The sequence below is a fragment of the Sciurus vulgaris genome (assembly GCF_902686455.1).
Source record: "Sciurus vulgaris genome assembly, chromosome: 3".
NCBI lineage: Eukaryota > Metazoa > Chordata > Mammalia > Rodentia > Sciuridae > Sciurus > Sciurus vulgaris.
In genome coordinates this window covers 23,242,631-23,293,556 of record NC_136463.1, presented here as the reverse complement: position 1 = coordinate 23,293,556, position 50,926 = coordinate 23,242,631, and the positions used below count along the sequence as shown (strand labels likewise).

The 50,926-nt window shown below is 41.0% G+C and overlaps 2 protein-coding genes across 2 annotated transcripts; both read right to left on the bottom strand.

The window, feature by feature from the left end:
- Positions 1–252: 252 nt before the first annotated feature.
- On the bottom strand, positions 253–4,690 carry GJD3 (gap junction protein delta 3). Its single transcript, XM_079133751.1, has 2 exons — positions 3,100–4,690; positions 253–2,322 (listed from the first exon to the last, which is right to left on the bottom strand). Exon 2 carries the CDS (start codon positions 2,316–2,318, stop codon positions 1,425–1,427), a length of 894 nt encoding a protein of 297 aa, XP_078989877.1. The 5' UTR covers positions 2,319–2,322; positions 3,100–4,690; the 3' UTR covers positions 253–1,424.
- A 10,207-nt stretch (positions 4,691–14,897) lies between these two features.
- Positions 14,898–41,445, bottom strand: TOP2A (DNA topoisomerase II alpha). The gene is made up of 35 exons (XM_079132773.1): positions 41,305–41,445; positions 40,224–40,379; positions 39,937–40,027; positions 39,389–39,452; positions 37,616–37,761; positions 37,331–37,428; positions 36,901–37,113; positions 36,398–36,571; positions 35,997–36,098; positions 35,759–35,896; positions 34,254–34,392; positions 32,862–33,019; positions 32,410–32,535; positions 31,822–31,932; positions 31,590–31,695; positions 31,391–31,500; positions 31,079–31,171; positions 30,072–30,186; positions 29,851–29,972; positions 28,802–28,950; positions 28,011–28,242; positions 27,469–27,603; positions 27,152–27,352; positions 26,622–26,817; positions 24,883–24,974; positions 24,629–24,793; positions 24,415–24,498; positions 23,199–23,381; positions 22,636–22,726; positions 18,764–18,916; positions 18,419–18,542; positions 18,255–18,298; positions 17,407–17,550; positions 16,474–16,673; positions 14,898–15,956 (listed from the first exon to the last, which is right to left on the bottom strand). The coding sequence occupies exons 1-35, from the start codon at positions 41,323–41,325 to the stop codon at positions 15,828–15,830; spliced, it is 4,605 nt and encodes a 1,534-aa protein (XP_078988899.1). The 5' UTR covers positions 41,326–41,445; the 3' UTR covers positions 14,898–15,827.
- Between the last annotated feature and the right edge of the window lie 9,481 nt (positions 41,446–50,926).

Sequence of the window (50,926 nt, the reverse complement as noted above, 5' to 3'; positions counted from 1 at the left end):
AGGTAAGCAGGGTTGGATGGAGTCCCTGAGGTGTAGTGAGATGGTGGCCTCTAGATTTGTCATTTGGTCCTGGGTGATCTTATGGATGGTGTCCCCACTGGAGTGGTGAAGGAGGAAGATAGATGGGGGTAGAGGAGAGACAGGCAGGCACAAGGAGCAGAGTGGACAGTCCTTTCAATGCTGGTGGGTGGGGAGAGTGAAGGAGGGGAACATAGGCAGGAACCTGTTTCCGGCGGTTTCTCCCCAGGGTGGAAGGGGGAACAGCAGTGGGTGAGAAGACTGAAAATGAAAGAGGAAACAATGACACTAAGCTGGGCACAGAGTCAGAGGCAGGAAGATCGCAAGTTCAAGGCCAGCCTGGACAACTGAGGGAGACCCTGTCTCAAAAAAAAAAAAAAAAAAAAAGAATTAAGGAAGGACTGGGGCTGGGGATGTAGCCCACCCAGGTCCTGGGATCAGTCTCGAGTACTGAAAACAAAACAAAAACAAGCAAACACACACTAGTCTGTCCTGCCCACTAACCAACTTGACTCTGCCTCCAAGTGAGGGCCCAGACACCCTGACCCAGTCACTGGTGGAGAGCGTGGGTGTGCTCACAAGCCTACAGGACGGAGGCCTGCCGCTGTGGAGGGGTGCCTCCTCCCCCACTTCCCATGTGGCCTCTCAGGAAGGGACACCTTCCTGGGAAACCCTCAGGTGGGCTGGGTTGGGGCAGTAAGAAGGGAATCTTATGGCCCCTGGCCTTTGGATCCTGGCCATTCGTGCAGTGCAAGCCAGTGATCACACACCTGGCTCACACAGGATGTCCATTACACATGTGCAACAGCACACATAGGACATATACGTGTCTGTGTGCACATGTATACACACATGCACTGTTCACCCAAGAGGTCCATGTGTCTGTGAACATGTATGCACAACACATTTGGGAGGGATGAGTTTGTACACGTGTGAGCACCTGCATGCATGGATCTCACACAGGACTTGCATGTGCACACGCGTCACAGCGTATTCATGTGTTCATTTGTGAACACTCACCAAGAGCCCACATGGACATCACTCCTCTCTGAACAAGGAGAGCGCCTGGGAATCTGGTCTCACAGTTGGTTCTGTCTCTACTGCAACCAGGTCACTATAGCTACCTTCCTCCTGTCCACTTCCCTTCAGTCCCCCTGGCCTCCTCCCTTCCCAACAAGATCAGGGCATCAGGGACGCGCCTTAGTTCATTCTCTGCCACCCCAGCATGGCTGCTGCCGGCGACACCTGAGCGCATTACTGCAGCGTTACGCCTCCCCGGGCCGGTCCACCGCGCTCAGGCAGGATCTTGCGGCAGTCCTTTCGGAAGCCTCTTGCTTCTGCGGTAGGGACCCGGGTGGTGGGGCTCACCCTCGGATCTCACCGTCCGCACTGGGCAGGGCCCGCCGCTAGATGGTCAGGTCCTGGCGGACAGTGGCCAGTGACGCCTTGCTGCGGCCACTGCCCCCCTCGCCTTCTTCGCTGTCACCGGCCGGTGCCCGATGCGCATAGGCGGGTGGGGCGTAGGGATCGAGGCCCGGGCGCCGCGATGGCAGGGCGGGCGGTGGCGGCGGGAGCAGCTTCCGCGCTTCCTCGTGCTCACGGTTGCAGCGGTTGTCGCGCTCCCCGGAGCGCGAACGGCCCTTCCAGAGCAGGTGGCCCAACTCGGCCACGCTGAGCAGCGCCGAGAGCAGCCCTACGGCGAAGTAGAAGACCACGAACACCGTCTTCTCCGTGGGCCGGCTCACGAAGCAATCGACGGTGTGCGGGCAGGGCGGGCCAGCACACGCGAAGTGCGGGGCCACGCGGAAGCCGTAGAGCAGCGCCTGGCCGCTCAGGAAGGCCAGCTCGGCCAGGAGGCGCAGCGCCACGCTCAGTAGGTAGCAGCGGCGCGCGCGGCGCGCGCGCAGGGCGCAGGGAGCGCACGAGCCCTCTGGCCGCCCGCGCGCGCACGGCGCTGCCACCTCGGCGCCGCCAGCCTCCGCGCCTCCAGCCTCCTTGCTGGCCTGGTGCATGGAGTAGATGACGAACAGCACCGGCGGCGCGGAGAGCAGCAGGATGTGGAAGAGCCAGAAGCGGTAGTGGGAGACTGGGAAGGCGCGGTCGTAGCAGGTCTGGCGACAGCCCGGCTGCAACGTGTTGCACACGAATTCCTCCTGTTCGTCCTCGAACACGGCGCCGCCCACGGTGGCCAGCACCAGGATGCGGAAGATCAGCATGACCACCAGCCAGAGGCGACCCACGAGCGGCGATTGTAGTTGCACGGCGTCCAACAGCGAACCTAGGAACGCCCACTCCCCCATGGTGCTGGGGATGCAGAGGGTAGTAAGAGACAGGGACAGATGGAGACCCTCGCCCCTCCCACGCCCATGAGGTGGCGGTCAGTTATCTCTAACTTCAGGGTGCACCAGGGTCAGAGAGGCCTGGGTTCAGCAAGGTTTTGTGGGAGTGAATGAGTTAACAGCGAAGTCCAGGACCAAGGGGTCTGAGTGGAGGAGGTGATTCCGCCTTAGGTTCTCTTCCCTTTGGGGCTGGGAAGCAGCACCCCTCTGGAATTTAGCCACGGCCTGCTTGGGCCTGCTTGCCCTGCTGGGCTGGCCCCTATGCTCCTCCAGATTCCAGATTTTGGGGAAGGGACTTGGTAGATCTGTAGGGCCAGCGCTTGACTTGCACTTATGGAAGCCTAGGCCCAGTGGCCGCGTATGCACGAATGCTTTCCACGCTCAAGGGCCATGCCTGGAGCCCAGGACGCCAGGCCCTTGGGATCCTGGGCGCATAGGGGAACAGCAGGCAGAGCCACTGAGAACTTCTTTCCTTGCCCACCATTTCTCTGTTCTTTTCACTGCAGTTAACTCCTGTTGGGATTAGGGGGTTGACACAAAAGCAGCCCCCACTTCTGTAACTCTTCAGGATTGCTGTTCTGTGTGTTCCTGCCCGCTCCTAGCCCAGTGGTGGGAATGCTGCCCTCCTCCCGCCTCCTCCCAGGCATCCTTCAGAATCTCCTGAGAACCTCCCTGACACACACAGTTGTAGGGGTCCCTCACAGCCCCTCGGTGCCCCCAGACCCACAGCTGACTCACTCACCAGGGGTTGGGGTTGAGGTGTTAGAACCAAGAGCAGGACCTTGGGAGACAGCTGGGACCTGTTCCTCCTGGTCCCTCTTTCATTTTCCCTTTCGGATTTGGCTGGGATGGATGACAGGACAGGATGGCTGAGAGGGGCTAGCTCTCCCCCTTCTCTTAAAGGGACAGGGTGACCCTGTTGGCTGGCTCCACCCTGGGAACAGATCCAAGGGCACACCCCTTGCTGGGCTCTGCCAACCCTCCCTTCCCACCCCTCCCTCATCCCCTAGCTGGATCTCCATTTGCAGAAGAGGGAAAGGGTTAACCAAAGTCACATCCTTTATTGAAGGAACCAAGGGGTTCTTGGAAGCTCTTCCTCAAAAGACACCCCCAAACTGGAAGGCCTAGATCTGCTATAAATGTTCCTTTTGAAGGTGGTCTTTGGTGCTAGGGGGAGGTTCATGCTGTGTTGGGAGGCAGGAGGTTCTTACTGGTGTTTAGGAGGCAACAAGCACCTAATGGTTTCTGGTTCCGACCCTGCCACTTCTTTACCCTGGATCCAAGGAAGCTGGGCCAGCTGACCCCCAAGTTTGGTCTAGCTCACCGTCTTAATGCTTGGGTCTCAGCCATGTTACAGAAAACCAAAAGCATTATGCCTGGAAAAGCCATGTGGAACAGCATCAATGTATCCAGAGTGGCTGGCTTTGGTAGTTAAACAAAGGCTCTGACTTCCTTTCTGCTTTTCTGTAATTTCCAGATTTATTATGATGAACACGTTATTTTACAAGCCTTCTCCTCCCATCTGAAAGCTCTGAATTGATAGTCTTCTGCTGTAGGTGGCCAGAGAGGCTGTCCTAGAGGGGAGGAAAGTTAGTGTGGCTGATGGGGACCTGAGCAGCTGGGGAGGGGCATTCTGGGTTGAGGTGTCTTCTTTGTCCCCTCTGCCTTCCTAGGGGTCTGCCCAGCTAGCATACTGTCCCCTGATCACTTGCATACCTGCCGGGGAGGGCCCGGAGCCTGGCACATCATTTGCTCATTCAGTCCTCCTACCAACCCTGGCAGGAGGGCACTATTTACAGCTGGGGAACAGACTCAGAAGGTCTAAGCTACTTGCCTGCAGTCATGCCACCAGCAAATAGCACGTCCTTGCCTCACACCCTGCCTGACTGGTTCTGGAACGCGTGTTCTTAAGCCTGTCCTCCCTCTGACCTGGCTGGGATTCCCAGGTGATGTCCCAGGGCCTGCCAGGGCCTTGTCTGGGGCTCGAGGGTGCAGGCACTGGAGGTGGGTCATGCCTGTCCTTCTGAGGGGGAAGAGCACTGGGCCTTGCCTCCTCAGTGACACTTCCTCTTGCAGTCAGCCACAGGGACCTGCATGGTTTTCCATTTGCTGATAGGGAACCCCTGGTCAGCTTTCAGGAAGGGATGGGAAATGCCCCTCCACCTGCACTGGCTCAGGGGCCCACCCAGCCTGGAAAATCTGTAGGCTAACCCTGCGTGGGTGTGCCAGGGAACCTCCCTGCAGGGGTGCCTTGGGAGTGGTCTTGGGTGGGGGGGTGCTGCCCTGGATGAAGTCCAAAGGGAACAGCACGTGCTAGGGACCCACATTCTGAAAACAGGATGTGTGGAGGGGGCACTGCTGACCTTCCCCACCCCCTCCTCTACCTGCCATAGGCAAAGTTGCTGCCCATCCCCTGCCCTCAACCACAGGGGTTCAGGGTCACGCCTCATCTCTCCTGACTGTCCAGGATGGTCCCTGCCCCATCCCTGTGGCCCCTGCTGGGTCAGGTGGTTGGCCCAGTCTGGAAAAACCCCAACAGACCCTGTCTGGTGGAAGTGGAAAGGGAATAGAAAATGGCCGAGGTGTGGATGGGTGGGATGGGAGGTGGACGGCCCATGGTCATCCTGCACTGTTCCCCAGCCCCCAAAGTCACGGCCAGACATAGGAGACTCTATAATCTCCAGGGCCCATCCTCCTTCTCAGATAGCGCTGTTCAGGCTGGGAGAGGCGTCGCTGACGATGCCCAGAGCACGGGCCCCTCTTGGCCCTGCTTGAAGAGAATACCACTCCAAGTCCTGACCTGCTCCAGTCTGTTCCAGACACTTCACCCTGGTCTGCTGGGATGTGGAGACATTTCCTTCCTTAGTCACAAAGGGACACACATATGCAGGCATGCACATTTGTGCTTATCAAGTGTACTGGTGCCATATCAAGACATAACTATTTTCTGTCTCCTGCACCCCTTCTATATTTTAAAGTCTATTATACCAAGCCGGACACCATGGTGCATTCCTGTAATCCCAGTTACTCAGGAGGGCAAGGCAGCAGGATCCCAAGTTCAAGGCCAGCCTCGGTATCTTAATGAGACCCTGTCAATTTTTTTCCCCCCCAAACGGAGGGATTGATCCCAGGAACACCCCACCACTGAATCACATCCCCAGTCCTTTTAATGTTTTTTGTTTTGTTTTGTTTTGTTTTTAACTTTGAGACAAGGTCTTGCTAAATTGCTCAGGCTGGCCATGAACTTGTGATCCTCCTGCCTCTGCCTACTGAGTTGCTGGGATTACAGGCATGCGCAACTAGGCCAAGATCCTGTCTTAAAATAGAAAAAGGACTGGAGATGTAGGTCAGTGGTAGAGCACCTGCCTAGCAGGAGGCCGTGGGTCCACTATCTACTACAGCAAAAAACATCCTTACAGAAAAGCTGCATTTTAGTGAATGAAGCTTTCCCCAGTAGTCCTACCTAAACTTAACCCCCTACTTCCTATCCCCTTTTAGCTTTATTTCCTTTACACTGATCACTACATAACATACTTTATTTTTCTTATTTATCCTGTTTATCACCTACCACCACCACCCGCGCCATCTCCCACATTAGCATATAGGCTCCAAGACTGCGGGATTTTTGATGTTTCCCCCCTGTCCATCCCCAGCACTTAGAACACTGGTGGAAGTTCCATAATCTGTTGGGTGGGTAAATGGATGAAGCTGAGGGGGGTGGGGAGGATGGAGATCTCCACATCGGGACGCACCCACAACTGCTCACTCTGGTCTCTACGCCTTGTGTTTAACTTAAGTGGCCAACTCTGTCTCAGGTCAGTACTCAGAATGTGCAATCCGGGGCAGAGAGGAACCCAAAGTAGGCTCATGGTCAGAATCTCTGGCCTGGCTCGGCGGGCTTTGCGCCAGAGTTCTGGGCAGGGAACGAGAGGGAGTGGGCAATGAGCGCAGGTGGCTGGTTCTTCTGGGCTGCCTCACCAGGCCCTTCTGCAGCCTCGCTCTGCTCCCGAGCGCTCAGCCCCAGGCTCCCAACACACCCCTAGGGCTCTGCGATTTTACCTACAACTGGGACCCGCTTCCTTTTCCCGCCTTGACTCCTCCTTTGGCTCTAAGGTTATTAAAGGCTAGGCTTGGCTGTAGGAGTAACAAGAACACCAAACAGTGGCTCAACCAACAGAGAACTCGTTACTTTCTCGCCCAGAAGGCATCACCGAGTTCACGCTGCCAGCCGCACCGCGGCCGATGTGGCCCAGCCCCTTCCTTAGAGCGCGCAGGCTCCCAGAAACGCCCAGGGCGACTGCCACGTGACCTGTCTATGCGAAGTCCTGAGTTAGAACATGCTCTCTGGGCCACGCCCACCCGCAAGGGAACCTGGGAAATGTAGTCTTTGTTCTAGGGAGACCTTGTGCCTAGGAAAGGAGGTTATGGCCCTCTCACTGTCGTGCATCTGCTTCTGGTATTGACCCTCCACGCTGAGTTGGGGCGTCGGGGACACTCAATTTCTCCCAAGTCTCTGCCCCTGTACAGTTTCTCCTGGAGGAAGAGGGAAGTTTCTCCAGTCACCTTGTTCGCAGGCCCTTCCAAGTGACTGCACCTCTTGCCCTTCCTTTATGGGCCTCTGCCAAGCCCCATCCTTTCTCATCTTTGAGCGGAGGGGGTCACTACCTTCCAAGAAGAGGCCTCCACCTTTCTCTTTCCTCCTTTTCACCCATGTTTAGGTTGCACACGTAGCAAACTTACTCCAGTGTGGGTCCTGCATTGATTGGCCTCATCTGACTGGCCAAAAGGCTTGAGAGTCACTCTCTTCCTTTCCTTGAGAGTCCAGAGTGAACTGGCAGGTGAGAAAAATTGCTCTGAGACTAGGGGTGAGGAAGAGTTTGACTCTATAAGAAGGATCTTTTTTTTTTTTTTTTTTTTTTTTTTTCTCTCTCTCTTTTTTAAATCGTTTGTTCTATCAAGACAGCAGAATACATTTTGATTCATTGTACACAAGTGGAGTACAACTTTTCACTTCTCTGGTTGTACACAATGTAGATTCACATCATTCGTGTAATCATACATACACATAAGGGAATGATGTTTGTCTCATTCCACCGTCTTTCCTTCCCCCAACCGCCCTCTCCCCTCCCCTCATTTCCCTCTACACAATCCAAGGGTCCTCCATTCTTCCCTTACCCTGTGCCCCCTCCCCCTTTATGTATGGGCATTCACTTATCAGAGAAAACATTCGGCCTTGGGTTTTTTGGGATTGGCTTATTTCACTTCACATGATATTCTCCAACTCCATTCATTCACCTGCAAATGCCATAATTTTATTCTTCTTTATGGCTGAGTAATATTCCATTGTGTATATATACCACAATTTCTTTATCCAGTCATCTATTGAAGGGCATCTTGGTTGATTCCACAATCTAGCTATTATGAGTTGAGCTGCTATAAACATTGATGTGGCTGTGTCACTGTAGTATGCTGATTTTAAGTCCTTTGGGTATAAAGGGAGGAGTAGGATAGTTGGGTCAAGTGGTGGATCCATTCCAAGTTTTTTTTTTTTTTTTTTGCGGTGCTGGGGATTGAACCCAGGGCCTTGTGCTTGCAAGGCAAGCACTCTACCAACTGAGCTATCTCCCCAGCTCCATTCCAAGTTTTTTGAGGCAACTTTGCTTTCCAGAATGGCTGCACCAATTTTCAATCCCACCAGCAATGTACAAGTGTACCTTCCCCTCCCCCCATCCTTGCCAACACCTATTGTTGCTTGTATTCTTGATAATATCCATTCTGATTGCAGTGAGATGAAATCTTAGGGTAGTTTTGATTTGCATTTCTTTAATTACTAGAGACGGTGAACATTTTTTCATATATTTGTTGATCAGTTGTCTATCTTCTTCTGTGAAGTGTCTGCTCAGTTCCTTAGCCCATTATTGATTGGGTTATTTGTATTTTTGCGTTGTTTTTTGAGTTCTTTATAAAATCTGGAGATTAGTACTCTATCTGAAGTGCGTGTGGTAAAGATTTTCTTCCACTCTGTAGGTTCTTTCTTCACATTATTGATTGTTTCCTTTGCTGAGAAAAAAACTTTTTAGTTTGAATCTATCTCATTTATTGATTCTTGCTTTTATTTCTTGTGCTTTGGAAGTCTTGTTAAGGAAGTCTGGTCCTAAGCTGACATGATGAAGATTTGAGCCTACTTTTTCTTCTATTTGGTGCAGGGTCTCTGGTCTAATTCCTACATCCTTTATCCATTTTGAGTTGAGTTTTGTGCAGGGTGAGAGATAGAGGGTTAATTTTACTTTACTACATATGGACTTCCAGTTTTCCCAGCACCATTTGTATATTTTTGGCACCTTTGTCTAGTATGAGATAACTGTATTTATGTGGGGTTGTCTGTCTTCTATTCTGTACCATTGGCCTACCTGTCTATTTTGGTGCCAGTACCATGCCATTTTTGTTACTACTGCTCTGTAGTATAGTTTAAGGTCTGGTATTGTGATACTTTCTGCTAAAAAGTATCTTTCAAAGTCCTTTTACCTCCAGCCCTGTATGGCCCATCATTTGTGAATGTCAAGACATATAAGCAGTCACAATCACTGGCCTGTAGCCTGGGGTCCTGATCTCTATCCGTCACCCCAGCCTCATGATTCTAGAGAGGTATGGGGAGGGTTCTCCAAGGTTCCTTCCCTTCCAGCATCTCTCAAGGAGGATGATGCAGGGTGGGATTTCCATTAGGTCAACTCCAGATCAACTGACTGGCTGACCATAGGTGACTCCCTCCCTAAAAGCAGTTCTCCTGTGCCCAAAGGACCGCACCTGGCACAGATCCTGGAATAAGGTTACTAGGGAAAGAAGACAAGATCACTTTAAAAAAAATTTTTTTGTGTGTGAATGCCATTATTTTTTTATTTTTTTTTTTTTTTTTCTGTGGTGCTAAGGATTGAACCCAGTGCCTCACGCATGCTAGGCAAGCGCTCTGCCATGGAGCCCCAGCCCCAGCCCGACAAGCTCACTCTTGATAGAACCTCTTTTCTTCCAGGTAAAATAACGTTTATTGGTATATCTTTTTGACACTCACCAGGATGTACTGGGGACACCTTGAGGCTGGTGAATATTTTGTCTGACTCAAAAGAAATGCAAATCTGACCCCTGAAAGTACAGAGGAAAAATGTAAGGGGGGGATACACAATGACATAATGGATTTGAAAAGCAGTTCCTTGGCTTCTTATAAAGTTAAGTGCACATTTGCCTGGAGCAGGGACAAGCACCTGTAATCCCAGTGACTGGGGAGACTGAGGCAGGAGGATTGTAAGTTCAAGATCAGCCTGGGCAACTGAGTAATACCTTGTCTCAAAATAAAATTTGGAAAAAGGGTTGAGGACATAGCTCAGAGGTAGAACCCTCTTGATCCCCAATTAAAAAAAAAAAAGGGGGGTTAAATATACACTTAACATATGATCCAAAGATTCCATTCCTAGCTAGTTACCCAAGAGAAATGAAAAAACATGTCTAAAAGGGTATGTACTCTAGAGATCATAACAACTTTATTCATAATAGACCCAAGCTGGAAACATCCAAATGTCCATCAGCAGGTGAGTGATAAACAAATCCATGCAATGGAATAACATTTAGTAATAACATAAAGGCACTATTAATACACATGGAATGGATGAATTTTAAAATACCATCATGAAGAATGAAAGAAGTTTGACACAAAAGTTTTCATGTTGTGTGATTCTATTCATATGAAATTCTAGAATAGGTAAAAGTAACTCTATTGGTGGAAGTCAGGTCAGTGTTTGGGGCCAGGGGTTGAGGACACACATGTGTTTGGGGTGATGGAAAGACTTCATCTCTCAATTGTTATGGTGGTTACACAGGATACACGGTCATCAAATGTCATCAATCTGTACAATTAGTATGGCTGCATTTTGTGTAGGTAAATTATACTTCAATATAGTTGATTTAAAAAGAAAAAGCAGTGTTGGTCTGTACTGAGCCTTTGATGTGATGATGGAAACAGAGTAAGATTTGGTCATCATTTTCCACGTCTCTCTAGACGGCTCCTCCCCCTCCTCCCCTCACAGCACCTCTCCTCCCCTTCCCCTCCTCCCCTCACGCCACTCTGGTCCTTCTATCCCCCTTTATCATCTGCTTCTCTCCAATTCCTTGTGAAATAAAGTAATTTGGCTTGTTCCTAATAGTTTGAGTTTGTAACACAGGATAAGGATTTTTGTGCTCAAAATCAATATCCTGGAGTTTGAATTTAAATTTATTAAAGCTTCACATTTTTTTTTAAATTAAAATTTTCATTTTAAGCCTTTGTTAAGGTTTTATATCTGAAACGCTCCCTCAAGGTCATGGGCTGTTTTGTTTCTGGGTGTGGAGATTGAACCCAGGGGAGCTTTACCATGGTCACATCCCCAGTCCTTTTTATTTTTTATTTTGAGACATCAAACTATAATCACTAAGTTGCTAAGGCTGGTCTCAAACTTGTGATCCTCCTGCCACAGCCTCCGGAGTCACTGACATTACAGGCAGTGTGCCACCGCATCTGGCAAGGCCATGTGTTGAAAGCTTGGTCAACATGCTGTGGTGCTGTGTGGAGGGTGGAACCTGGTGGAAGGAAGTTAGGTCGGGGGGCGTGGCCTTGAAGGGAATACTGGCTCCTCCCTCTCATTTCCTTTGTATCCTGGCTGCTGTAAGGTGAGTAGTTTGCCCACACTTCTGTCATGATGCTGCCTTGCTACAGGTCCAAAGTGATTGGGCCAAGGGACTCTGGAGTGAAACCTCTGAAACTGTCAACCAAAATAAACTTTCCTCCTTTTTTTCCCCCGCCCCCCAGATCCTGGGGATTGAACCCCAGGATGCTTGAAAACCAGGCCACGTCCTCAGTTCTTTTTTTTTTTCTGATAGGGTCTCACGAAGTTGCTGAGGCTGCCTTCTCACTTACGGTTTTCCTGCCTCAGCCTCCCAAGTTGTTGGGTCTAAGTTGTTTATCTCAGATTTTTTTGTCACAGCAATGGAACGTTGACTGAATAATGCAGCCTTCAAGTTCAGTTTCCACAATGTGTCATTCTGGTCATACACATAGTAATGAAGGTATAAAATGATAATTTTCACTTATTTCTTAATTTCCAATTATAACTTAAGGATTTAAATATGCCTATAGACAATAATTATAAACCTAACATTAATTTTTTTACCTTTATATAGATTTTTTAGTTGTTCACAGACCTTTTATTTTATTTCTTTATATGCGGTGCTGAGAATCAGACCCAGTGCCTCACACGTGGTAGGCAAGCGCTCTGCCACTGAGCTACAACCCCGGCCCTAATTTTTTAAACACGTCTAATGCCTGATGTGACTAACTGACAATTCTCACATATAATATCTTCCTACATATTAAAACAACTCTTGCACTGGTGGCGCATGCCTGCAATCCCAGCAGCTCGGGAGGCTGAGGCAGGAGGATCACAAATTCAAAGCCAGCCTCAGCAACACATTAAAAGTGCTTTTCTAATGAGAGCGCATCAAGTGAATAACTCCTAAGTTAAATGGAACTCTATGTGACCTTATCTGTAGTATTCAGAACTGAGGACAACATATGTACTATATCTAGGTCATCCTGTGTTCTTTAGGTACCAAAACGTTCCTTGGAGTCTTTAGTGCAGCCTACAGACATCCTGCTTGGATTTGCAAGCGCATTTCACTGTGTATGAGTGAAAGAGAAAACATCGTGATCAATTCCTGGTGAGATTCCAGTTCATCATATTAGAACTATAATCCATGTTAGTTTTATTAAAAAAAAAAAATTGGCAGTACTGGGGATGGAACCCAGAGTGTTTTACCACTGAGCTACAGCCCCAGCCTTTTTAAATCTTATTTTAAGATAGGGTCTCACCAAGTTGCCCAGGAGGGCCTGGAACTCTTAATCCTCCCAAGTAGCTGGGATTACAGGAGTGCACCACCATGCTTTGCATCATACAAAGTTCAGATTTAGAGAATATTTTTCCAAAGAATTACTAAGAATTCTGTATAGGCAAGAACAGATTATTATCTTTATTTTTTAATTGGTGGTGCTGGAGATCTAACCCTGGCTTGGTGCATGCTGGGTAAGGGCTCTATCACCGAGCCACACCCCAGCCCTATCCATCACGCTAGAAAAAAGTTAATTAAAATTTTTCTAACTGAGCATAATGGTACACTTCTGTAATCTCTACCTGGGAGGCTGAGGCAGGAGGACTGTGGATTCAAGCCCAGCCTCGGCGATTGTCTTAAAATAGGAGTTGGGGATGTAGTTCAGTGGTAGTGCTACATGAGTGGGCCGAGTTCAATCCCCAGTACCACCAAGAAAATAAAAAAAAACTTGTTTGAAAACCACTTTTCAAAATCCATTCCAGCAGTGACAGTGACACAGTGGCCTATCCTGTAATTCTAGCTACATGGGAGAATTAAGTTTGAGGCCAGCTGCAACAATTTAGTGAGAGACTCAGTAATTTAAGACCCTGATTCAAAATAAAAAATGAAAGGACTGGGGATATAGCTCAGTAGTAAAGAAGTGCCCCAGGGTTCAATACCCAGTACCTGCTCCCCGCCTCCCCCGACAAAAAAAAGGGTAAGTTTATTATTGAATCATCTAGCCATTAATGCAGGGTTTTTTTGGGGGGGGGGGGTACTAGGGATTGAACTCAGGGGCACTCGACCACTGAGCCACACCCCCAGCCCTATTTTGTATTTTATTTAGAGATAGGGTCTCACTGAGTTGCTTAGTGCTTTGCTTTTGCTGAGATCCTCCTGCCTCAGCCTCCTGAGCCCCTGGGATTGCAGGCATAATGCATTTTTCAAAATCCCTTTTCTCGATTGCTTTTGTAATTTAATGTCTCATATGCTTAGGAAATAACCACATTCTAGAAAAGGTCTAAATGTCCATAACTAAGTTTATTAAGCACTGGAATTTTTATCTCCTTGAATGCCAGTAGCCTAAGGAATAATGTATAGAGTCAAGGAACAAAGCTTTTTTTTTTTTTAAGCTAGTAAGGTCTTTACTGATCAGGAGCAAACTTCTTTTAAGAAAGAAATATTTCTGATTTTTCTTCTAATGAGGGTTTACATCCTTTTTTCCTCCACTATTTATCTTGTAAACAGGGCAGGGATTTCACCTGTGATTTGTAACCTGCTCTTTTCACTCAGCAATGTCATAGAACAGTTTTTCATGTTTTTAAATACACATGATCATTCTTAATAGGGACCCGATATTCCACACTTACAATTTAACCCAATTGTTTTATCAGATGTCCTCTATTATCAGACACTTACTTAGGTTATTTTCCATTTTATTATTATAGAAACTTATATAGAGTACCTTCCTATGTGGCTTTGCTTTGAAATAATTGTGGATTCATATTTAGTAGCCCCCCCTCCCCCCACCCCCGCACTGGGGATTGAACTTAGGGCCTTGTGCTTGTGAGGCAAGCACGCTACCAACTGGGATATTTCCCCAGCCCAGATTCATATTTAGTTTTAAGAAATAGAGGCAGGGCTGTGGTATAGGTCAATGGTAGCGCATTTGCCTAGCATGTAAAAGGTCCTGGGTCCATCCCCAGCACCACAAAGCAAAACGAAAATGAAAGGGGGTGGAGATACAGCTCAATTGGTAGAGTGCTTGCCTTGCACAAGGCCCTGGGTTCAATCCCGTCCCACACACACACAAAAGATGATCCATTGTCAACCTTTTCCACATTCTCCCTGTTCTATTTTTACACACTTTGTAAAAATCATACCAAGGGTATTGACATTGTTATAAACCACTGGTTTTACTCAGACTTCCTTTTACTTATACTCTGTGTTTATGTAGTTTTTTCACATATATTATTTTTCTAATTAGAATCCTTAAAATGAGAATTATGAGGTAAAAGAACTTGGCCTTTTGGTTTAGATTTTTTTGAAAGAGATTTTTTTCTCCATGTCTTTGTTGATACTACCTTTGGGGATATGTTTAGTTTAACTGTTTAACTAATGATGACTTTTCTTAAAGTACTATTTTTATAGTTTTTTTTTTTTTGTATTTTTTGTAGCTGAGAATTGAACCCAGAGGCACTCTACCACTGAACTATGCCACTAGCCCTTTGCTTAATTTTTGAGACAAGGGTTTTGCTAAATTGCTCAGGCTGGCCTTGAACTTGTGATCCTCCTGCTTGCAGTTTCTAGATTTGCTGTGATTATAGGTGTGCACCACTGCACCTAGCTAAGAAAAAATATATATATGTGTGTGTGTGTGTGTGTATACACACTTTTTTGGTATTGGCAATTGAACCCAGGGTCCCTTAACCACTGAGCCACATCCCCAGTCCTCTGTTATGTTTTATTTTGAGACAGGGTCTTGCTAAGTCCTTAGTGCCTGACTAAGTTGCTGAGGTTGGTCTCGAACTTTTAATCCTCCTGCCTCAGCCTCCCAAGTTGATAGGGTTATAGGAGTGTGCCACTGAACCCAACTATTTTGAATTAAGGTGTAATATGGGTCAAAAAAGGTGAGCAATGAATGGTTTGTGATGTTTAGAACATTTTATTAAAGTACAAAATTGTTGGAATTAAGCTAAATAGAAAAACATAGTAAATATTTACAAAAACATTGATAACATCACTCAAGTAACAATACACATAACAATGCAGAGAAAGGTCTTAAAAGGATTACAAGTTGAAATTACAGAGATTTCACAAAAGGGATCTAATGGTTTACTGCTGAGGATGGTGTTAATGTAATATGAAAGATCTCTGAGCAAATGGTAGATATCCCGCACTCTGCAATACAGTGAGTACTCCCTAGATAGTTATCCTTTAGGAGATTCTGGTTCAGAGGCAGCAGAGGGGACAAGTCAAGAGTTGAGAAAGTCCTATAACTGGCCTAATTTCCTTATTTTGTTGACCGTGTTGACGTCATGCAGATAAGTCATGGTGGTTTTCTTCAGCCTCTGATAATATTCAGGAGGATATAAGCAATTTCCCATTTTTTGAACAAAAATTCAGTACACAAAAGGCTGAACAGAATCCTGTACTCGAACTATCAAGTTCTATCTGATGGAATATTATCTATGAAACTAAGAAAGCATGGAATTTATCATGCCCTATTTCATATTTGATGAAAATAGAAAAGGAGGCAGAGTGATACTTTTAAATCAAAGTGCTTAGGTTTTAGCTTAATGAATGGTCAACGATTTCCTAAAGTGACCACATAACTGTCTCCAGAGTCCAGAAGAATTTAAAATCAGATTTTAAAGACCAAAGAAAACAGATGTAAAACAGAAAAAGTACAGAAGAAAACAATGCCCAGGAAAGGTCACTATTCACTTTGCTCTGATAGTTGTATATTAAAATACCTTCCTAAAAAAATAATTCAGAGGAAAGGACATCTAAGAATTTTAGGTAAGTTTAAAAGCAGTTTTGGGCTCAGTAAGATCATTCCTTAAAATAACACCTCATGTTTTAAAATAGATCATCTTCATCCGACTCTTCCAGGTACTTTATAGGTTTCTTTGCTCGTCCAGATTTTGCCCGAGGAGCCACAGTTGAGTCCAAGTCCAGATGAAAGTCATCGCTCTCCCCCCGGGGCTTCTAAAGAGAAATGTCAAGTAATTTTGCATAATGTAAACCTGACAGCATAATTTCCAGACTACAGTTCAAGGAGTTTTCTACCTTCTACTAAGTAGTAAGAAAGAGGTCCAATAAACCACTCCATTGACATTTAAATAAGTGGCATAATTAATTTAGGGGGTGGGTGGGGGGCGGGTACTGGAGATTGAACCCAGGGGCACTTTACCACTTAACTACATCCCCAGTGCTTTTTATTTTTTATTTTGAGATATGGTCTTGCTAAGTTGCTTATGAGTCTAAGTTCCTGAGGTTGGCCATTAACTTGTGATCCTCTTGCCTCAGCCTCCCAAGGTGCTGGGATTACAGGTGTGCCCCCCCCGCCACCCTCAGCTATATTTGACTTTTGTATGGCTAAACTACCCACAGCAAAAACTAATGAATTTGAGATTTAAATTTCTTAAAAACATCAAATTAATAGCAAAAATGTAGTTAGGCATTTCAAAACATTGAGAGCAAAATGACTAAACAGGGATAATACCTTGCTTGTGCCTGCTTTAGAAATGATTTTCTCAAAATTAGAGTCAGAATCATCAGAAGTGGATGGCTTTCTTTTGCGTCGATTCTTGGTTTTGGCAGGATCAGGCTTTTGAGAAACATCAGAATTCAAGTCTGCATCCTTCTTCGTTCCTTTTGGTGCAGCCTTTTTCTTGGTAGCATTAGTGGAGGTGGAAGATTGACCTGCAAGTCAACACAGGAAATCATTCATGGCTGCTCTTAGGGGAATTATTCTGTGAACTTTTTTTCTTTTCTTTTGCAGTAGTGGGGATTAAACCTAGTGGTGCTCTACCACTGAGTTACATCCCTAACCCTCCCTTTTTATTTATTTTGAGACACGTTCTTACTAAGTTGTCCTTGCTGATCTGTTACTTGGGTTCCTTCTGTCTCAGTTTCCCACGTAGCTGGGATTGCAAGTATATGCCATTGTGGCTAGTTCATTGTGAACTTTCTTTAGCAACCTGAAGACTATATTTGACATGGAAAAGATAATCCAATAGAGCTGAAAATATCTTAGAGTAAAGCTATTAACTATTTTGATTATAAAAAGCTAAAAGAAACTGTTTCCATTTGGAAAAGGTTTAATTTTAATATCAATAGTAGTAAATTTTTGCTGGGCTGATGGTGAACATCTATATAATTTCAGCGACTTGGGAAGCTGAGGCAAGACAGAGGGATGGCAGTTTGAGACCTGCCTTGGCAACTTAGTGACACCCTGTCTCAAAATAAAGAAAGGTGCTGGGGATATAGCTCGGTTGTAAAGCATCCCTGAGTGCAAATCCCAGTACTAAAAAAAAAAAAAAAAAAAAAAAAAAAAAAAAAAAAAAAAAAGTTATCAGTATAAAAAATTTATGTTGATTTGGGAAAGCTAGTTAGTTAGTCCTGGTATTAATCTATCTCAAAGATTTAGGCTTACTTTTTGCTGTTGTCTTCTTCACTGTCACAGTCTTTTTTGAAGACGGCTTCATAACTTCAGAAGGTTCAGCTAGGAGATCGGCTGCAGGAGGGCTTGAAGAAGATGGTACACTGTCTTTAGCATCGTCAGCCTCAAGGTCAGTCACTTCAAGTGGAAAGGAAAACAGTGTATATCAGCAACATATGAAATACATTTACTGCTTTGTTCCTGCTATGCATTCTCATTTAAACATTTTTCTGGAACATTTATTTTATCTTATTTTATTTATTTATTTTTTGGTATTGTGGATTGACTCTAGGGGTACTTAACTACTGAGCAACATCCCTAACCCTTTTTAATTTTATTTTGAGATGGGGTCTCAACTAAGTTGCTTAGGGCCTCGCTAAACTGCTAAGGCTGGCTGGAACTTGTAGTCCTCGTGCCTCAGCCTCCAGGATCACTGGGATTACAGGTATGTGCTACCATGCCCAGCTTTCTGGAATATTTTAAACACACTCTTTAAAACAAGAACAAAACAAAACAAATATATACACATATATAAAAGCAGATATTTTAAACACATGCTTACCTACAATTTAGTACTAATTTCTGAATTCTTTATCAGCAGAAAGGTTTTATTTTTTGTATCTAGCATCTAGCATAGTACCTGGGACAGTTTGATTAGTTTTAGTATATTAAATGTGGAGTCTATTTATGTGCAAAACTGAAAAAATAAACTGAATTAGCAATAGAATTCTAATAAGAAGTCACGTTCATTTTCAAATGAAGTTCTTGGATGTTATAGCCAAGATCAGAACCTAAATGGGCCCCATGCATCCCAGTTAAGTAGATGTTTAAATTATACATACCAGACATGGTACTCTTCTGTGGCTTCAGTTCTTTTTTAGTATGTCTAGAATAAAAACAAAAAAACAAAAATATCCTGACAACCAATTCTAAGTATGTCAAATAACAAAGATTATCTACTATTAAAAACAATCAGGATAAGACCTACATTAGATAAGATACTTACTTTGGGGGAGTTTTGGTCTTAGGTGGGCTAGCATCTGATGGGACAAAATCTTCATCTTCAGTTTTTTCATCAAAATCTGAGAAATCTTCATCTGAATCCAAATCCATTGTGAATTTGGTTTTTGCTGTTTATACAAGGAAAGAGGGCAATAGAAATATTTAATTCGCAGGCTGATGAAACATTTCATGAGCACATAAGCTTCACTTGAACCACCTAAAAAGATGCTTCAGTTTTTCAAAAGTTTATAATTTACTATTCTGACAGTAATTTCTGGAATTAAGTATCGTGAAACTATTGGCTATGCAAATCTGATAGCATATCTAGCTTGTTCTTTGGTCTTCTTACTTGCAGCTCTCCGTGGCTCTGTTTCTCGTGGAGGGACATCAAAATTACTTTCAGTACTGCTCATATCCGATTCAGAATCAGACCAGGGGTTTCTCTTTTTTCCTTTTTTGATAGGTTTAAATGGCAATGTAGTCTGTTTCTTTGCCTTGGTGCCTAGAAAGCAAATAGGCATTAACCATACTTATATTCTCAGGCTTAGTTTTCTTCATCTAGGATCTACCCATCTTTCAAATATTTATTGAGCACTGTGATGGTCCTGGGGAATATCAATGGTGAGGAGAAACAGATACAACATAATCCCTGTTCTTGTGAAGCATAGAGCTTGGTCATTTTATCCCATAAAAAAAAAAATCATCTGTTTATGTAAGGCTTGTGGTATATGTACATAAACATTAAGGTTTCTTTAAGAAAGAGATATTTGAGCTGAGGCCTGAAGGTTCAAGAGAAGTTGATTAGTTGAAGGTGGGTGAAGAAACATTCTAATTCAAGAGGTTGCACTTACAAAAGTTCTGGGAGGAAACAATATACTCAGAAAACTGCAAGTTCACAAATACTAGAAAGCAGAAGTTGGGAGATAGTGCCTAGTCTTGCTAAGGATATGACCATATTTTAAAAGTTCTCTCCAGTTGCAGTGTGGAGATTGGAAAGGGGCAAGAATAGATATAAGAAGAGCAATGAAAGATTACTGCTGAAGTCAAGGTAAGGATGACAGTTCAAAGGGAAAAGTGTCTGGGGTGCTTAAAATGAATAGTAAGTTTAAAGTCACTAAGTTGTGTTAATTCTTTTTCCAAGTGTCTCTCATACCTATCCTTTGTTTTTTAATGTCCTTCATTTTGTCCCACTAAGATTACAAGGGCAGTTTCCTTATGGGCTTAACTGGGTTCTTTCTTTATATTCTTGTGAGGGGAATTTTCTTTCAGTTCACTTATTTCATGTTTCTTAATTATTCATTTTCCTTGACAACCTGGTGTTTACTGATTTTCTATTGAACATTTGTCAAGACTAACCCAGGTTTTATCACAAAGCCTTTATACTCTATAGGAGCCCATATGGATCTTGGCTTTTCTCTAGATCCCTAAAATGACTAGCATATACTACTTAACTTTCTCTCTCTCTCTCTTTTTTTTTTTTTTGCAGTGCTGGGGATTGAACCCAGGGCCTTGTGCTTGCAAGGCAAGCAAGCACTTTACCAACTGAGCTATACTTTCCCACTTCTTATACCTTCAGAATATTGGATATAGTGGTAGGAACATGAATGCGCAAAATACTTAGCTGTCCCATTAGTTGTATATTGTAAATATACAACTATGTAGGTTTAGTTAAATATGTGTTAAATTATAAGGTCACTATATAATATTGCAAAGCATGACACACATAAATTTTTTTTTTTTTTGGTACTGAGGATTGAACTCAGGGGCACTCAACCACTCAACCACATCCCCAGCCCTATTCTGTATTCTATTTAGAGGCAGGGTCTCACTGGGTTGCTTAGCACCTGGCTTTTGTTGAGGCTGATCCTCCTGCTTCAGCCTCCCGAGCCACTGGGATTACAGGTGTGTGCCACCATGCCCGGCTCACATAAAATATTATTTAAAAATACTAGGATATTTCTATTTGTTTTATTTATTTTGTATATGAACTGATATTATATGTGTCCATATTATCTATCTAAGGTATATGCTTAAGGATAATATGGCTTCTATATACAGATCAATCAGCAGGATAACATTGAAAGTTCATAAATAAATCTCAACATTTACAGTCAATTGATTAAAAAAATTAAACGGGGATCTACCCTCATGAGTTTGGATTTGGCCAAGATTAGACATGACCCAAAAGCATAAGCAACAAGAACAACAACAAAAACAATAGGTAATTGAACTTCATCAAAACTTAAAACTTGCGCTTTAAAGAATACCATTAAGAAAGGGAAAATAAGCTGGTATGGTGGTGCAAGCCTGTGTGTGATCCCAATGATGTGGGTAGCTGAGACAAGAGAATAACAAGTTCAAGTGCAGACTCAATAACTTAGCAAGGCCCTAAGCAACTGAGACCCTGTCTCAAAGTAAGAAATAAGAAGGGCTGGGGATATAGCTCAGTGGTAAAATGCCTCTGGGTTAAATCCTCAGTGCCTGCCCCCCAAATAAAAAGAAAGTGAAAAGAGCCTGGTGCAGGAGTGGTATACACCTGTAATCCTAGCTACTCTGGGAATATCCTGGGAGTCTGAGACAGAAGGATCACAGAATCAAGGCCAGACCCAGCAACCTAGTGAGACCCTGTCTCAAAAAATAAAACATACTGGGGATGTAGCTCAGTGGTAGATTGTCTCTGACTTCAATCCCCAATATGGGATAGGTGAAAGGAAGGGGAGGGAGCAATGAGGGAAGTGAAAAGCTAATCCACAGAATGGGAAAACACATTTGCAAGAAATTACCTGATAAGGGACTTATATCTAGAATATACAAGCAAGTCTTAGACAGTGAAAACAAATAATCCAATTAAAGAGCACGGGATCTGAGTAGACATTTTTCCAAAGATACAAGCACATGAAAAGATGCTCAACATCATTAGCAAATATGGAAATACAAACCAAAACCATTGTTTACCCACTAGGACAACTAGAATTAAAGAAAAAGACAATAACAAATGTTGGCAAAGACATGGAGAAATTGGAACCCTCATATATTGCTCATAAAAATGGGACAACTGCTTTGGAACAGTCCTCAGTTCCTCAGAAGTTTAAACAGGGACTGGGGACGTGGCTTAGAGGTATAACGTTTGCCTACATGAGCAAGGCTCTGGGTTCAATACCCAGTACCACAAAACAAAAACAAACAAAAAAACCATAACATGCAAAAAAAGTTTAAACTGAATAATCATATAATCCAGTAACTCTACTGGAAGGTATCTACCCAAGAGAAACAAAAATTTGTACATGAATGTTTAAAGCAACATTAATTGCTGGATGTATTTGTGTACACCTACAGTCCCAGATACTCAGGAGACTGAGGAAGGATGATCCCAAGTTTGAGGACAGCCTCAGAAACTTAGAGATCCTGTCTCAAAGTTAAAAAAGGGGTGGGGATGTAGCTCAGTGGTAGAGCACCCCGAGTTCAATCCTCAGTACAGGGTGGGGGGACAGTAACATTATTCATAATAGTTAAAAAGTGGGAACAATCCAAATATCCATCATCTGATAAACAAATAAATAAAATGTGTTAGAGGATAAGAAACCCTAATTTGAAAATCTGAAACAATTAGAAATTAGAACATTTTGATTATCAATATGATGCTCAAGAAGTTTCAGATTTTGGATATCTGATTAGGGTTGCTTAACCAGTAGTCTATGCAAATATTCCAAAATCCCAAAAAACTACCAAATATGAAACTCCTCTAAACATTTTAGATAAGATACCCAACCTGTTTATCCATCTAATGAAATACCATGACAATAAAAAAGAATACAGTACTGATAAATCATATATGACTCTTGGAAACATGCCAAATAAAAGATGTCAGTCACAAAAGACTACATATTAAATATCATTTATATGAAATGCCTAGAACAGGTAAATCTAGACACAGTTCATTTTTTAGTGATTGGTGGGAAATGGGGAGTGACTGTTAATGAGCTGATTCTTTTTGAGGTGAAAAATTGCTCTAAACTACTTAATTACCAAATGATCTCTTCTAAAATGAGTCAAATCCCCAGGACAATGTAAAGTAGGTTCACATATATTTCAGACGCGGCCCTCTTTCATATTACTTAAATTCAACTCAACAGGAACATAGTGAAAATTTATGTGGAATGTACTAACAAACACAATTTTATCTCAACTTTATATGCTGTTTTCTTTAAAATGTTGTAATACCTGGTTCTTTTTTCTGTTTCTTCTCCAGTCTTTGTTTTAGGTTTTCAAGTTCTACACCATCCTCCTTAAAGGTTCCCTCAGTATTTTCACTCTAAGACAGCAAGATATATATATATATATAAAAAATCAAACAAAAAAGATAATAATACAAGAATGGTCCAGTTCTGTACAATGTATTTAAAATAATATAGAGTCAAATATACAAATATGTATATGGTCAAGGAATTTTTTCTTTGGGTTTTGGTTAAGAGCTCAGAATAAAGGTACAGGTATGACTTCTTCAAGATACGTAAATATTAAAAAAATCAAGTGCTTAAGAAAGTAAAGTTACACTTAGAAATGACACATTTCAAATTATGGGGGGTTAGAAATTTAATAAAATCTGTTCAATTTTAAGTGGAAATATACTTATTAAAAAAAAAAAAAAAAAAAAAAAAAGATCCACCCTTCTCCCCCTTGTGCTAGGAACTGAACCCAGGGCCTTATGCTTGCTAGGCAAGAGTTCTATCACTGAGCTATATCCCCAGTCCACAAAGTACGTGTAATGGTTTCAAGAGTATTACCTTAATTTTCTTTTTAATTTTCTTTTCTGCCTCTGCTTTCATCTCTATGGTAACTCGGGGAATGACTCTTTTTCCTCGTGGAGAAGGCAAAACTTCAGTCACTTGTATTTTTTTCCCCTTTGCCTTTCCACCTTTCCCTGGTAGACCTACTTGTTCATCTTGTTTTTCCTTGGCTTCAACAGCCTACAGAAGGGATATAAGAACTCATTATTGGGTATAATTAATATGCAATAATAAAGGTAAGTGTGGATACAGAAGATTAGGTTTTATGTATAATTATAACATTTGACCTTTCTGAGGATAAAAAGGGGAAATTATGTTAAGGATAAATCTATCTATCTACTTACATATATATATATATAAAATAAATAAACACATAAGAAAAGATTAAGTACATACTCAGTAATGTACACTTACCTAATCAACTGATAAGAACGAGGTAGACATTTATACCAAAGTGCCATAATGTGAATTTGCATGTTACGCTTAATTATGAAGTAAGATTATTTTTCCTATGCTAATTTCTTTGCATTTGTTGGTTCTGGAGTTGAGTCCAGGGACATTCTTCCACTAAACTATATCCTTAGTTCTTTTTAAGATAGTGTCTTCCTAAGTCGCTGAAGCTGGTCTTGAATTTGCAATCCTTCTGCCTTAGCCTCCTGAATAGCTGGAATTACAGGTGCCACTGTACCAGCTATGTTAAAATAATTTTAAGAAACAAATGTTATTTGGAAGACTTAAGTAATAAAAGGATCCTCTGAAACTATCTGACTGGTTTTCCCTGAAAGTAATTTAATTGGCTTTGTTCTTTTAAGTTGACTGGGTGGGTCTTCTTCCACATTTAGGCTCTCCTCATCTTAGTCCTAACAGGTCCTTCCTATTTAATTTTATAAAAAAAGCCAACTCCAAAAGCTTCTGGTAGTTATATTCCTGGCCTCATATCCTTTATTCCAACTAGCATTTAATAATTATCTGTTTTCCTGTGTTATTTTAGAATGTATTCTTATGCTGCCTATTATCCTTTCTATTTTCAATTGTGATGTTTGACAAAAAGAGGCATTATGGAACACATTAAAACAACAATAACAATGAAGTGCCAGGTACTGAACCCAGGGTTATGTGCATGCTAGGAAAGCACTTGAACACTAAGTCGCATTCCTAGCCCCCACATTATTTCATTAATAAAAATTTAAAATGGGTGTTATAGACTACATACCTCCAGTTCCTCAATAAAAGCAGCTAAATCTTCTTTCCACAAATCTGATGGACTCTTTCTCTTTAATGTGTTCAGCTCTTGCTCCTTTATAAAATTAACAGAAAATTAAGTCAATAAATGTGTATAAACAGCATTTTAATGTAGAACACCTAAGTTTTTACTTTAACCATTATAACAATGTTAAGCAACACACACCATTCTATCAATAACTCACCTTTTCATTTCTTTGTTTGCACAGTTCATCTTTCTTTTCCTTGGTTAGATACCAAAGGGGCATATCAAGAAGGTAGTTGAAGGTTGGCCCAGAATCTGTTACAGAGTCACCCTTTTCTGTCTCTTTTTCATTGTCACTCTCTTCATTCTCTTCTTCATCTGGAACCTAAAGGACAAATTAAAATGTGGAATTAATAGAAAATGTGAAACATAAACAGACCTGCTATTTAACAAAATTGCTAACCAAGAAGTTACCTTTTGCTGGGCTTCTTTCCAGGCCTTCACAGGATCAGAATCATATCCTCTCTGAATCAGAACTTTAATTAACTCTTTTTTAGGCTTATTTTCTATCAAAAAAAAAAAAAAAAAAAAATCATGAACAGATAAGGATTTTGAGCAAGATTTTAGGACAGAGATAAAATTTTACCACATTGTTAAGAGATTAAAACTGGAATTCAAAAGGTCTCTGTTGTGCATATATTTGTACATCCTGGAATATTGCTAAGTCTTCTTAAACAATTAACAAATGTAAATTACAAGGGGGCAGTCAAATCATAGTTGAGGTTCTGATCTAATTATAACTCTTACAACAACATAAGAGAATCAAAATATTTAGAATACACTTCTACCTCAATTATGCTCCCTTATTTATTTATTTCTACACTTGATTGGTCAAGTTTTTAGTACTACCCATCCAAAGACTGATTTCTCTTAATCATGGTGACCGTATGCATGCATTCTTTCCCTTTTTTTGTAATACCTCTCCTTCAGTGACGACTGCAGTCAATTTACTACACCTTGACCTAAGACTAACTAGTGAAACAATTCTGGAGTACCACCTTTAATCAATCAACTTGACACAGACTACACATTTAGACCTATATTCTTCAAGAAGACTGGATAGTCCCTAGTATTTCTTACTTCCATTCAGCTGAATACATTCTCTTTTGTTCCCCCTCAAGTCACGTCCAATCACTCATCTTAATCTTTCCTTAAGCAAAAATATCTGTGAAATAAGGAGGTTGATATGCTAGTGCTAGTTCTTGAAGTTCACATGAAAATGAATGTGTAACTACTAAGTTAAACATTTTTGTGTACCATGAGAAAACTGGCCTGTGATCATAACTTGTTATATTTTGGTATTTACTACATAATTCATTAAAGTTAACAGACTTACTTTCCTAGTTAGCCCTGGTCAGAGTTGAGTTATTTCTTTTAGTCTTCACACCCCTACTTTAGTCAAAATATTTTCTTCCACATCACTTAAATTCTGCTTTTGTTGCTTACAGAATTTCTTTAAAAAAGAAAATTCCTAAGACCTGTTTTGGGCAAACCTTAGGAATTTACTAGTCTAATTTACTTAGAAGTCATTTATAATCTCTTCCTTCTTATCTTTTTCTTTTCTATCAGGTTTATTATATCTTTTTGTGATCAACCAGTTGATACAAGGTCTTCTAGCTCTATTTCTCCCTGTTCACATGTCAACTAAATCTTGATTTTTTAAGATGCTTAATCTAGTGGGCTAGGGATGTAGCTTCATGGTAGAGGTAGAACACATGCTTAGATTCACAAAGCCCTGGGTTCAATCTCCAGTACTGGAGTATGGGGGGGTTGGGGAGGGGGGCAGGTGGTGTACAACAAAAAAACTCAATCTAGGAGAAGCCATCTCTTAAAAACCACAAATCCTTAATCAGATATATATATAATATATATATATATATTTTTTTAAATTTTTTTAGTTGTCAATGGATCTTTTATTTTATTTGTGGTGCTGAGTATCAAATCTAGGCCCTCACACATGCCAGGCAAGTGCTCTAAAACTGACCCACAACTCCATCCCCTTAATCAGATATTTAAATTAAATGTTTGTACTAATAACTAAGTGAACTAAATAGAGTTTGTCCTGCCTCCTCCCCACCATTGCTCTCACCAAAAATATTTTAAAGTTTAGCATAACTATAATATTAGTATAGGCAATTATTTTAAAAACATACCAATGATTATTTTGCCATCTATTTTCTCTAAGATAAAGCGAGCCTGATTATTCAGTTTAGCAGATTCAGCACCAAGCATTCCTAGAAGCCATTCTTTTCTTAATCCATAATATTTAAGCCTGAGTTCATAGAAGTCTCTTAGAATATCCAACACTGTGTCATATTTCTTTAAACAGCCTACATGGTCAAAAAGCACCTGGAAAAGGAAAACAAGATTAGAGCCAAGAATCAATAAATTTGGTAAACTTCATTAAAGTAGCCTAATGTATCCTTTTAGAATTGCTATTAATTCTTTTTTTGTTTGTTTGTTTTTTGCAGGGCTGGGGATCGAACCCAGGGCCTTGTGCTTGTAAGGCAAGCACTCTACCGACTGAGCTGTATCCCCAGCCCCGCTATTAATTCTTAATATAATCTGAAACCTCTCTCACAAAATAAGACATCGTCCATGAATGTGTATGTCAAAATATATTCTCCTGTCATGTATAAAGAACAAATTAAAAAAATACATAAATTTAAAAAAGAAAACAAACCATAGAATTGCAGGTGAGACTAGTTTGGAGTTTGAAGACTTTGTGTAGCCCAACTCTCTCTGCCTCTGCCAATTTTTCCTCAGTCATCTTTACAACAAACTTCACAGTGGTATCTGTGTGGTATTCCCGATAGTCTGTTATGAGAGGGGGTGTCTTCTCAGTGCCATTTAGCATGGGTTCTAGGACCTGTTCTTTATATGTCTGAAGAAAGAAATAATCCTTTTGTAAGAAATCTCCTGAACAGTCAACAGCAATAGTACAAAAAGTCTCCTAAAACAAAAAACCCCACAAAACAAACAAAAGTCACAAATACTTACTTGGGTCCACGTTCTGATGGGAAGTTCTGAGATTTCAATGGTTGTGGAATTAAGAATAGCTACTTCACCATTAATCACATATTGATTTGGAGCCAGCTCTTCAATAGTACCTTTGAAATTCTTGTAACTTGGAAGCTAAATTGGCATCATAAAAAAAGAATGGCTTTTATTTTTTATTTTTTGGGGTACCAGGGATTGAACTCAGGGGCACTCAACCACTAAGCCACATCCCCAGCCTTTTTTTGTTTTTTATTTAGAGACAGGGTCTCAGTGAGTTGCTTAGTGCCTCGCTTTTGCTGAGCTGGCTTTGAACTTGTGATTCTCCTGCCTCAGCCTCCCAAACTGCTGGGATTACAGGTGTGTGTGCCAGGCAAAAGAATGTCTTTTGAATGTGATACTAAAAACAGAAGTCACAAAGGTATTCAACAATAAATCTAATTATAAAGTATGAAATAAACTTTATATTTGTGTCCTCTTTAATCATATTACCCAAACTGAAACCTGAAGAAAGATAATGTTGCTAATATGCACAGAATAGTTACCATTGGCAAAGGTTCTTCTCCATCCATCAAACGCCTGATGTTATTTACAACTTCACGAACATCAAAGTTGGGAATTTTGCAGGACCATCCAGTACCAATTCCTTCAGCACCATTTATCAGGACCATGGGTATAATAGGAATGTACCATTCAGGTTCAACTCGTTGGTTGTCATCATATAAGAACTTCAACGTATGATCATCTTTTGGTGGAAATAACAACCTAGCCAAAGGGCTAGAGAAAACAATAAAAGAATGTTATTACACAAAATACTTGCTTTCTGAAGTCAAGGGTCACTCCAGTGTTTTTTGCCTGAGCAATTAGAAGTATGGTGTTCAATTTACAAAGGCAGGAAAACTAAGGATTCCATTTCAGACTTAAAGTTTGAAATACGTATTAGATATCCAAGTGAGAACTATTGAGAGGGCAGTCAGGCATCAAAGTTTAGAAGTCAGGCATCAAAGTTTAGAAATCAGGGGAGAAGTCAGGACTGGAGATATAAAGCTATGAGACTGGGTCATTTGGGAAGTGAGTATAGAGATCTGATGAAGGAGTCTTAGGGCAGGCCAGTATTTAGAGTTGGGGAAGATGAGAAGTACCAGCAAAGAAGGCTAATAAGGAAAAGAACCAGCTCTATTGTAGAGGCTGAGTAATTCTTTGTTGTGAGGAGCTGACTTATTTACTGTAGGGTGTTTATAGCAGTACCCAGTGTTTCCTAATTAACTGAATTTTTTGTCATACATCATTTCAAAACTGGCACTGTTAAGTCACTGGAAATTGAAAACATACTCACCTGAGCATTGTGAAGATGTATCGAGGGCTAGCAGAATCCTTGCCACCATGTAGTCGGGTACCAAATTGACCAATGGGTTGCAAGAGGTTCAGATTATTGCTACCCACAAAATTCTGAGCCAAATTGATAATGGTCATCATTAGTGACATCTGAGGGAAAAAAAAGATTGATTAACCTAACCAAAAGCCTTTTAATAATACATATTGATTATTATGACCAAGCCTCATTATAATCTTATAAATCTTAGGTTTATAGTGATTGTCCCAAGATAAATAGACAGCTGACCTAGTACCTAAACTCAAGACTTTCAGTTCCAAGTTCAGGGCTCTTGTCTAATAGCAATTTTTATCTATTAAATCCTATCAACTTGGAAGGAATAGTTTCTCCCCTAACCCTCAGCAAAATGAAATACTTTCACCTTTTTATCATTAACACTTTGGTCATTTCTATTCTAGCATACATCACTTTAATCCATAAGAATGTGTGTTGCCCTTCTGGTTAAATTGTGATTATACCTTGAAAGTACAGAACATATTTTATATTTATTTTTATACTCCTGGTACAGGTAGACATTCAACAAATGTTTGTTGAGTGAGTATTTATGTAGTCCTCACTATATTTTGATTTAAAGCAGTAAGTAGGTCAACCATTACATTGAAATTTCTAGGCACTCTCATTCTTTAAAACTACTTTACATAGTGAATGCAGAAATGTAATTCAATGTTATGTTAGTGCATAGTTTTATTTATCCTAGTGAGTCAACACAGACATGTGTGACAACTTACAATTTTCCAATTGATGGTCATTTTGTATGCCTAAATTTTGACATTGCAAAGATAAAATAAACATCCTTATAGGAATATTATTTCCAGAAGTAAAATTGTTTGGTCAAAGGGTGATCCTATTTTCTTATAATTTAATAGATTTTATCAAATTATACTCTATTATGGATATAACAGTTTATACTTGCACCAAACATATTTGGAGAATGACCTTGCACTGATTTCTGATATAATGCTTTCAGGAAACATTATGGGTTGCATGTTTACCTCACCATGATGGTAAGAGGACATTTCTGCCACTGACCCAGCTAACTGGGCAACCTTCACCTCCCGCTTATCATTCCGTTTGAAACAAGTAAATAAAACCTTTCTCTGACCGGGTTTCAAACCTGTAAGATGAAAGCAGGGCAAACATTAGCATTCTCAATTTAATCATTTCTGGGCGTAGATTTCCATCTTATAAAAAAGACTAACGAACTGGAACTCACCATCCACCATAGATGGGATAGATCTCTCATTATCAGAATTTGAGAACAGGATAAGTTCCTTGTTTATAAAGTCATTGTATGTCAGGTAAGTGGTAGTTTGCCCATATAAATAATCCTAAAGGATAAAAGGGAATATTACATTACCTAGTTTAAAATAAAACATTGGTCTTAACAATGTTTAACACAAAAATAAAAGAAACCACTCAGAACCATCATTTCTATAATTCTGAAGTCCCCCAAAATATAATTGTGCACAGTATACAGTATTTTATGTTTTAAAGATAATGCAAACTTAATTGCTATACGGTTAGAAAAAAAGTACATTGCCTTTGTAATTTTTTTCAGGACCAACAATATATTTATGTAACAGTCTAAATAAGAATATTTATAAAGTCATGCACAGTTTAATGATGAGAATACATTCTGAGAAACACATTAGCTGATTCTGTCCTGTGAATATCATAGTGTGTACTTAGATAAGCCTAGAAAGTGTGTGTAAATAGATACACAAGCCTAGGCTGTATGTCATAAACATATAAGAGTACAGCCTATTGCTCTTAGGGCCATGATGAACAAAAAAAACCATGATGCTAAATGAGGCACAAGAGAAAATGATGTCATCAAGAGACTTTGTAAAAATGAGATGTGTGATGCTACTGCTGGCATAACATGGCATAATATATTATACAGTATAAATAATTGTATGTGCTCTACTTTTATATGAATAGTAGTTCAATATCTCTGTTTACACCAGCATTGCCACAAACACAAGTAATGTGTGATTTACTTCGTGGCTATGTTACTAGGAGTTAAGAATTTTCCAGTTGCATTATAATCTTACAGGACCACTGTTGATGGAAACATTGTTATATGATGCATAACTATAGTTATTTAAAATGTTAAATTTCTTACTAAAGTAATCATTAAGTAAGTTTAATTTGCTATAATATCAATCCTAAAAAGTCTATCAAATAGTACATCTTGTGGGATATATTCAAAATTTTTACCTCAGGAAGGCCAAGTAACTTTCGCTGTCTTCTATCCTCCATGAAGTGAGTTAACCATTCCTTTCGATCATCTACCTGCTTTTTGCTAAAGGCCTGCAAAAAGATGTCACCATTATTAATAGGTTCCAAATATCTCTTCTATAGGAAATAAACAATGAAAAATACTATTTTCTAAAATACCTGGTTCCTTCTTTGGGATATGAGAAACATTCTATTTTATAAAACACTCATATAAAGATCTAAATGTATCAATTGACGAATGTAGTGATTTCTAAAATTAGAATATATATATAAAATACAACTCAAACTCACTAGGCTGATTGCAGCATCATCTTCGGGCCCAGAATATTTAAACTGAATACGATGTCTTTTCATATCTGCAAAGTATTCCTTAGCTTCTTTTGATGTACTGGTGCCCAAACCTACAAAACAAGGATACCACATTACCCCATATAATAAAGTATAATGATATATAACAAAATAAAGAATTTCTGTGAATTCCATTACAAACCTTTGTAATACTTGACTTTCCATTTTTTATGGTTTGGAGTAGAACTTTTCCATTCTTCAAATTCAGGAAGGCTATAGAATGCTATTTCTTGCTTGTTTTTAGATACCTATGGCAAAGAACACATTGCTGTGGCTTTACACACTGTGGGCTCAACTGCATACCAACATACATCATTGGAGTGATTCAGGTCTGAGAAATAGGGTCTATTTTTGTATCCTAGAAATTAGTGTACCTTTACAATGGGAGTGATAAACTCCTCCAGAAAACGATGTCGCAGAAGAGAGGGCCAATTGTGATGGATAAAATTAATCAGCAAGCCTTTGATATGGGAACCATCTTGGTCCTAGAAATATGTGAAAAGCCAAAGCACAAAAGAACTGTTTAGAAACTTAAAAAATTAATAATTATTAATAATATATACATATAAATATAAATATATAAAATTGACCTACTGGCAATCTCTCAAAAGTTTTCCTATGGGAATTAATAAAAAGGTGTTTAACTCTAAACTCACTTAAGCTGTACATGTAAAATATCTATAACAGGCATATTTGATTAGATGTTTTTTAGCCATAATGAATAAAGCTCCTAGTTAAGTAATTTCTCTTCATGGTGGGAAAGCAAGGTAACAATAAGACATTTAGCCAGTATGGTGGTGCACACTGTAGTCCTAGTTACTCAGGAGGCTGAGACAGAAGGATCACTTGAACCCAGTTTGACACCAGCCTGGGCAACATAGTGAGACTATCTCAAAACAAACAAATGACAAAAAACGCTTGATTTAGTTTAACAGTCTAAAATATTTGATAATAAACCTGACCTGATCTGTCATAATCATTATCTTCCCATAACGAAGAGTCTTCAATGAATCTTCATCTTCATAGTTTTTCTTATACTGAAGACCCACGATTTTGATGATATTGTTAATTTCAGCGTTTTCCATGATCTGAAATGGACACATACCAAAAAAGAATAATTTTGTTTATAAATTTGAAAATAACAAATATGATGCTTGGGTTTTTGTGAGCTCTCATATTTTGAATTGCTAGTCCACAATAAGTCAGAAAAATCTCTTTATGTATATAATTTCTTCTTTTTCTGCTTTTGTGGTGCTGATGGAACCCAGGGCCTCATATATGCTAAGTGCACATTTTTTTAAAACAACAACAACCTAAGACTCATTTCAAAAACACCCAATGAGAAAAGGGACTATAAGCATGAAAGCTGCATTATAAACTAGATTTAGATGCTGAAGTTAGTTTTATACTCTACCTGTTTATGAGAAGCTTCTCGGACATTGAGTATTTTACCTCTAAGAGGGAAAACACCATATTTGTCTCTCCCAACCACACCAAGGCCTGAAACAGCCAAAGTTTTGGCTGAGTCTCCCTCAGTCAGGATAAGTGTACACTCAGTGGAGTTTCGACTTCCTAAAGTAAAAATACACAAATTAATTTTAGCACATTTAGTTCAACCTCAAATACTATATTAACAGCCTCGTATCAAAACATAAATGATTTAGAAATTCAATAATAAATTGGCTTAGGAGACAATAATTAGCTACATATATTTTTTGTTAAATTCATTGTAAATAAAAACCACAATGCCCCTCCCTTATCCCTGATTTCTCTTTCTACAGCTTCAGTTACTGATAATCAACCATGGTCCTAAACTATTAAATGGAAAATTCCAGAAATAACCAATTCATAAGTTTTAAAATGCATACTGTTCTGAGTGGTGTGATGGAACCTCATAGTCCCACTTAGGACACAAATCATTAATTTGTCCAGAGTATCCACACTATGTTTGCTATCTAGTTGTTAGACTTTTTTTTTTTTTTTTTAATTTTAGTTGTAAATGGACCCAATATCTTTAATTTATTTATATGTGGTGCTGAGGATTGAACCCGGTGCCTCACAGCTGCTAGGCAAGTGCTCTACCACTGAGCCACAACCCCAGTCCACTTATTAGTCTTTTAATAGCTATCTTGGTTATAAGATCAACTGTCTTGATATCTCATTGCCTGTGTTCAAATAACTGTTATGTAATAGCCAAATGCTATACCACAATGCCTACATTATTCACCTCACTGATCACATAAGCACTGTTAATATATCGCATCATGATAAGGGGGAACACAAGAAGATATAGTAATAATGTAGTAACTTTTGTTATAGTACATTGTTTTATTATTAGTTCCTACTGTTAATCTTTTACTGTGACTGTGTCATCATGTATGTGGTGGGGGGCAGGGAACATAATATATATAGGGTTGGATTCATGGTTCATGTTTCAGGTATCCTCTGGGGGGGGGGCGTGTCTTAGAATATATCCCCTGTGGATAAGGACTACTGGATCCTAGTTTCTTAGATTAACTATTTATACTGCTGCTAAATATCCATTTGATATTATACTGAAAATATTTATTAGGTAATAGGTCACTATTTAAACGTTTTGCTTTATATCCATCCACAATCATCTCAACATTTTAATAGCCCCAAATTGGAAATGACTTAAGTGTTCAATAACAGGAATTGGTTGATTTTTTAATTAGGTAATCTGTTGAATATTAAACATCAAAGGGAAAATATCCATGGTACACTGTTAATGAATAAACAACTGAAGTAACAGGATTTAAAGTTTGGAAACATTTTAAACATGTACCTGCATCATTGGCATCATCAAGTTTTGGAATTCCCTTGATTCTGTTATGTTTTACAGCTGAACACTTCTTGTTTAACTGGACTTGGGCTTTAAATTTTACCCAGTTTAGTATGCTTTCTACAATACCACAGCCAATTGCCTGAAAATGAGAAGATTCATATTAGGAAAGAGGGATTCTTTGAGAATTCTAGAACACAGTCAGGTGTGGTGGTGCATGCCTATAATCCCAGTAGCTCAGGAGGCTTCACGCAGGATATTGAGTTTAAAGACAGCCTCAGCAACTTAGTGAGACTCTGTCTCTAAATAAAAACTATAAAAATACAAGCTGAGCTCGGTGGTACATGCCTGTAATCTCAGTGACTTGGGAGGCCGAGGCAGGCAGATGGTTAATTTGTGGCCAGTCTCAGCAACTTAGCTCAAAACACCGTTTCCAAATTAAAATGGCTGGGGTATATATACCTCATTAGTAGAACTATACTGGATTTAATCACCAGCATGAAAAAACAAAACAAAACAAACAGACAAAAATCCTAGAATACAAATAAGCCCACAAGAAAAATGAACATTAAAGATTGAAAAGAGGTAGAATAATTTCTGAACAGAGGTTGGAGGTTGGTACATTAATTTTGTGATCTTTCTGTGTTCGGTTATCACCAGTGAGGGAAGCGGGTTCCTTTTGATTCATTCGATAAATATTTTCTGTGAACTTATATTGTGCTAGGTGCTAAGATACAGTGTCTAAAACAAATAAGACATGGTCCTTGTCCTCATGAGATATAAGGTGTAATATGGAAGACAGAAATAAGTGTGATGAGTTATGATTAAATGAAAAGTTTGTTAAACAATAATACAGGTTCAAGGTTACACTGAAGCCAACTTAGTTGAGGTGAAGAGTAGAAAATAAAGGCTCTGAGGAAATGGAATTTAGACTTCCTGAGTGGAAGCCATTGGAAGATTTCAAGAGGGTCAAGACAAAAATGTGTGCTTCAACACAAGAAGGTCATTCAAGAGTATTGCAAAGAAAGGACTGAAACAATATGAAGATTAAGAACCTGTTATAGTAACCCATAAGAGATAATGGTGGGAGACTACTAACATATTCAAGAGATGATTTTTATTGGTTAAAGTAGAGATAAAGACAAGGCTTCCACCTTTTTATTTTGGTACTAAGTATCGAACCCAGAGATGCTTAACTACAGAATGGGTGGCCACATTCTCAGTCCCTGACAACCTTCCCTACCACCCCAATTTTGAGACAGGGTCTTGCTAAGTTGCCTAGGCTGGTGTGAGATTGCCATCCTCCTGCCTCAACCTTCCCAGTTGCTAGGATTATAGGCATGCACTACAGTGGGTTTTTACTAAGACAGGAAATAGTTTTTTTGATCTTTTTTTTTTTAATTTTCTTTTCAGATTGGGAAGACTTGGAGAAATGCAGTACGGGAGGAATCATTTCTGCAGAGTTGAGAAGGGCAATTTTCTATTTTTATTTCTTTCTAAGTACTCACAGCTTTGATGAATTTTTCACTTAATTGGCATGTTGATCCAAAGCTCTTGGCTTGCAAAGTCATATTTTCTTTGGTCTGAGAGTCAAAGGTTGGATTTTCAATTAAGGCATTCACAAAAATCCACATGTGATTTTTCACCTGCAAAAAAAGTTGATATGAAGTCGCTAAAATGTCCTAATGCTTTCAAGACTTTCTTCTCCCTTGACTTTAGAAAAATAAAATTGCCAAAATAGCATACCTGATGTGCTTTTACTGCAACACCACCCTTGTTCTTCTTCTTCACTACATCAACAAGTTTAGTCACAATCTGATCAGCTACATAATCAACATGTCTGCCACCCTAATAAGGAAAAATACCAAACTTTTAAAATTCAGCATCCTCATTATAACAATAATCAAACACTTAAAAATATGTAACTTAGCTCCTTTATACCAAGGTAGTCAAATACTCAAGTCTATTTCATTTATTAATAATAAGAATGCAGGGCTGGGGTTGCAGCTCAGTGGCAGAGCACTTGCCTAGCACATGTGAGGTGCTGGGTTTAATCCCCAGCACCACATAAAAATAAACAAAACAAAGGTATTGCATCTATCTATAACTGAAAAAATATTTAAAATAATAATAACACAAAAAATTACCTTGGAAGTAGCAATGCTATTGACGAAACTAATTTGCTGAAAGCCTTTTTCACTCATTGTTAGACACACCTCCCACCTGTGGTTTACTTGTTCATGTATTACTTTCAATGGGTTGCCAGTTTCATCTAACTTATCCTTCAAATACATATCCACATAACTGCGGAATCCTTTTACCTACACCGGAATTAAAGGTGATGGTATTAACAAAAGTTATAACAAATAGTGCCATTAACAGACTATGCAGATTTTTAAAAACCAATGAAATTTTGTTCACTGACGGACTAAGAGAATGGTCACTAAAGAAGAGCACAAAAGTATTTATTTTAGGTGTTTCTTTGAGAAAGAAATTTCCTTTAGTAAGTTTAAAATGAGCTTATTATTTCATTATTGTTTTTTCAGGAACATATATAAAGTGATAAGAAAAACAAATAGGAAGAAAAAAATCTATTTTGTACTTAATGATCAGATTCCCTTATGTCCTTAACATTCAAGCAAATACTCACTGGCAACTTATTTCCATTAAGAAAGACTTTGACATCTTTAGTGGATCCAGCAACATCATATGCTCTTCTAACCATCAGTGCAACAATATCTTTGTCTAGGCTTTGCATTTTAAACTTAGACAAATCAGGCTGGAAGGTGATACATGTAAAATCTTCTCCACTAAAAGGCTTGAGTTCCATCTCACCAGCTCGCCCCATGTTATCCATCCATGTCTATGGTAAGAAATAGGAAATGTGAAAAATTCAAATCACTTCCCACACAAGAACTAAATAACACAAATGCATGAGTACTGAAAATAACCTAATACATGTCATGAATAATTTTTCCATGATTTATTTATAAATTGCTAAATTAAATCTAACATTAATGTCATTATAAATGGCTATACTGTAATTTATAATCAAGTCATTAAGATTCCTATTTACTTGCCTGTTTGAACATTTTCTTGTATTCTCTACTGGCTGTTTCCACAGTAAATTTGGTACTGAATATATTACATAATTTGGCTCCATAGCCATTTCGACCACCTAGGCAAATAAATAAAAATGCTATCTTATTATCTCATTGACAGCTTTATTTCTTAATCACTCGCAAAGTTATCCAATTATAAACATTTATTCCCATACTTTTAACCCTCATGCTACAGATAGTCATTTGAAAACATGATGTTTTTTCAGCAACAAGAATGTTCCCCATTTTTCCTCAATCCTTTACCTGTTACTTTCTTTTCATCATCATCATAGTTACTAGAAGTTAAGAGCTGTCCAAATATAAGAGCTGGGACATACATCTTTTCAACTTTGTGTTCAACAACAGGAATTCCTTTTCCATTATTCCATATACTAATTAAATTGTTTTCTCTAAGAAAAGAAGATTGAAAATTTTATTGTAAAACAAATGTTAAACTAATACTTTTAAATACTATTATTTCTAAAATATACAAATTTACAAGTCTTAATTACATTATGACTCTTTTCATATACACCTTCTGAAATTGAGCATGAATAACCTTTTCCTCCATGCTTAGATACTGACACACCTGAAAGAGGAACGGGAGTGAGGGGATGGAGGGAGAAACCTTTCCAACATCTGTGTAGACACTGATAATATTGAAAAAATATGAAACTTAAAAATGTTAGAATAACAAAGGAAAATGAATTATGTCCAATGGAAAACAAAGGACAAAATTTGGAAACAATATTGTATCACTTTTGTGTGTGTGTGGTATTGGAGGTGAAACTCAGGCTCATACATGTTAGCAAGCATTTTATCTCCAGCCCATGCAAGTTTTAAGAGGATCTTCTTTATATACTTAGTTCCCTTAGCTTTCTCAACCAACAAAGCACATGGTAAAACAGAAGAGAAAAACATTATCCATCAAAAACTTCCCTGCTTGCCAATAAAATGCCAAAAGCTTATTTGGACTTATCTCTCAATTATTTTAAGTTAATTCTCAGAATAATTTAATTATAATGGGACACACACTATAGTTCTTATTCCAAATAGTATTTAACATTATCTATAAAAAAGACTAAAACTAGCTCAACATTTTTTGGAAGATTATGATATTAAGTACTTAGAAAGTTTTGAGTATGTAATCATTAACACATTATCGAAAAAAACTCTAAGGCTGGATGCAGTGGCTCACACCTGTAAACCCAGTTACTCAGGAGGCTAAGGTGGAAAATCTCAAGTTTGAGGCCAGCCCCTGCAACTTGGTGAGATCCTTTGTCAAAATGAAGGACTGGGGAAGCATTTCAGTGGTAAAGCGCCCTTGGGTTCAATCCCTAGTACAAAAACAAAACAAAACAAACTGAAAGTGTATTTTATGTGGTAATTGACCAGCCTAATAAAAAGGTGAAACAAGCACCCAGACACCATCCATTAAGGAATACTAGCATTTAAAACTAGAAATGTTAGATCAAATGATTCTCTATCGCCACCTGCTGGTTTGCTGTTTGAGTGCACATTGAGGAAAAAAATTCTACCCTCCCTAATGCTTCCAGCTATTATTGGAGATGTTTGCAGAGGTATTTAGAGATTAAGTGTCATAATGTCTGTACTTTATTTTGAAATGATTCAGAAAAAATACAGATGAAGTAAATATCAAAAAATGTAGACAACTAGCTGGTTGTAGTGGTGCACACCTGTAATCCCTGTGACTCGCCAGGCTGAGGCAGGAGGACTGCAAGTTCAAGGCCTTAATCAATTTAATGAGATGCTGTCTCAAAATAAAAGAGGCTGGGGACATAGCTCAGTGGCAAAGACCCCCAGGGTTCAATCCCCACTCTTCCCAAAATTAAAAAAAATGTTGACAACTATTGCATCTACATGGTAGGTATCCATAGGCTATTCATGTCAGTATTCTGCTTTTCTATACTTCTGCAAATCTTCATTTGAAAAAAAAAAAAAAAAAAAAAAAAAAAATTCACTAGTAATCAAACTAAATGCAAGTAACAATAACAAGATATATACAACAAAACTTACGGGTCAATAGTGACTCTAATACAAGACATTTTGGGATCCCTTTGTTTGTTGTCTGCAGCATTAACTGAAAGAAAATAAAGTACACATTTATAAGAAATTAAATCTTTAAGATGTGGATAAAAAGCTGAATGTGATGGCACATTTCTATAATTTCCAGTGACTTTGGAGGCTAAAGCAGGAGGAGTGAAAGTTGGAGGCCAGCCTTAGCAACTTACTGAGGCCCTGTCTCAAAACAAAACAAATAGGCTGGGAATGTAGCTCAGTGGGGTAAAGCACCCCTGGGTTCAATTCTCAGTACCAAGCATGAGGGCAGGTAAAATGATATAGAAAAAACATTCCTAAATAGCATTAATAAGGTGTTAATTTATAGCAACTTTTGTTCATAGAACAGTCTCTAGGGAAAAACTCAACTCTGGACTTTAGTAGACTGCCTCACTTTTGCCAACTAATTGTGTGAAATCATAGGAGGTCGGGCTAGAGGGTTTGATAGGAATGATAGTTCTTATGAAGGATTTGACCAGTAAACTTGTATGAAAAAATTTACTCACCTAGAATTTCATCAAAGATTTTGTACAAACCAGGAACAAAAGTGACTTCCCTATAGTTCATGCCAATATCTTCATCGTAAACCCACATTTGCTAGAAATAGGACAAGGAAATAGTTTTATTCTACATTAATTGTCATCATTACTATAAAGCCTTCTAAATGAAATACTTATACACACACACAAATACATACGAACAATAGTGAGGCCAGTGACACTATTAACAGCAAATTAAACTGGAAAAGTCTATTTCAACTACTAAGTAAGGGCACTTAATTATCTTATTATACCTGGGTCACTAATTCCACAGAGCCAATGTAGGTGTCTGGGCGGAGCAATATATGTTCCAATTGCGTTTTCTTTTGATAGATTCTTTCAATAGATAGTCTTTTCTTAGCATCTTCATTTTTCTTAATTTTGTTCACTTGCATGTTTTCGTTTACAGGCTAGAATTTAAAAAAGAAGAAAAGAGTTTTCAATCACAAATTTATTTGGAAATGATAAACAAAATATGTACCGTGATACACTTTAACAATCATATATCATAAACTGCAATGTTAGTGGATGAGGGTGGACTTTACAAAGCTTTGAACAAAAATGGCAAATTAAGTTAAGCTCAGCCAGGTTCCCGGGTGTCCGTTTGAAAAGACATTTTAGCCGGGCATGGGAGTGGCAAGCCTTCGAGCCCAGGGACGAGGGAGGCTATGGCAGGAGGATCACAGGTTCAAAGTCAGCCTCAGCAATTTAGCAAGACGCTGTCTTTCAAAATAAAAGGGCTGGAGATGTGCTCAGTGATAAAGTGCCCCTGGGTTCAATCAATTCGTATGTCTGACATGGAAACTTCTTGAACAAGTTTCTTTTTTATGTCCATGGAAAAATGCACCCACTCCTTTCACCTATTGCATATTTACTGAATTGCCTCCGATATTCCCGGGACATGACATCATGTGGGGATGCCATCGACTCAATCCCTAGGCCAGGTGAACATTTTGAACCGAGGAAGGGCTTTTGTTGAGGGGCCCACTGAGGTCGGCCAGCTCTTCAACGGGAAACACTGCCTTTGCTCTGCACCTTCCAAGATGGGCGACATTCAATGTCCTTTTCAACCGGAGGGCAGGCGAGCAAAGAGGGCTCTAGAATATAGCCACCCCAAGGCCGCACGCAACACCCCAGAAGCGAGTTGAGCCGATAATGCCTCCCGATTGGCACCGTTAGGGGCTTCGACCTGTTCGCGATGCCCCGGGCCCAGAGTTGGGGGTCGACACCGAAGATGGACGCCCAGATCTTCGCGGGCTGGTCCACAGTCCAGGAGCCTCACCCCTTACCGGCGGCCCAGAGGCTCCGCCACCCGGCCCCTTCCGCGAGCTCTACCTGCAGTGGTGACACCTCCATGGTGATGGTCGTGAAGGGGCTCGAGAACCCCGAAAGCGACTAAACCGGCGGGATCCACGAGACGATCAAATACCGGGACGCTTCTCCACAGACGCGCGTCGGTTAGGAGAGCACCTCGAGTCTCTCAAGAGCCTTCGCCTAGCCCGCCCAAATCAGATAATCCAATCACTGACTCTTTCTCACCGGCTCTGTCTGGAATAACCAATCGTAACCGGTATCTTATCTCCACCAATGAACCACTGAGTAGGCCGGTCTGTTCGAAAGAACCTATTAGGCAAGGGAGGCGGGACTAGGGCGTTTTCAAAACGCACCACTCGGAGTCCTGGCACAGAGACTGACGGGGAATCTGGCCACTGAGGAGGATCCGTTTGTTCTTCCCTTGCCGAAAACTGAGGCGACCAGGCGCTACGGAAGCAGGAGGGGCTTGCCGGAGGTGCCCGACCGAGTTAAGGGGGAAGAAGGAAATGCATTCCCCAGCAACTACTAACCTACTTCAGACCCCTGAAGTTAAAATAAATAAATAAATAAATAAAATAAAATCGTCTGTTCTGAAGTCCTTATCAAGAAGAATTGGCGTTCCTCCATTTTTCTGAGGAAACGGAGCGCCGACTTTCTTTGCAGGGACTCTGGCCATTTGGTTCAGTTTATACCTTCTGGTTTCTGCTTCCAACCCGCCCCCCACCCCCCAATAATTTATTTGCAAAGATAAAGAAATTCCACCTTTGTGGTTTGGGCTTCTGTATAATGGAAGGATGTACAGAGAGGATGCAAAATAGAGGGCAGCATTCAAATCCCTAGCAGAGCAGTGCTGGAGAACAACTGATAAAAGGAATCATTATGATTATGGTCTCCCAGAGCTGAGGACTGGTTAGGGGCCTTCCTGGGACTGAAGCCTTTTCCTCACACAGCCAGTAAGATACCCCACTACAGTTCTTGTAACTTTTCCTCTTCTCTGTGAACTACGCAGTCCAGAACGACTGTGCCAGTTTAACGAGGAAATGCCAGAAGTCGACTGAAGTCCACCCCTCCTCCAGCCCCTGTGTATAAATATTTGGACTTCTATTTTCCTTGCAAATCCACATGTTAAAAGGGCCGGGAATGATTGCCCTTACAAAATACTAGAAAAAAATAATAATAACTGCACGATTTGAATGACTACTAATTCCATTCTTCCATTCATCACTCCCTGAGTCTGTCTAGGTTTCTAATCCCGCTTGTCAATTTGCTAGTTGTGCCATCTTGGTGAAGGAAGCTTCTCTGAGCTTCAGTTTCAGAACTTTCAGTTTCCTCTGCCAAAAAAAGAAAAAAAAAAAAAAAAGGGAATAATAATATTACCACAGAGTTATGTGTAAGACGTTTAGAACGTTCAGAACAGTAAGCTAATGCTGGGGATGTAGTTCAGCAGAAGCTGAACATGCTGGAAGTCCTCTGGGTTAAAAAAAAAAAAACACAAAAAAACCTATCAGAGATAAGAAATAGGAAGCAGAAATTTGATGCATTGAATTCTTTTTTTTTTTTTTTTTGATTTCTAAAAGAGACCTGAAGTCAACCATTGTAAAGTAAGCCCAGCATGTCCACTGTTCACTCTGTTGGCAAAACCCAAGGGAGGACCCATGAAGAAAGGATGTGATGTGACAGGAAGTCAAGGATGGAAGTAGCCTACAGGATAGGACGACTGGAAAAGCTAAAGAATAGAGCTTTGGCATTGTTCTGGCTCCTGTCCTCTGGTTCGTACAGCAGTCCCTAAGCATTCTTAGTTCCACTGTGCTGACTACATGTGTTGGAAAAAAAAAAAGCAACTCTAGTGCACTTGATCACTAGGATCTCAGAGCAGTTATGACTTCCCCAGCAGGGAAAAATTCTTTCCAGTCACTTCTGCCGAGTCAGAAGACTGACCAGGCCCTGGGCTCCAAGGCCAGTGTGTCACTCTCTGCAACTTGCCTCGTTTAGACTGACAGAAATCAGCCACACTGCCTTCTCCCACCTGGAGCAGAGAGTCCCCAAGATGGTAAGGTTATGCGGGCATGCTTCCCCAAGAAGGGTAGTCCAGCCTCTGCAGCACTGAGCATGCACCCTGTAGCTCATCCAGCCTGCAATACCCTTCAAGACCCATCTAGAGATGAGAACAGAAATTTAAGAAGCAACTTCCGTCTGATTCTCTGGGACCCAGTTTTAAATCTCCCCTGCAGTTTAGCATGATCCTGATTGTATGCGTATCTGTTCCAAAATCCCAGAAGCAGAACTGTGGCGTGAAAAGGACTTTGGAATTCCATACACCTGAGTGAGAGTTCTCCCTGAGCCTCAGTTTTCTCCTCGTGGGGCTGAATGAGATGTGGAAGTACTGAGGATGGTTAGCTTCCTGCCCTCTAGCGAGGGTCTCCTTGTTCTGACCTTCTGTTCTCTTCTGGGCACAAGTTTTTTCTCTGCCAGCCCTTACCCTTTCCCATATCTTATCATAGGTGACCCTGCAGGACTTGTGGGGACTACTGAAGGACAAAGTAGGTCGGGGGGTCTGGGGCAAATAGGCCTGGGAGGAAATTCCAGGTGCCTGCCAGACTCTAGTCCTGGGAGGGAAGAAGGGGTTGGGACTCAGTTCCAGGGGCTGTGGTTGGGGGAAGGGGAAGTTTTTTCCTCATTATCTCCCCTCCCTACTCTGCAGGGGCCCAGCCTAGATACCTGAATTTTAGCCCCATCCTGGCTTTCACCTGTAGGGATAGTTGAATACTTGTTGGATACATGACCTTGGGCAAGTCACTCAGTCTTGGTGTGTCTCCATTTCTTCTCTAAAATTGGGATAACTGGGTGTGGTGGTGTGTGCCTTGTAATCCCAGCAACTCAGGAGGCTGAGGCAGGAGGATCACAAATTGGAGGCCAGCCTGGGCAACTTAGCAAGACTGTCTGAAAATAAAAAACAAGAAGGGCTAGGGATGTAGTTCTGAGTTTAATGCCCAGAACCAGGGGATGGGGTGGGTGGGGACATGAAAGTACCTCTTTCTCAGCCTAGGGTGAAATAACACAGGTAAAGTGCATTGCCTGGCATATAGCGAGTGCTCGAAACACATTTGCAATTATTATCTCTGCTCCTTTCCAGAACTTTCTTTCTCAGTCACTCTCATAAATCCCTTCCTCCAAAACCAGTTCAAAATTCTCCTCCCTAGGAAGTCTTCTCAGACATTCTTTTTAGTTGAAGCTCATTCAAGTCTTCTGAAGTAAATTTGCATATGTGCATGAGTTTCTTTTATAAGTATTCTTTGGTTGTTTTCTCTTGAATATGGCGTTTTTTCTGGTCTCCCAGCTCAGCAGCAGGGGGAGGGGAAGTCCCGAGGGGACTGAGTCTCCACTAATCTGGGAGATAGAGAAGAAGGAGCTATTCTTTTTTCTCTTGTGGGCTGACTGGGCAGAAGGGGCTGGTCTGAAAGTGTGGCTGTGGATTTGGGGTTTGGAGATTGCTAAACTGGAGACCACCGGGAATTCCTTGATGGGGCTGGGCCAGTGCCAGGGTACTCAGGTGCTTAGGGCTGTGCTGGGAGGCTCCATTTACTTGGAGGTTGACAATTGGCAGGGTCTGGTTGGTCTCTCTTTTTTTTTTTTTTTAACCAGGAATACCAGCCTCAGGTTGGAGGAGGCTAGGAAAACCCCAAAATGTGGTTCATGGCAAAGGCAGGTTTATGAGATTTATGGTCACTAGACAGTTGGGAAGGGAGTAAGGGAAGTTCCCAAGGGGAGCACTTTGGAACCAGAAATTAGTCCCCAAATCTAGTCAGAAGTTTCCCTTAGCAGTGTGGCAATCCTATTATCTTAATTTAAAACATGTACATATCTTTTTAAACAATTTTTAAACTCCCTCTCTATATAGTTGTAGAGGACACAGTACTTTTATTTTATTTGTTTTAATGTGGTGCTGAGGCTCGAACCCAGTGCTTCACAGGTTGTGAGGTTTGTAGCTCCACCACTGAGCTACAAACCCAGCCCAATGTAGATAGCTTTCGTTTGTTTGTTTGTTTGTTTATTTTTGTACTGGAGATTGAACCCAGGGGCACTCAACCACTGAGCCACATCCCCAGCCTTTTTTTGTATAGGGTCTCACTGAGTCACTGAGTTGTTTAGGGCCTTGCTAACTTGCTGAGGCTGGCTTTGAACTTGCAATCCTCCTGTCTCAGCCTCCTGAGCTGCTGGGATTATAGGCATGTGCCACCATGCTGGGCATTCTCTGACAAGTACCTATCTTTTTTTTTTTTTTTTAATATTTTGTTTTAGTTGTAGACACAATACCTTTATTTTGTTGTGGACACAATACCTTTATTTTGTTTTTATGTGGTGCTGAAGATTGAACCCAGGGCCTTACATGCTAGGCAAGCGCTCTACCACTGAGCCACAACCCCAACCCCTGCACATATCTTTTAACTCAGCAATTTTACTTCTATGAGTACTGATACAATTCCACAACTGTGCTGAAGGTTTATGTACAGAGTTTCTTTTAATTTATTATTTTCGAGACAGGATATTGCTACATTGCCCAGGCTGGCCTCAGATGCCTGACCTCAAGAGATTCTCCTGCCTCAGCCTCCCAACTAACTGGGTCTGCAGGCACATGATGCTGCACCTGGCTTCTTAGCACTCTTTAAAAATTTTTTTATAAGATATTATATATTTAATGTTTAATATATATTTAATATTTATAACATTATATAATATATATATTTTTTAGTTGTAGATGGACACAATATCTTTACTTATTTATTTCTACGGGTGCTGAGGATCAAACCCAGTGCCTCACACGTGGGAGGCAAGCCCTCTACCACTGAGTCACAGCCACAGTCCCTTAGCACCTTTTTAATTACTGTTTTCTACTTTGTTTTTCTTTCTAGTATTTCTAGTATTTACTCTAGCACCTGACAAACTATATATTTGCTTTCTATCTCCCTGGACTAGATGTGAGCTTCCTGAGGGATAAGACTTTATATTCCCAGTGCCTGGTACATAGAAAGTACTCAATGAATATTGTGAATGAGTATTAATTAGCAAGTAGAGCCAAAGTAATTTTCTTGTGTAGCTGGGACCACAGGCACCTGTCACCATGCCCAAGTTGTACAGGGTTATTTATTGCAATATTGTTTTTAACAGAAATAATAGAAACAATCTAATGGAATGGAATTATATGCAGCTATTAAAGAAAATGAAGTTGAGCTGTTGTAGAAATATTAATAAAATATGTTGTTCAGTTTTTTAAAAAGTGAGGTGAAAATAGTGTGGGTAAATAAAATGACATACACACACACACACACACACACACACACACACACATATATATACACATATATATGTGCTGAAAATATCTGTGAAGAATTATAAACAGGTGGAGGAGGAGGAAGATTTACTCTTCATATTTTCCCTTTTATCCTATTTGAAAAATTTAAAACTATGGCTTTGTGTTAGTTTTACAATGTAAAAAATTGAATTTGAGCTAAGAAAACAAAATTTAAAGGATTTCCTTCAGTAATTATGGCCCTTGATCATTCTCTGTTCATTACCTTTTGCCAACACGTGACTTTCTAAGTGTTCATCTTCATCTATGACCCACATATAACCTTCTCACCTCTTTTTCCACACTTCACTGAAGGCAGGCACACTTGTCTATACAAGTTTGTGTGAGAATGTAGTTTTTGTAGCTAGAGATTCTCAATAGGAATCTCAGTGGTAAGAGGTCTAGAAGATGAAATCCTTGGATCAAGTTCTGGGACTGTGTACTGTGGTGAGAAACCCCAGCTCCGCTGTGTTGTCACTAGTCGGATGACCTTAGGTAAATCCCCTTCTCTCTCTAGTTCTCAGTTTCCCCATTTGTAAACTGAAGTCTAGATAGACCAGTTGGAGGAGTGGGTTGCCAAAAGCTTTCCACAGGTAATGGTGGGGGTGGGGCAGTAAGGATGGGGTGGGGAGACCCAGCTTCTCCAACCCAGAGCAAAGCAGATTCACTTCCATACTTCCATCTTTTTATGTCCTGGGTTCTAAGATTTTTATTGAAAACAGCAATCCACTGTTCAGATTTTTTTTTTTTTAATTTTCTTTCTTTCTTTCTTTCTTTCTTTCTTTCTTTTTTTGGGCTGGAGATTGAATACCCCCAGTCTTTCAGTTTTTAAAACTCTTTGGGGGGGCTGGGGAGATAGCTCAGTTGGTAGAGTGCTTGTCTTGCAAGCACAAGGCCCTGGGTTTGATCCCCAGCACCCCCCAAAAAAAACCTTTGGGGTCAATGATTGCTAAGGGTTCTTTTAGTTCTAGCACTATATGATTCCAAATATGACATTTTGTGCATTGAGTTGGTTTAAATGAGCATACGCCTGCATCTTTGTCTTCCCAGGGCTGCATAGTAGCTCAAGTCTGTTGGGGTTGGACCATAGTGGATGTGGAGGTAGTGTATGGTCTCTTCTATGGTTTGGATATGATTGCGTATCCCAAAGGTTCATGTGCTAGAGATTTGTTCATCAGTGTGGTGGTGTTGAGGTGGTGAAACCTTTAAGAGATGGGGCCTAGTATGAAGTAATTAGGTCATAGGGGTACCACCCTGGGGAGGGATTGATGTAGTTCTCCCAGGACAGAATTAATTTTCCTGAGAATGGGTTATTACAAAGCAAGGCCACTCCACACACTTGGACCCTTTTGCACAAGGTTGGTACCCTTTCTGTTTTTCTATCACGTTGTGACACAGCTGTGGAACTCTCACCAGGGTGCCAGTACCATGCTGTTTGAAACTTCTAGCTACTAGAATTGTGAACCAAATAAATGTCTTTTCTTTTTATTCAGGACCCTCAGGTATTTTGTTACAGCACCACAGAATGGACTAATGACGCCTCTGATTCTTTTCACTCCTTATGTGACATTCCTCCCCCTACCTCCTGGTCTAGTAGCATGGCTGATCTGATGTCCAGGTCCCCAAGACTTTCCTGCTACACCTTTCGAGTACCAGTGACTGCTAATGGCAGCTCCTAGAAGTGGAATTTGACGTATGCTTGCTGGAGGCTTGGTCATTAAGACCTGGGTAAACAATAGTGAGCTCCTCACTGCTTCTTCATTCTGACTCTCCAGCCCTTAACATCCTTCCTCTGTACCCTACTAGAATGGAAATGGAAAAGTGGGTGGCTTAGGGAGGCTGTGGCCCTGCCATCTGATGGCAAAGGTCAGGGCCGAGCTTCTCTGGTCTCTCAGCTTCTCATGCCAAGAAGAGACAGAATTGGGTTGAGTATCTAGATGACCATTAGGCTACTTGGATGCATATCCCCATGACATTTTATCTGGTCACTGTGGCACATGGAAGAACTCTGTCTAAGTCCTCCACTTAGAAGGAGCAAGAAAAAGGGACATCTTGAGGTGTCTTCCTTTGATACTAATCTGACAGCTGCCCTCCTGGTGATATTGCTCTGGCCACCAGGGCCAGTTAAGGTCTACATGGCCCCCTTCACAGATGATCTCAGGTACCAGGCAGATTGGAAAGGGGTGGAGTGGAGTGAGGAGCAAATCATTCACCTGAAGAAAAATTGAAAGCTATCTCTTGTTCAGGATGAAAGAAAATCATGGTGTTCCCACGGGCCTGCTTACACGTTTCTCTTTTTTCTTTCTCTTTTGCAGAACTGGGAATTGAACCCAGGCCCTCGTGTCTGTTTGGCAAGAGTTCTACTGCTGAGCTACATCTCCAGCTCTCTCTTCATCCTCCTGGTGATGAAAGGTGGGAAAGCTACGTACGGGTGGAGAAAGATGGGGATTGTCCAGAGGACAGAGAAAACTTGGTTGGCGCAGGCAGGCAGTCTTCTCACTAGAGGAGAAAGAACGCCCACAGACACCTTTGAAGTCGAGCCGTCTAAATCCTGGCCGTCTCACTTTTTTGGGGCTCTAGACCCTTCTCTTCTCCTAGGACACATTTGTTCATGTGTTTGCCTCAGGAGGGGTAAATGTTAGCCTGGTCAGAAGAAGTGTGGGGGAGAACACCCACTTGTTAGTGGAAGTCAGGGTGGGAGGAGGAGCAGGGGACCAGCATTCCAGGGAGCTGCTCCCCCACCTCTGACTTTGGGTTCTGGACACAGGCATCTGAATTGAGGAAGAGGATGCCTGGAGCTGCAGAATCCCATCCTCCAGTCCACTGCCCTGCTGGAGACAGGGTTAGTGGGTAGATGAGACTCGAGATCTGGTGTAGCTTGAGAGCTACTATCTTCCTCTGAAGAATGAACGAATGAATCAAGACAGGGGAATCTAGACTAGCTCTCCAGACTTTTCCTTTCATTACATCTATTCATCCTTCTCTGCCTTTCCAGGCCTTGATGCTAACTCTATGTTTCAGTCCCTCCATCTCTTGTCCTTTTCTTGGCTAGTACTTCGTACCCTGTTCTCTATGCTGTAAATCATGACTGAATATTGGAATCAAGACATCCAAGAAGGTCATAATAGTGATGTCATCAATTTGTAATCTGCTTTCTGGCATATTTGGACGTTCATTTATGTAGATAGCTTCGGTTGATGTTTCTAAACAGGCCTGCAGAGTGAAATAGGGATTGGCATCCCCATTTTACAGATAAAGAAACTGAGGTCCATTCTGTCAAAGTGAAAAGCCCATAGTGCATAACCAATAAGAGCAGAACTAGAATTGGAACTCTTGGCTCTGATGCCCCACAGCATCACCATCTGGGGGTAGGAGGCTTCTCCCTTGTGGTTTATCGGGCATGCCCCTGATGTGTGGCCTAGTTTCTGCAGCTCCGTAGATCATCATTACTAAATAGGTGGGGTAAGGTTCAGACTGCAGATTACTGATTCCAATCAAGTCTCATTCGGAAACAGCGAGGGCTGAGGGGATGAATGTAGGTTTCAGGAGAGAAGATGGGGGCTGCAATTGGGCCCCCCAGGCCTGATAGCCTTGCTTCTGGGTCCACCCATCCCTATTCTTCAGCTCTCAAGTTCCCTTCAGGCCTCACTGGTCATCTTTAGGAGCACCCTTCCTTCTCTCAGACCAAGCACAATAGGAGACTGCAGCAGAAAAGCTCCCTGGCATGGGCAGCCTGGTGGGCACTGGGGCTTCTCTCTGAGAACACCCCGTTTCCCACAGCTGGGGTTAGATCTGGGGTCTGGGACTGCATCCCCAGTAACCTGACTGAGGATACAAGAACTGTTAGATTGGTGCTGGAACTAGTCACAGGGAGGACACAGCAGCCTCTAGGCACATGGAAGCTGACACTGTAGCTGGAAGGGCAAGGGTTTCAGTGGTAGCAGGGCACCTGGCAGGGAGAGGAAGTGCTGTGTAGGTTTGGAGAAAACTCTGAGGCTGTGGTCTTCTGGAGGAATGTGTGTGGCAGGGTGTCAGCTGAAGGCTAGGTGTGCCTGTAGCACAGATTCTGTTGTCTCAGTTGGGTTTAAATCACATTGAGTTGAATGTGATCTTAGGCCAGTCTTTATTTTTTTTGGAGGAGAGAGTACCAGGAATCAAACTCAGGCACCTAACCACTGGGCCACAGCTCCAGCCCTTTTTAATATTTGATTTGGAGACAGGGTCTCTCTAAATAGGTTCAAAATAGGACCTTGCTAAGTTGCTGAGGCTGGATTTGAACTCATGATTCCCCTGCCT

Bases quoted from the DNA above. Each gene is read 5' to 3' on its own strand.
- GJD3 (XM_079133751.1), bottom strand. From the start codon at position 2,318: ATGGGGGAGTGGGCGTTCCTAGGTTCGCTGTTGGACGCCGTGCAACTA.
- TOP2A (XM_079132773.1), bottom strand. From the start codon at position 41,325: ATGGAGGTGTCACCACTGCAG. The intron at 26,818-27,151 runs GTTTGTTTTCTT...TTCCTTTTCCAG, and splicing joins GTCTCACCTGCAATTCTATG to GTGCTTTTTGACCATGTAGG. The intron at 15,957-16,473 runs GTATTATCCCTG...ATTTCTCTTTAG, and splicing joins CTAAAGCAGGCACAAGCAAG to AAGCCCCGGGGGGAGAGCGA.